At 45.7% G+C, this 72089-nt stretch overlaps 3 protein-coding genes across 3 annotated transcripts; 2 read left to right on the plus strand and 1 right to left on the minus strand.

Annotated features, from left to right (window-relative positions):
* Positions 1-5640: 5640 nt before the first annotated feature.
* On the plus strand, positions 5641-7397 carry LOC133926913 (pathogen-associated molecular patterns-induced protein A70-like). Its single transcript, XM_062373085.1, has one exon. It carries the CDS (start codon positions 5743-5745, stop codon positions 6538-6540), a length of 798 nt encoding a protein of 265 aa, XP_062229069.1. The 5' UTR covers positions 5641-5742; the 3' UTR covers positions 6541-7397.
* A 24627-nt stretch (positions 7398-32024) lies between these two features.
* On the plus strand, positions 32025-42392 carry LOC133926914 (uncharacterized). Its single transcript, XM_062373086.1, has 4 exons — positions 32025-32159; positions 32288-32388; positions 42030-42108; positions 42184-42392. Exons 1-4 carry the CDS (start codon positions 32157-32159, stop codon positions 42229-42231), a joined length of 231 nt encoding a protein of 76 aa, XP_062229070.1. The 5' UTR covers positions 32025-32156; the 3' UTR covers positions 42232-42392.
* A 13258-nt stretch (positions 42393-55650) lies between these two features.
* On the minus strand, positions 55651-58475 carry LOC133926916 (L-ascorbate oxidase-like). The gene is made up of 5 exons (XM_062373087.1): positions 58127-58475; positions 57672-57764; positions 57341-57565; positions 56964-57233; positions 55651-56877 (listed from the first exon to the last, which is right to left on the minus strand). The coding sequence occupies exons 1-5, from the start codon at positions 58430-58432 to the stop codon at positions 55870-55872; spliced, it is 1902 nt and encodes a 633-aa protein (XP_062229071.1). The 5' UTR covers positions 58433-58475; the 3' UTR covers positions 55651-55869.
* Positions 58476-72089: the final 13614 nt, after the last annotated feature.

The following is a 72089-nucleotide window of genomic DNA, read 5'->3' on the forward strand; positions in this document are numbered from 1 at the left end:
GTAAATATCCGAGATGCACTAAGTAGAGATCATCTTTTGTAACCCGACCTATTTTAATTCCCTAAAGCATGTTAGGTTTAGCATCAGCACACTATTAAATTAGTCGTTAGGTGTCCCGTACATGCTAATATTTGTTGTCGTCGTCTCTTTATGGTTACTGTCCATTCACGCACCGACGAAAAATCTCATATCAAATGTAAGGTTTATCAGTGTATGTAATCTCTATGCCGGTTTATATGGTAATTGTTCTTCATAACTATTAATGTTTGATAATTTAGAATTTGTATCCTCCTAACGTTAATTCACTACCTTATAGAATTCTTTCCAACAAGGTTTAATATTAATATAAAATGATAAAAAATACATATAAATGGAGCATTACAAATGCTTAATATTAATATGACAACCAAGGATTTGTGCATGTTAAATTATTTTTATTCACATTGAATTAAGAAGAGAATATCACATGAAATGATAAAAATACATATAAATGAAGCATTACAAAGGAATTCATTTTTTCATCAAATAATATAGGGTTGAAAACATTTTAATAAATTAGTACATCACATGAGAAGAATATTAGTGTATTTTTCTACTTTTTTGAGAATTTATTTGAGGCAATAAATATTCCTAGATTTTATAAAGTTGGTTTATTTGGAGAATTTTAATTAAATATTGGCTCATGCTTTTGGATCAAAACAATTGAAATGGGTTACAATTGGTGGACTTTTTTTTACAGAAACAAATCATAATTTTTGAGAATTTATAATTGCTAGCACAATTGGTGCGTCTTTTTTCAGTTTTTTAATTCTGAAATCGGATTTTCGGTATTTGAGCCGTCAAATATACGTACTTAGATTTGCAAATACGTCGGTCTATTGTCTATTTAGCAAATACGTGAGTATATTGTCTATTTTTGTATTTTTACCGAAGCACACGAGAAATAATACACCGTACGTCTTATTTTGGATACATAAAACAGAGATGGAATGGAGCAAAGTTGACAGGCAAAGTTGAGTCGCAGTTTAGGGAGTTGACCTAAGCTCTGTCGTCTACGCGTGCACCAAACGATGTGAAGTGTGAACTCTTCCTTCCTAGCCCAGAAAGGAACAGACAAACCGTGCGGACACAAAAGATCTGACACGCCAAATCCACTCGCTAAACAAAAGCTGTTCAATTCACTAATTAAGCCGTTGCATTGGCCAAGGTCTTGTGTTCAGATTCAGTGCTGGACCTGGACCGAAAAACTGTAGCTTGTCTCCTAGAACTCCACGATATCAAATTTGATCCTAAGGAAGCTGTAAATCCCCCGGTTTACCGCCCAATCAGAATCTGAGTATTCACTCATACTCACCAGTGTAGATGTCGAGCGCCCAATCTTCAGGCCACCATTCCGAGTGAAGTTCAGATATCGCAGTACACGTTTCACATCACTCCGGCCAGTGATAAGATCTTCAGTTGGAGATTGCGTGAACTGACACACCTTGTTTAAGTCAAAAGAAATGTCTAGACGCGAAGATGGCTGAGGACGCGTCAAGTTGACGCGGTGCATTGCGACTCGTGAGGCGCATCTCAAAACGCAGGAGGACCCGAGCTGGTACTAACCGAGGAAAACAAGAAAGCTAAGCTGGAAGCAGAGGCAGAGCTTGACTTCACCGATCCCAGCGAGTCAAGCACGCGGCAATGGTGTTACATCGCGCTGGTTGGGAGCTTAGATCTGACGGCCTTTAATTGATTGATTGATGACGAAATGAAAGATTGTTTGCAAACAGCCAAAGACTGATGCATGCCAATGGTCAAGCGGTTTTACACTGTCCTTGCAGCTGAAACTTCCATCACCACAAACGATAGATCAGCCACTGTTTCGTCATCGTTGCGTGGACAGATTAGCTCAGCGTGTGACGGGAAACCGTGGCGAAGCGAAGGCCAGGCAATGCTATTGCTTCGACTAATCGACACCCTGCTCGACAAGAACCGGTGACAAGTAACAAGAGCTGGACAGCCCGAGGTTGTTAGCCTCAGACGATGAGACGACGACACAGGTCCCGATCTCTAGGCGGCTCTCTTCAATTTCTCACTCATCTGACTCGCAGCATGTGTACTAACTCGTACTAGTAACTGGTAGGTAAGTCACCTGTGGTGCTGCTGAGATGGTGTACAGCAGCCAGGGTTGTGCCACTCACCGACAACTTCTATGATGATTCATACAGTATATAGGTGTCTCTGTGGCGTGCATTTGCTCATCAGGGTACATCGAGCTTCATCCTTCAAGTATAACGTTCATCGTGGAGATCTTTTGCGTGTTCTGAAAAATAAAAAAAAAAGCATGGAGCGCGAGGGAAACATATTGTGCTCAAGTGCGGTGAAGTACTAGGAATTATTTGATCCTAATTAATGAGACTGAGAAAACGTAGTGCCTAAAGAGTGATGAAGCATTTATTGTCCGCATTTTCGTGCGCAAAAAAAAACGTGTGATCGTGCAAGTACTCAATGTTTGGCTTCTAAATGGCACTTACATAAACCAATTATTGGAAATCGTCTCGAACCTTTTTTTTGGGTTAAAAGGGTCACTCTATTTTAGATTAATGTTTAACATATCGCTACTATATAAAAAAGAGTTAATTCGTGCATCATCCCCTCCCACCTCTCTTCTCCACTCTATCTAATAAAAAATCGGATAAAAATGATACCACCTAATAAAAAACCATAAAACCTCTCCCCTCACGTATGGGGAAAAAAACAGCCTCTTATCGGCTCAACTTGATCCACTTGCGTCGCTCATATCTGCCCTCTCACTGAGCCCTACGGCATCTGCCACATTGTCCCACTGCTATGATGGTCACACTCCCTTGACTTCTCCTAGCTTTCTTTCCCCACCAAGAGGTAGCCCATCCGGTGCCTCCTCGCCCGCCTTGCCCCTGCTGACTCTGACATATTCCTCCTTAACTATTGCCGCTTCCTCGAGGCTTCCTCCGAACATCAGCGAGGCCGCAAGAAGGGTCTTCCAAAATCGCCAACTCCTTCGGATGGTCTCCTGCTGGACCTCTACCGTCTATTCCATGCTGCGAAGCGGTTTGGCGAGTATGACGGTGCCTGCGAGGGGATGAGGCAACATGGTCTGCCTTGTTGACGACAAGGCACCAATGCATGTATCGGAGTGTGCCCAAGCATGTGCTTGCACAACTTTATTATGAGCATCTGTATGAGTACGAGAAATTCACAATCAGATTGGTGTCACAACAAGGGAAGATGAGGGAAGCAACCAAAGGTTGAATTTGATGACCAACTGTTAGTTTTTGGTTCACAAGATGAAGAGAGGAACAAGTCTGATAATGGAGAGATGGATGGGGAGGTTTCATGTGTTAGGAGTTGAAAAAAAGGAGAAATGGCATCTGTAAGAAAGCAGCCAGAGGACTTCTCATGGTCGTCACGGAAATGATGGTGATGTCACTATAAATAATACTTTAAATCCGTTGCAACGTACGAGCATTTGACTAGTAACCAAATAAGTTGAAGTCCATCGCTGCACTATGTCAACGACAACAAAAAAGTTGCGTGCATAGGCCTATTTTGAGACAGCTTCTCAATCTCTTCTAATAGAAACAAAAATGAATCTAGCTACCATACAGGTACACTTCTCGTCTGCTTCTCCTAGACTCACTTCTGGAACAAGCCCCTCGTTACACATATAAGCAAAAACGAGTGAAAGGGTGATTCTCTGAGATGCAGTTGCTTTTGCAGGACAAAAATAGTATTTTGGTACTAAAGGTCACATTTATTCACCAGCAATTGCCATCAATATACCCCTTGGAGCCCTCCTCTCCTTCCTTGTCCATGAGGCGAGAGTGACACGCAACCTCCACCTAGGAGGTTGGCGACAAGCGCTACCACGACAGGGGAAGAAAGAGATTATCGTTGTCTCATCCTCCTTGTAGCTGAGGGAGTCACTGCCTCCGCTCCGTCTCTAGGATCTGAAGGACAGTGCAGCTGCCTGCACGTCCTCGCCGTTACCCCGTCCATCATGACCTGACAATTGACAATGCACTACAAAAGCCTAAAAATAATAATGTATAATGCTTTGCGCCTTCCTCCCTCCTCCACCAAAATAAATATGCCCCTCGTACCAATTGAGGCACTTCCTTTCACTTCTACACCCATCAACAGAACTCGCTTGTTAACCTAAATGATTGCACATAAAATTGACCTAAATCCATTGTATTCTTTTTGAAAACTATCATTGATCCCTAAGAATCGGAGCTAGAAATGGGTTGCGCCCTTGGTTGGCCAAATGTGTTCTTGGTTGGACCCTTTGTGCCAAAAAAAATCCAAAGTTTTTGTCACAGGCTTTCAGTACTAAACCCGGGTTTTAACCCTAACAACCTTTAGACCTAGCTTGACCTCTACCGGTTCCCATCTTCAAACTGTCTAGACGAGTCAAGTCACTCCAACAATTAGTTATGCATATGTCCTCATATGATGATAGGCTTTACATAGCTACAATTGTACTATATCGCACGACGATAATCTGTATGTAGCTTTTTCTTTATATTTTTATTCAGAAACATAGGAAATTTTTTTCTTAACAAGGAATCCTCACATAAGTGTCAGTAGAAATTGAAATTCACTGTTGAAATCCTCCAACTAGTTCAACATACATGTGATCTGCCTGCCTATAGTTGCCTTTTCATTTGAGAATTTTTGTCCCCCCTTCCGAAAGAATAATAACATTTGAACCGTTGCATTTCTGCAATTTGTACAAGGGATCACAAGAAACATTTTTTCTCTTTCGCGAAACCCTCACAAAAGGATTGCTAAAACAATAAAAATCAAGTCTCCGTCTCATGTAGCTACCCACAGTGGAAAACTCATTTGTTAGTTCACTATTTATGTGTATTGGCACTCAGTGTCACAGAGATTAGCATGCCTCTAACAACTCACCATCAACAACAATAAGAATTCACATGTATTGGCACTCCATGTCATGTGGATTGGCTTGTCTCTAACAACTCACCATGCAGACAACAATAGTAAGAACTCACGTGTATCAGCCACAGAGATTGGCATATCTATGAGAACTCACCATGCAAAACACAACAACAATAAAAACTCACGTGTATCGGCATGCCTCTGACAACTCACCATGTAGAATCAACAACATTAAGAACTCGCATGTATCGACACTCGACATCACAGAGGTTGCCATGCCTCTGACAACTCACCACGCAGATAACAACGATAAAAACTCAAGTGTATCGACACTCGACGTCGTAGAGATTGGCATATCTCTAACAACTCACCATGTAGAAACAACATCAATAAAAAATCACGTGTATCGACACTCGACAACACGACGTTAGCATATGTCTAAGAACTCGTCATGCAGAAACAACAACTATCAACTCATATTTATCAGCACTCCTTAGCAGGATATTAGCATACATATAGAAACAACAATAGTAGGGACGGGTGGAAGCAGCACCACCAACTCTTATGGCATCATAAACCCTTCAGAAAAATTCCAAAAAAAAAACCTTTAGAAAAAAAAATTGAAAAGAGAGCAATCCCTCCACCTCTTCAGTCTTCCCTCCCCATGTGCGTGAAACAGCACCACCTCACACTCCCTCTTTAAATATCCCACCACTTCCCTCTTCCCCACCACCACCAGTCCACCGCCTCCGACTCCTCACTCTGCTTCACCAAAACCCCAACCGGATCAACAAGCGGAAGCGCAGCGGCGGCGCGATGCTGGAGGCGGCGATCCCCGCGCTGTGGACCTCCGTCCACGGGTTTTTCACGCCGGCGGTGCTCTTCATCGTCCTCAACATCGTCATCGGCACCATCGCCGTCACCTCCAAGGTTGGCGCGCCGGCGAGCGCCGTCTCCGAGGGAGAAGGCGCTGCTGCGGCTGCGGGTGGAGCTCGCGCAGGAGGGGAGCAGCTACGGAGGTTGTCCCGCGTGCCTTCGATGGCGTTCGAACGGCTCCGGTCGTTCAACCTGTCCCGCTTCGCCGCCCCCGCGCCCGAGCCCGCGGTGGCTGGGGTGATGGATCTGGGGTACGAGCAGCCCGCGCTGCCGGTGGAGAAGCAGGACAAGGAGGTCGAGGTCGAGCGGGAGCACGAGCACACGCACATGGAGAGGAGCAGATCGGAGACGGCGGCGGAGGCGGAGCTGCCGCGGCTGCCAGCGAGGCTGCACAAGTCGGCCAGCGAGAAGTCGGCGTTCGCGCACTTCGAGGCCGAGGAGGTGGAGGAGGCCGTCCAGGCGGTGGAGGCGAGGCGGCCCGCGACGACCAGGGAGGGGGCGGCGCGCCGCGGCCGGCGGCTCCCCGACCCCGTGGCGGACACATCGGAGTCGGAGTCGGAGCCGGAGGAGGAGGCCGCCGCTGCCGGTGGCGGCGAGGTGGACGCGCGCGCGGACGACTTCATCAACAGGTTCCATCACCAGCTGAAGCTGCAGCGCATGGCCTCCATCCTGCGCTACAGGGAGACGATCCGTCGCGGCCATGCGGCGGCGGCGGCGGCGGCGGCGGGGGGCGTGTAGGTGCCAATCCGAGCAGACCGAGGGAGCTAGATGCAAGACGGCAAGAGCGAACCGAGGGTGGGTAAAAGTACAAGAAGAATAGAAGAGAAGAGAAGAGAAGAGATTGGGGGATTAGGAGGAGGTGATGGTAATTCCGTTCCCCCTTTCGTTCTCGTTTTCCGTTGATGCTAGTATATCGTAGCTTCATGCGACATCGCATCATGTGAATTATCGCAGTTTGATAAAAGGGATCCGTAGCTAAGTTGCTGTACATTTGCTGCTCTGTTTTCACCAACCCTTTGCAAATGTTTGCCAGTATCGCATCATCTAAAGTGAGCACACTCTGATTGTATGTTCTCGCTTTTGCTAATGGTGATCGCAAGGCTTAGCAAAACTAATCAGGTTCAAGGGTGTGATGCCTGTTTCTGTTTGGGGCAGAGGAATTCTGGAGCAATGCCTCTTTTCATTAATCGCGACACATCCATCCGGTGCTGTCCCCGTCGTGTTTGGTCGCTTTCCCCCTCTTCTTTAATCGGCCTCGCCTCGGCGCTTTCCTCGTCGTCGTCTTCGCATGGCCGCATTGGCGGCACGGCACCTGCTCACTTAATCGGCCGACAACAGGGCTGAGCGGCGCTTGGCACGGGCATATATAAAAGGAACAATTGCAAAGAAACCGCTATATAAAAACTTGTGATTCTGGCAGCAGCTCGTTTCATGCTGGTTGCGCTATTGTATTGTATTTCCATCAGCTGGTGGCGTGGCAGTTGCAAAGGGTTTGTTTGGTTCCTCGACGGCGAGTTTTCGTAGAGCCGTAAGCAGAGTTATTTTTGTTGCTTATATTTATCTGTATAAGCCGATATGAGTTTTTATTTGACTCATTGAATCTGTGACCTGTATCTGTCGGGTTATGTCACGGAGTGAGGCTTGAAAGGTTGAGATGCATATTTATATCTGTCCAATTAGGCCATATAATGAGGCTTGAAAAGATTAGATTGTATATGTCGAATCAGATTGTAACAATAGATATAGACAACTAAATGAGTTTTTCTATTCTACGGATCTACTGGATTAGGATAGGAGAGATCCGGAGAACAAGAAAAATAATTCTCAAATAAGGTCTGTAATTTGGCAACATAGCTCTGTAATTTGGCAATATTTAAAAAACTAGGTAAATTGGCGCGTCTACGTCACGCTTGTTTTTTTTTCACAAAGTATAACAAAAAAGACTAAAAAATTAGCTCACCAATTTTGGGGATCTCAATATTTATTTATAAATTTATTAATATTTAACACATTCATTTAATTATAGAGAAAATAGTGGTATTTTCATGTATGCACATAATTTTAACATGTAGACGACAGTAATACAAACCTAATTAAATTTGTTTAATTTTTTTTGAATTTTAGATATTTTCCTATATATTTTAGATTATTTTAACCGATTTATCAATATAACTATTATTACTTTCGCTAATTTTCTGGAATTTTGCAAAAGAACATTATATGTACATACACATATGTATGTGTATATATATGTATACATGCACGTACGTGCATGTACATATATGCATGCACATACTTATCTATATATATGTACCTACATATGTGTAGGGTCCACATAAACAGTAGCTACAGTATTTATCCTGGAATTGCTCCGAATCTTGGTCCTTTAATATATGTAATAGATAACTAAATAACAATGAATTTCGCATATAATTCCGGCCTGATCCGTACTAACGTGTGTTCGAAACAGGACATGCAAAATAGTTTTGCAGCAAACTTGAGGCTGATCCATCCATACCACAAGGTGGTTCTTCTGTCGCTGTGCTTGCGTGTGAATGTGATAGATAGACGCGCTTGTCTCTGCTCGGCCCCCAATGTGCGGTGCACATGCGATGCGAGCTCTGGATAGCATCGGATTCTCTGGGCGGAGCAAAACTAAATGGGATGATGACGAAACCTTTTTTTTTTCTTTCTTTCTTTCTTTTGACTAAAGTGGCGCCTTTTGATGATATGATTGGTTGGATCTTCGTAGGCGCATGGTGATGGGAAATTTGGAATGGAAAGGTTGAATGAACATCAAGGGAGGATAACCACAAGACTTGCACAAGATCTTTGTATCAAGCATGAAATTCCTGCCGGCATGCTCTTCACTTGTTTCTGGGACCAGTAACTACATACGTATTTCACTCACATAAAATTAATCTAAAATATAGTAATTAAAATAAGTAAAAAAATAATAATATAATAAAAGAGAGATTTGTATACACAAAATTCATAATATAATCATGTATTTTAAGAGGGAGTAGAATGACGAGTATCTGAACAGGAGGGTGGAAGGAATAATATCGTTGAAAGTTGACTGTTGTAGCAATGCTGTGAGGATTAAGATAGTGACCGATTTGTAAGAGGATTAAAATAATACTCGTATAGTATCTTGATGTAAAGACAAAGTGACGGAGGTTACCTCTATAATAAACGGCGGTGGAGGCGATACGCGGATGGTGACACACTCTCTCTAGAAAGTTAGTGCTTTAAGTGAAGTACGAGAGGCGGCGTACCTTCTGGAGAAATTCGACAATAAATGTATAGAAGGAAAACATTTGACATCTAGTTATTAAAGGCAAATAATAAGAGATTGAATGTATTTTTAAAATGTATCAAAGATAAATATTGAACATCTAGGTATAGAAGGTAAATAGTAAAAAATTAAATGTATTTTTAGAAGGAGAAACAAAATTCAACTTTGCATGTTGACCATTTGATAACTCAGATGGACGGTGCAGATCCATCAAATGTGTCACACCTCATGTATTTTATATGGATATAGATATTGATATTGATAAATTCTTAGACCACCTCCAACCGATTCTTGTCAGGGTCCAGAATCCTTTTCCCTTCAGCGTTCCAACGATTTCCCTTTACGGTTTTCGTTATGAAGAGATTCCCAAGGTTATTTCCTTTAGGACGGGTGTCGGAGAGTGAACTCCTGTCGCAGGGATCCCGAGAGACCCCTTTTTAGAGATTCGGCCGGGGGGATGATCCTAGAAAAGCTTGCACGGGAAATGAGCGGAAAAGGAAATAAAATGCGATGGCTTGCGGGGACACCGGGTTTTTGGACAGGTTCGGGCCGCGCGGAGGCGTAACACCCTACTCCTGTATGAGTGTTATATCTATCCTTGAAGGAGATCCTTCAAGGGTATATCTGGTTCTCGAGGGAGAGCTGTTTACAAAGAGCAGGAGGCTCTTATGTTCTAGCTAGCTGGTTTCTTGATTGTCTTGTGATCGGGGGTGGTGATTTCTTGTTCTTCGACTGACCTCTTGTTTTTCTCTTGTCCTCCTCTTTTCGTTGTTCGTCTCTCTCTCTTGTCTAGCGTCCTCCTTCCTTTCCTTTTATAGATGCGCCGACCTCGACATATCCTGAATGGGAAAGAGGGGATGCCAATGCCCAGGTGCCACGGAGAAAGGCCTAATCATCTCATTTTGGTGAAGTGACAGGGGCGGTGGAGGAAGGCGGCGCGCATTCGACCACTAGCCGCTGCGGAAGCTTCGGGGTGCCACAAAAAAAAGGCCCACCGGACAGCCTCAGAGGTGCCCGGTGCGCCCACTCTGTCTTGTTCTCCTGCCAGGGCAGGGTGGCAGGCCGAGTGCTTCGATTCTGGTAACGTTATCCCGAGGTGCGCAAGTGGAAACGGGACGGGACCCGTGCATTTAATGAACCCACGCCCCCCAGCCAGGGCATGGCCGGGTCTGACACTGGGGCGTGGGCAGCCGAGAATGTCAGGATGTCAGAATGCCAGGCCACGCGCGCCTATTAAATGCGGCATCGGGCCCTTGACTGGATGACACTCTGGCGACGGGGCCCTTTGAGTCTTCGAACGATCTTGCGCGAACCTTCTGGGGACCGAGTCCCCGCGGGCTGCCACGTGCAGCCCCGAGCACCCTCTCCCGAGCACTTTAGAGGGACCTTCGGGGCACCGAGTCCTCGGGGGCTGCCACGCGCAGCCCCGAGCACCCTCTCCCGAGTACTTCAGTGAGACCTTCGGGGCACCGAGTCCTCGCGGGTTGCCACGTGCAGCCCCGAGCACCCTCTCCCGAGTACTTGAGTGAGACCTTCGGGGCACCGAGTCCTCGCGGGCTGCCACGTGCAGCCCCGAGCACCCTCTCCCGAGCACTTTAGAGGGACCTTCGGGGCACCGAGTCCTCGGGGGCTGCCACGCGCAGCCCCGAGCACCCTCTCCCGAGTACTTGAGTGAGACCTTCGGGGCACCGAGTCCTCGCGGGCTGCCACGTGCAGCCCCGAGCACCCTCTCCCGAGTACTTGAGTGAGACCTTCGGGGCACCGAGTCCTCGCGGGCTGCCACGTGCAGCCCCGAGCACCCTCTCCCGAGCACTTTAGAGGGACCTTCGGGGCACCGAGTCCTCGGGGGCTGCCACGCGCAGCCCCGAGCTCCCTCTCCCGAGTCTCTGCTTTTACCTTGCAGGGTGGTGATATGTGGTGGGCGGCCGGTTTGGCCTCGGGACTTAGGGACCCCTGGTTCTAAATACACCGACAGTAGCCCCCGGGCCCGTTTGGCAGCCGATGGGACAGAGACTGCGAATGGGCCCTTCGTCGCGACCGAGGTCAAGGCGGGCCGAATGCCACGCGGCAAGCTTTCCGGAGGTGGCCCCTGCGGTTTCTAGACATCAAGCAGACCCCAACGGGCAAATGAGTGGACGCGTGTCCATACAACTTCCGAGGGGTGTGATAATCATACGGGCGGCCCGTGCGGTTGCCGCGCAGATCGAGGAAAATACGCCTGGCAAAATGCTGACATCGCGCGATCGGCGGGAGATTCGCCTGTCAGTTGCGTCGATCGAGGCGACACTTCGCCGAGCGAACCGTCGGGGCGGCAGTTTTTGAATTTTGAGATATAAAAGGGGGGAAGGATCGGTCCGTTCCCTTTTTTCACGCTCCCTCGCACTCGCGCTTCTGCTTCTTTCGTGCTTCTACTTTTCTCTCTCCTTCCACCGAAAACCACCCTCTTCTCCGACGAGATGTCGAAGGTTGGAGGGGGACGCCGGGATCGGGCTCCGATCAGCGTTTTGCCGGAGTCTCGCCTGAGGAATGAGGAGGCGGCGGACAAAATTAGGAAGCTGCTGGTGCCGGAGGGTCAGGAAGGCGCTGTGGCGGTGAAGCCGGCAACTCTGACGCCGGCGACGACCGTTCCCGGACGAACGGTCCTCTTCACCTCCTTCGTGGCGGCGGGGCTGGTGCCGCCGTTCTCCGCATTCTTCATGCAAGTGCTGGAGACTTACGGCATCCAGATGGCGCACCTGAGCCCCAACTCCGTCGTGGCGCTGGCGGTCTTCGCCCATCTCTGCGAAATGTTCGTGGGGGTGGTGCCGTCGGCGACGCTGCTTCGCCATTTCTTCGTCCTTCGACCGGTGGGGAAGAAGAGGGGGCACTCCACGGCGGATGTTGCGGGGTGCTGCAACCTTCGGCTTCGGGAAGGCCTGGGGGACCAATATATCCCCCAGGTGGTGCGCAGCAAGTGGGAGGAGTGGCGACGGGACTGGTTCTTCGTCGACACCGACCCCCACGAGCGGCTCGAACTGCCAGAGAAGGCGGCGGAACCTCGGCGATCGACGTGGGAGGCGCCGCCGCCAGAAGATGCGAGGCTAAAGCCGGTGCTGGAGCGCATCCTGGAGCTGCGCGAGTCCGGGCTAACCTCCGTTATGGTGGTCGCGGACTTCCTGCGACGTCGACTGGCGCCCTTGCGGGAGCGGGCCCGGCCAAGCTGGTTCTACACCGGGCCGGAAGACATCACCAGGACCCAGATCGGCGCGAGCTGGGATCTGGGGCAGGCGGAGCTGCGAGGGATGATCCGAGTGATCACCGGGTCGGAGGACATGAGCCGGGCGGAGCTTCCGTGGCCGGAGATGGCGCTCTGCGCCAATCCCGACCGGGTGGCTATCCTGAAGCGGCTGCCGGAGTTCGACGCCCAAGGGCCCGTGGACCGGCCAAGAAGCCGGAGTCCCGAGGCCTCCGAACTCCCCGGGCTGGAAGATCTCCTGGGCGAGGAGGGCGTTGGCAGCGCGGCGCAGGCCGGCGACGGGGCTGCCGCAACCAGCGGCCGCCGCGCCGGAGAAGAGGCTGCCCCCGAAGCTGCCGCGGAGTCGACGCCGGGAGACCGGGGAAAAAGACCCCGGAATTTGATCCTGCCGCCGGAGTCTCCGTCGTCGCCGACGGCAGCGGCGGCGTTCCCGGTGCTGGAGCCGCGCCTGGTGCGGATGGGGCCCGCGCCGACGCCTGCGACCACGCCGGCGACCTGCACGGCGGAGTCCGAGACTCGGGCGGCGGCACCCGAGGCCCGTGCTGTGGCCCAGCCGAGCCCCCAGCGGAAGAGGCGGCGGGAGGGGTCCGGACCGACGTCACCGGACCCGGACGTCCGGCTCCCAGCGGCCAAGTGGCGATATCGGTGAGTTATTTCTCTTGCTTTCCCATGGGTATTTTCGGCCCGAACTAAGTTTTGACTCTTTTACTTGTCTCCCGTAGGCCGGCCGCAGCCGTTGCGGCGTCGGAGAAGGAGCAGGCGCCAAGGGCGGAGCCGAACCTGCCCGCTGCGCCAGCGCAGGCAAGTGTAGGAACGGCGGAGGCGCCGATTGACGTGGAGGCGTCAATCGACGGGGCGGCTGTGGGGAGAGAGGTAGTGGCGGCGACTACGGAAACGGCGCCGGCGGAGCCTACCCCGGGCGCGGAGAGCCCGGGGCGGAGAACAGTGGAGGCGGATGCCTCGTCGGGACCGGTGGCCAAGGCGGCTGATGCAGGAGCGCAGCCGCCGTCCGAGGCCTTGGTTCCGGAGGAGCCTACCCCGGTCAGTCAGAGCCCGGGGCGGATGGCGGCGCAGGGCCCGGCGGAGAGCTTGGCCCCCCTGGAGGGATCCGGCGGAGAAGCCCGGGAGCCCTCGGCGCTCGCGGTGCCCGGCCGGCCTACCGATCCCTTCTCGGCCGCCATTGAAGGCGTCCGAGCTGCCGTCGAGCAGTTGGGCGCGGCGGTGGATGCCAAGGAGGGGGAGCTCGAAGCCGAGCGCGCCCGCCTGGCACTGGAGAGGGCGCAGCTGGCCGGCGCCCGAGAGGAGGCCCGTGCGGCAACCGTGCGGGAGCAAAAACTCCTTGATGACATCCGCGCGGGAGCCGCGCGGGAACTTGAAGACGCCGCCCGCCTGGCCGAGGCGTCGAGGCGGCAGGCTGCCGATGCCCTTGCCAGGATGGGGCAGGCGCAGGTGAGGGAGGCGGCGGTCACGTCCCGGGAGCGGCTTGCAGAGGAGCGGCAGGCCGAGCTGGCCCGCCGAGAGGGCGCGGTCGAGAAGACGCGCGCCGACCTCCAGCGCTGGGAAGACGACCTCCAGAGGATCAGAGGAGAAATCAAGCGCTGGGAAGAAGACGTCTCCATCCGGGAAGTGGACAACGCGCTGTCTGCGTCTGACCTCGGAGCCCGGGAGGACTCGGTGGTCCAGCAGGAGGAGGTGCTGGCCCGGCGGGAGAGTGAGCTGAGTCGCCGGGAAGGCGAGCTGAGTCGCCGGGAAGGCGAGGCAGCTGCCGCGGCGGCCGCCGCGGCTACCAGGGCGGAAGAGAACGCGAAACACGAGGCGGAACTGACCGCCCGTGAACAGGCCCTGTCCGAGGTGGTGGCCAAGGCGAAGCAGGATGCTGCCCCTGCCGCAGCCGGCGGTTCTTCTGGTCCGGCCGGGGACCAGGGACTTGAGGCACAGCTGCGGGTCGCCAAGGAGAAGCTCGAGGCGGCCTTCGTCTCGCGGGTTAACCTGGTGCAGATGCTGGAGGATATACTCCGGCGGATGCGACGGGCCATGGAGAAAGGCGGCCTTGGGCGGCTTGTCGGCGACACGAAGGGCGACGGCCCCGCACGGCAAGTGCTGGAGCTGCAGCAAGTCTGCGAGCGCCTCGAGACCCTGCCCTGGGCAGTCCAGGAGCTCGCTGCCCGGGAGGGACGTGGCCTGGCTCATGCCGTGGCTGAGCATGTCCTGGCCTGCTACCGAAGCAGGGACCCGAACTTCCCGCTGGAGCCGGCGCGGGAGGGAGTGGTCGAGGCTGAGGAGGAGGCCGCCCGGGCAGCGGTTAGTAGTACCGCCTCTGTGGTGGCGGCTGGCTTCAGGCGGGAGGTGCCGCCACCGCCAGCCCCCGGGGACGACTCAGAAGACTCAGCCGACGCCTCTGCCGCAGACTAGGCCGTCGGCGCCCTTATCTTTTTTGTTGCAGATGTAGGAGTGAACCTTTAGAAAAAGCTTTGTCCAGGTCTTGTGAATATAATGGCAGCTTTTCCTTGGGCTCGAAACTCCAATTTCTTTTGTATGCTTGAGGTTTCTTTCCGGCGCTCTGTCTGGAAGTCCCGAGGAGTACTCAGTCGGGCCGCTCCCGACCTTTCCATCCCCGAAAAACGAAGTAGTTGTGGTCGCCGGTGTTGGCGCAGCCAGCCTTCGAGCTCTCGCGAGTCCGTACTGCCTAGCTTAAGAAACAAAGACACAGACTCCCTGCCCGGGAGATAGAACGGCCCTGCCCGGAACACGCCGTGCCCAGTGAACACCTTTTCACTTTGCGACCACTCAGCCGGTAGAAGGGAGACGCGTGCGAGCGAGAATGTGACCAAGAGTCCTCGCGGTTCGGTGGTGCCCGGGCTCAAAAAAGGGCCGGACCGAGTACTGACAGCCTGCCCCCAAGGCCTGAGCTCCGGACTACTCGAGCAGCTCGAGTGATAGGACTACCCAGGGCACCTGAGGACTCGGTAGTGCTCGGGGTCCTTAAGAGCGGACCGACCACCACGACCACCACGAAGGGCTTCGGTCGAACGTTATCGCACGCACGGTACTTCTTTCTACGAACCGCTCTGTCGTTCTAGAAAAAGGCCGACACGCGGCAGGGTTTGTTCACGGGCCAGGAGACCACCTCACCGAGCAGATTAAAGTGCGAGAGCCCCCGAGAATGACTCGGGAACATAAAGTTACTGAAAGCAGATTTGTTTGAATATAACCACTCACCGGGCAGCCGTCGGCCTTCCGGCCAGCCGACCCAGAAGGGGTTGATTCCGAGCCCGGGGGCCCGGGAACTTGATCCTTTCAACGGAGCGCCCGACCGCCCATGGGCATACGAGGCTCCTAGGGTCGGGTGATCCCGACCACCCAAGCCTAGGCGGTAGGACCACCCGAAGAACCCTGGGGGCCGACCAGAGACCGGGGCATTGAAGCCCTCGCGGCCGAGCTGCTTGTGATTGCTGTCCTGTGACTTAAGAGAGATAATATAGGATTTCTTTGTCTGGTGCGCTCTGTTAGTGCGGTACTTGCCATAGACTGCTCTCGTTTTTTCGACCTGAGACCTCTCGAATACCCGAACCGGCAGACAAAGGCGGATAGAGGCATAACCTAGAGGTCCTATGGTTCGGTGGCGCCCGGGTATGACAGGCCAGACCGAGCACCGACAGCCCGCTCCGAGGGCTTGAGCTCCGGCCTACTCGAGCAGCTCGAGTGATGGGATTACTCAGAGCGCCCCGAAACTCGGTTAGTGCCCGGGAGCCCGTCACGACACCGAACACCACAGCCTACCACGTCGGACGTAAGTCAGCGGCGACTGCTCGCATGTATACCGATTGGGATTCTTTTGTCAATGGGAAAAAACGAGAGAGCGAACTTTTTCTCGCACAACCGAGCACCTCACCAGACAGGTTAAACATAGGGAATCCAGAGAAATAATTTGCCATAGTGATTGCTTTATTAAAATACTGAATGTACGATATTTACAAGGTTGGGCGACAGCGATTTACCATACGGGGCGAAGCCTCCAGATTGCTCGGGCGAGGAGAAGCCCCCGGCCTTATCAACCTGAACCGCGAGCTTGACCATCTACGGGTAGAAGCGTCGGAGATGCTCGATGTTCCACGGATTCGGGAGTGGCAGCCCCCGAGGACTCTCGACCCGTACCTGGCGGCGAGCGGTGCCGACCAAAGCGGCGATGTCTTGCATCCACCGGCCTTCCGGAGTGTTTGGCGTGGCCTGAATGGGAGGGTGCCTGAGGAGGGCTTGCGCTGCAAGCAAGGCGCTCCCTGGGCTGGCCTCACTAAAAGCGAGCCTGCGCCGGGGCGGCGCCCGACGTGATCCAGAGGCGGGCCTAGCGGCCGGGGCCCTGACCATCTGCTGGGGGTCAGAGAGCACGCCGGCAGCGGCGGCGCTGATGGGCCCAGCGCCCTGATCCCCTTGGGCGGGAAAAACCTCTTGGCCGTGGGGCGGCGTTCCGTTACTGGAAGTGGAGCCGGAACACTGGAGACGATGCCCACCGGCCATCTTTTCCTGTGGAGAAAAAAGGGAAACAAACAATCTAGGGATATTCCCCCCTACCTGGCGCGCCAGCTGTCGGAGAGTGAACTCCTGTCGCAGGGATCCCGAGAGACCCCTTTTTAGAGATTCGGCCGGGGGGATGATCCTAGAAAAGCTTGCACGGGAAATGAGCGGAAAAGGAAATAAAATGCGATGGCTTGCGGGGACACCGGGTTTTTGGACAGGTTCGGGCCGCGCGGAGGCGTAACACCCTACTCCTGTATGAGTGTTATATCTATCCTTGAAGGAGATCCTTCAAGGGTATATCTGGTTCTCGAGGGAGAGCTGTTTACAAAGAGCAGGAGGCTCTTATGTTCTAGCTAGCTGGTTTCTTGATTGTCTTGTGATCGGGGGTGGTGATTTCTTGTTCTTCGACTGACCTCTTGTTTTTCTCTTGTCCTCCTCTTTTCGTTGTTCGTCTCTCTCTCTTGTCTAGCGTCCTCCTTCCTTTCCTTTTATAGATGCGCCGACCTCGACATATCCTGAATGGGAAAGAGGGGATGCCAATGCCCAGGTGCCACGGAGAAAGGCCTAATCATCTCATTTTGGTGAAGTGACAGGGGCGGTGGAGGAAGGCGGCGCGCATTCGACCACTAGCCGCTGCGGAAGCTTCGGGGTGCCACAAAAAAAAGGCCCACCGGACAGCCTCAGAGGTGCCCGGTGCGCCCACTCTGTCTTGTTCTCCTGCCAGGGCAGGGTGGCAGGCCGAGTGCTTCGATTCTGGTAACGTTATCCCGAGGTGCGCAAGTGGAAACGGGACGGGACCCGTGCATTTAATGAACCCACGCCCCCCAGCCAGGGCATGGCCGGGTCTGACACTGGGGCGTGGGCAGCCGAGAATGTCAGGATGTCAGAATGCCAGGCCACGCGCGCCTATTAAATGCGGCATCGGGCCCTTGACTGGATGACACTCTGGCGACGGGGCCCTTTGAGTCTTCGAACGATCTTGCGCGAACCTTCTGGGGACCGAGTCCCCGCGGGCTGCCACGTGCAGCCCCGAGCACCCTCTCCCGAGCACTTTAGAGGGACCTTCGGGGCACCGAGTCCTCGGGGGCTGCCACGCGCAGCCCCGAGCACCCTCTCCCGAGTACTTCAGTGAGACCTTCGGGGCACCGAGTCCTCGCGGGTTGCCACGTGCAGCCCCGAGCACCCTCTCCCGAGTACTTGAGTGAGACCTTCGGGGCACCGAGTCCTCGCGGGCTGCCACGTGCAGCCCCGAGCACCCTCTCCCGAGCACTTTAGAGGGACCTTCGGGGCACCGAGTCCTCGGGGGCTGCCACGCGCAGCCCCGAGCACCCTCTCCCGAGTACTTGAGTGAGACCTTCGGGGCACCGAGTCCTCGCGGGCTGCCACGTGCAGCCCCGAGCACCCTCTCCCGAGTACTTGAGTGAGACCTTCGGGGCACCGAGTCCTCGCGGGCTGCCACGTGCAGCCCCGAGCACCCTCTCCCGAGCACTTTAGAGGGACCTTCGGGGCACCGAGTCCTCGGGGGCTGCCACGCGCAGCCCCGAGCTCCCTCTCCCGAGTCTCTGCTTTTACCTTGCAGGGTGGTGATATGTGGTGGGCGGCCGGTTTGGCCTCGGGACTTAGGGACCCCTGGTTCTAAATACACCGACAACGGGATTCTCTCTTTTTCCCTCACAAATCCCTTCAAAGAAAAGCTATTGAAGATAAAAGAAAATAAAGAGAATAAAAATGATAAGGAAAACTAGGATGGAAAAAAAATGAAAAAAATATGATCCAGGATAGTCTTATCTATGCTCTTACCGCCGGCTTCAGAAATTGGAGCAGCGCATCTGCACTTGTTGCTTGAAACTTTAAAAACAAAGCAAAAAAATACCCCATGGACACATGAACGTTGCCTGATACTTTCAAAATAAATAAAAATCTCAAATCGAACCTGTACCCACAAAGCGATGTACAGTGGCATCTGACACTAGTTAGAAGAGGCGGCAGGCAGATGGAGTAGTATTTTTTTTAAAAAAATGGAGTAGTAAGATCCTCCAAGTACAATCTGTCTTTTGAAAAAGGTACATTACAAGTGAATTAATAAAGCTCTGAATTATATGTACTAGTATCTTTTATTCTATTCATAATGCGCACTCAGCCTTCTCATGTAAACTTTTCAGTAAAGGCCAGACATGCCTTTTTAGCTTGCAAACGCTGATGCATGTGGTCGTTCTGATCTCACTTTCAGGTTTCGACTTCACACAGATTTCCAGAATACATAAACTAAGATGATTCATCCGTTTTAAGGTGCTAATGCTTTCTCACGTTATCCAACAATACCTGCAAAATGCTCGACGGCTTTGCCGCTGACATTCTTCTTGTCAGAAACAAGGAAACGGAGCATAGATTTAAAGTTTGGCTTGCAAAAATTCTGACACCTGTAGTCGCAAAACAAGAATAGGCATACAACTATGACTAAACTTAGGCACTGCTTGGCTCAACAGAATTTTGGTGATGCTCCGTCTTTTTGACTCAAATTCACTGAAAAGCCAAAAATAGCCAACAATTGAGCACCCAATGTCGCTGCCTCGACTTTGGCAACACCGAAAGTTAGCTTGGTTTTCATGTGGCCCCCACCCCATGCTATCAAAGCATTTGTGCTGTTTTTCTTCTTTTGAGAGGAGCATTTGTGATGCCAAAAAACTTTAGAGCTGAACTTCCTTCTTTCCTTTTTTTTTTATGTGAAACCAGCATGGTTCACAGAATCACAGTTCGGCCAACAGTTGCGGCTGTACTCTGCCCGTGTTTGGATAGAACTCATGTGCGCCACGTGCGAGCTGGCCTACGGCTATGAGTAGTTGTAGTGCAGGGCTATGTGCTCCGAGCCTCTCCCTGCCTGCCGCTGCCGGTGTCTGAAAAGCAGACCACTGTTCTTGCTGCTGCACAACCAGCTAGCTTCTCGAAGTGATGGAATGGATGGATGGCCGACCAATGCACACAAACAAAACTTTTCGTATCAGGTAGAAATGTACATAAGAAGCGTCATCATATTTTTTAGTAATCCCAGAACGTTGCCATTTTAGAATCACCACCGGGTACGGTGGTGTGACAGTCCGACTTCCACCATATATTATTTGTAGCGTCTACAATTTATATACATATATAAAAGTGTTTTTATATTATTTGTAGGTATACAATAAGGGCGTACTCACGTGTGAGTGTAAATGTGCGTGCGTACTGATGTATGGGGAGTGTCTTACCTTGTAATCCAAAAAAATATTACATTTTTATCAATTTTTTGCTAAAGGTAGCTGTAGTAAATAATCATGTTTTTTTCCTTTGAAACCATTAAGAATGGCCGACTAATGCACATAAACAAAAATTTCGTATCAGATAGAAATGTACATAAGAAGCGTCATCATATTTTTTATGATGTACACAACCAACTGTTCCTGGTATTTTTTCCCGTTTTGACTTTTTTTTAAACTATTTTGGAAAATAGATTGACGGCAAAACTATTTTCAGTTTTGATCCTCGGCTCCAGGCCAGAGGCTCTGGCGCGGATGTTAGCCGCGCCAGTAGTAATGGCGCTGATATTGGTGCTAGCGTGGTTAGCGCAAATAGCACTATTAGACTATGATTGTGATTTTGATGATTAATGATAATATAGTCATTGGAACTAATATGTTTATCAAGTATATGTTTTAGTAGGTCTCATATATGCAATAAAAGAGAAGTCGTCGACGCCGTAACAAAGAGATGAATGAATTAGATTTGTTCCATTAATTTTGATGTGATTAAATGGAATGAATTTCTATATAATCTTGTAAAGTTCTTCACAAGTTTTTTATATAGTCAAAGATCATCAAAATCGAAGTTTGGAGAAAAAGTTATGCCCAAAATATATAACGTTGTTCTGCTGAAATTTGCCTGACCGGATAGTCCGGTGCTCACATAAAAATTAGTCCGATGCTACATAGGATAATTCAGTGAGTATAATGAAAAATAGTCCGGTGTTCACAGAAAATTTGAAGCGAAATCTTTTGCCTCACCGGATGATCCGGTGTTCACAAAATGAACACACCGGACTATTATTTCCAGAGAGCTCCAAAATGAAGATATGCACATAGGGTAGTCCAGTGCATTTGTCCGATGTTCAATAAGTTATCATAGGATAATACGGTGTTCACAGATGAGTCTGAGTGGGTTTCAACGGCTAGTTTCTTCTGCTATACTCACCGGATGATCCGGTGTTCACAAAATGAACACACCAGACTATTATTTTCAGAGAGTATCAAAATGAACATATACACATAGGATAATCCGGTGCACTTGTCCGGTGTTTAGTGAGTCATCACATGACAATCCGGTGTTCACAGAAGCTCAAGTGGGGTTCCAACGGCTAGTTTGTGAGAGTGTACTCACCAGATGATCCGGTGTTAGTACCACTATTCTCACCGGATCATCCGTTGTTAACAGCTTTTTAGAGCCGTTGGGTTAACGGCTAGTGCACGAGTTTGAAGCTATAAATACCCCTCCACTAAGTCATTTGAGCGTGCCGAAGTTCAGAAAAGTTCATATACACCTGAGAAGGCATACAAGCCACCAAATTGCTTAAAGTGATCATCTAAGGCGATTAAGCACAAGATTAGTGAGTGATTAGTGCTTATAGGCCTAGAGCGTGAGTTGCTAGGTGATTGTTGTATAGAGAGTGAATCAAGGAGTGATCCAACAGTGTACCTCTTGGTACACCGGCACCTTGGAGTCTTGGTGACTCGCCGACAAGCTTGTTGACCCTCCGACTTTGTGTGAAGTAGCGGCAAGCTGATTGTGTAGGGACGTGAAGACCCTTGCGTTTGTGTCTCAAGCTTCAACGTGATCACGACGCAAGGAACCGGAAGAGAGACTAGTGGTGATACCTTGTCTTGGTGGCTCATCCGGGTGGAGGCCTTATCTTTGTGACTTGATGGCTCAAAGGTGGTCCGAGGCAAGCTGCCAGGAACTTCCGCCTCCTTAGCCAATCCACCTTATTCCGAGTGCCAACCGGGAGCATATCCTTTGTGGAGCTCCAACGTGGACTAAGGGTAGTATTCATGCCATCGATACCATGAGAAAAAATCATTGTGCCGAGTTTACTCTCTCTACCTTATTTACGTTTCCGTATTTACTTACTTGCAATATACCTTCTTAGATAGGTTGCAAGCGCTTTGATCGGTAGAGTAGACATACTAGATAAATCTAGAGCACATTAGGTAGAAATTGATATAGGTTTATCTTATATTATTTTTTGAGCTGAAATAGTTTTAAGTGTCCTAATTTACCTCCCTCTTAAGACGTCACCGATCCCTACAGCGTGGCACGCTGCGAGGAGCGATGCTGACGGTGATCCAACGTGGCCCATGCTCCATGCCAAGAACTCTGGCCCGGTCCTTTTATATCCCGCGCCACGAGCTCTGGCACGGACCCCTTACACATAAAGCCCCATGCGGGCCCGTCCTCCTTTTATTCTCCACGGTCTTCTCCTTCGAACTGCACACAGGCGACGCCCGAGTCGTAAACCCTTCTCCACCCCCTCCTAAAATTCAAGATTTTTGGGCGATTTGACCGTGGATTTGCTTAAAGATTAGGTCTTCAAGGTAATCTCATATGTTCCTTCTGTTGTTTGTCTCGATTTGTGGTGATTTAGGGTGATTTTGGTGTGAACCCTAGAGGTTGGAATCCATGAAAAAACGTTTGTTTTAAGCTTCATTTGTAGTTTGGATTCATGTGTGGGGCAATGTAGGTAGCATATGGGCTGTATATGTAATTTGGCTTAATTTCGTTTAATTTTTTTTTGGTTTTTGGTAATTTAGGGTTGTATATCATTGCAATTTTATTCAATTTGGGATGAAATTTATATGTATGTGCATGGTAAATGTAGATTTGTTTTGTGATTGTGTTAGTTCATTTGAAAAGTGAGGGTTTATTGTTATGCATCAATAATTTGTGATATTATGTCTTCATATGATCCTATGTAGTGTGTAGATGTTGTTCGACACATCATAAATGTTGTGTTTCATTTTTGCCAAACAACTTATATGTTGCGTTTCAATGTCCTGCTATAGATGGAAAGAATAGTCCGTATGCATTATGATGGTGAAATTTTGCAAAATGATGATGGAAGTGCTAAGTTTAGGAGTAATATGAGATTGAATGTTGTAGTTTTCAAGAATCGTCCCAAGTTTGTTGAGTTGGTAGAATGAGTGAAGGAGGTGGTGGGGTGGAATGAACCGGATATAGTTATTGAATTGCAAGGAATGTATGACGTGGGTCATGGCCATAGTCACAAATTAATGTTTGAGTTGGAGGATGACATAGAGTGGGAAGCATATGTGGACCGGTGAAGGAATATCAGTGGAAATCTCTTGAGGTGGTTGCGGCAAGGAAGGTGGTTCAGACGCATGCTGAGGTTGGACTAGATTTAAACCGGTCTCCATGTCTCGAAGCCATCTATGCAAAGTGTTGGGCTGATGAGTGATTAGATTCGAGGTTGAAGTAGGTGCAAGCTAACCTTTGCCCTGGAATGGTGGTTCCCAACTTGCAATTGAAGATGCTTGTGAAGAGGAGGTATTGAAGAGTAATTTAGTGTGTTTGGCATAAGAGGTTGGTACGATCAACACATCAACAGTTGGTGGTAGGGAACAGGCTGATTTAGAGGAAGTAAGTCGTGCAGCCAAGAGGGAGTTGGTATGGCATGACTCTGATCTAGCAAGGGCATCTGATGAATTGGACCCTCGTGTATTTGGAGACATGACAGCGAATGATGTCCCTTATGAGGCTGAATACAAGGAGGACTCCGATGATGATGGTCCTGTTGGTGACATGAGGGAGGAGGATTGCCGTGCTTTCGAGTTTGTGATTGGCTGTCATCCTCATGTCTCTGGATTTAAGAACCTTAGTGGGATCGAAGGTGTTGTAGTAGATGGAGGTCATACTATGGCCTTGGTACCTGACTTTTCTCGAAGACCAGTTGTGCATAAAGGTAATGAATTTCCCACAATGCTATCCTTGAAGATGTGGCTCCAAGAGTATTCAGTGAAGCACAACCGGCCATATAAAGTAGCTCACTCTGATTGTAATGTGTGATACACTATGCAATATGAGAGAATTGGATGTGCATGGATGGTCCGGGCCCGCAAGACAAACCGCGTCACATGGAGAGTCACTAGTGTTGTGGAGCCCCACACATGTGCTGATGACGAATGTTCGGACAAGCATTTGCAGTTGAATGCATATCGGCTATGCAGCACTGTGAAAGCGGAGCCTAACATTAATCCTAGAGCTTTGGTTAAGATCGTGGAGGAGCTATTTGACTACAAGATCAGCTATGGGAAGGCTTGGATAGAAGTCCTTTTTAAAAAAATAGAGAAAAATAAACAAAACACCTTAAAATGCAAGTGAAGCTATGTGCTCCGCCTGAGACCACTTTTTTAAACACTGGTTTGGATAGAAGTCCTTTTTGGTTACAAACACACAGACATACGCACTCCCTAACACCTAAACTCGTATGCACCGCAAATTCCCTAAAACTCATACCCAGGATAGACGGGCCCTGCCACTCATACCCCGTCAGGACTAGAACCCGGGCTCCAACGAAACCGATGGAAGCCAACTACCACCTGGCTACGAGTTCTTCGCGTTTGGATAGAGGTCTTGCGTTGCGTAGCGTGTGTGTGGCACACGAGTAGTGCTGTGCAACGCAGGCCCCTCTCCCTTCCTACCTGCCAGTGTCGGTGTCTGAACACACCAATAGGTTTTGGAAATAGAGATGGCCAAATGGGTCACTTAGACTGGCCCGGCATGGCTACGACACCACACGAACGGCCCGACTACTGTAACGGGCCGCGTGCCTCCTCCTCGGTCCACAGCACGGCCCGTCAGCCATCGTGCCATGTTGGTCCGGCTCGGGCATGATTGCGGCCCGACGGCACGGCCGACCCAACGGACACGATAGACACAGCGGGCATGGCCCACGGGCAGCCCAACGGTACACGAGCGGCACGTCAGTACAGCCGGCCCAATAAAATAAAAAATAGCTATAAAATTTAAAAATATAGAAAATTTAAAAATGAGGGAAAAATATAAAAATAGATAAAAATAGCTACAAAATTAAAAAATATAAAAATAGAAAATAGCTGGACCCATACGTGCTGTGCCGAATCGTGTCTGGCCATGTCGTGCCCATGCCAGCATGAGCTAGGCCATACCCGCATCGGCCCGACTCAACCGAGCCGTATCGTGCAGACCCGATCCGTCTCAGCTTGAACCATATCTCCAGTATTATGTCTCAGACCGACCTTGGACATCTTTATTTGAAACTGATGGATGGTCACATGCAAACAAACCTCTCTTGTCTCAGGTCGGTGGGAAAGAACAATTAGCAGCTCTCCTCTACCATCATCGAATACACAATCTGGAGCGGAAGGACGGAGGAAGATCTCAATTCTGTACTGCGATATTATTCTATAGGGAGTTCTCAGCTTGTTATTTTATAGTTCAAAACTTTCTTCTTCTATGGCAAGCTGTATTTTGAGGCAAGCTGTATTTTGGTGTGTGTGTAGTTTCCGGAACGCGGTTTTCACCACAATTTCTTACTGTATTTTGATGCAAAGTGTACCGTACACACGACATTTCCGCATAAATATCCATTAGAAGCAACAACCAAACTCTGAATTCTCATTTTTTTACTCAAGACAGTAATAAATACTCGTACAATTTTTTCTTTCAAACTGCGGGAGCAAGTAGTCCCCCAGTGCCAAACTGAGCAGCAGCACTGCGTCTGAAGATGGAGCCGTAGCAGCACCAAGCAGAACGTGAAACCGTGGGCCGCACGGTGTCGGCATAGCGTAGCATGGTGGCGTGCGCTCTCTGCGCAGCGGATGGGGCTCGCAAGCGTACAAAAAGCTCGGCGCCGGCCCAGCAGGAGATGGCAGGCGAGGTGAACTGTGCACCTGCACTTCGACGCAGATGTTCAGCTTGCCTGCCTCTCATGTCTTTCTCGCGTTGTCCGTCGTGTGTCGTGGCGTGGCCGCGTGGGCACGGTTTTACGTCTACACGTTTCTGACATGACATTGTTACGGAGGATGCCGTAGTCCCATTTGAGTTATTAGGGCTGATTGTGAAAAAGATAATCTAGGTTAAAATTCATCATCTATTAGTATCATATTGTTAATAATGATAGAGAGATATTATCTTATTAGGTATCTAAATAATATAGACTACTAATTGAGAGTGAAACTAAAATTGAAACGTTATCATTACGTGAGTCTATATAAGAGTTAGGATTTTTGTTTCTTCCTCTTTCTGTTGCGCTACCGCTGTAGTCTACTACATCCCAGCATTGACGTGTGCTGGCAACCGGGAGAGTAGGTCTTCGAACTCTCGCTCTTGAGATCTTATATCGGGAGATGACGAATAAGATTTTTGAAAAACGTTCCGTACGATTACTCAAGTTCTTCACCATGGCTCGTCTTTCTAGGCACTGCCCGTTGTCATCGTCAACAAATTCAGCGCGTCATCAGCAGGATCGATCGCATCGTCAACACGCTGCAACCAGCATCTTCAGCAACCTAAACAACGCAGGACCAGTACGTAAAAATCATGGTACTCGTATTTTATTTCCTACGATTCTTAATTTTGAGTATAATAGATTTAATTATATGTAGTACTTTTATACAAATGTCTAAATTATGCTATGATAATATGAACATGTTAATTTATCTGTTTACGCTCATAAATTATTTATAGATTAAATTTAAACTCAAAAGTACCCTGTTTTCTATCAATTTATTGGGGTTTAACATCTTAGTCTTCTTGCCTCGCCATCAAGGTTCACGTTACCGACCACCGAGCTCCGGCGGTAACCGAAATCTCGCGGTAACCGCGGTTACCGGTCAAAAATTCAAAAAAAAATCAGAGAAAATTCATTCGGCAAAATTTGAATTTTTGCGAAAAAATCGTGTTTTTGCCCTCTCGGTAACCAGTCGGTTCGAACCGGTTACCGAGCGGTTTGCTCGATAAATCGAGCGGTTTGGGCGGTAACCGACAGGTCAAAAACCGACCGAATTGATGCGATAACCGATCGTTTTTTAGCGATTACCGACATGTGTGGATGCATTATCAATAATTAAGTTGAAAAATCATAATAAACAAATAATTGACCACTAAATCATGAGGAAAAATAGTATATAACCATGATATGTTTTCTAATATCATATAAAATTTTGGCATGACCTTTGCTAATTTTTTATGTTTCGAAGGCAACAAACAGATAGTAATAGCAATTCAAGCACGGATATATAATTATTGTTTCGAATATATGCGTATATTACATATGCAGCGCCTGAAATTAATAAATATATATGGAATTATCATGACCTTCGAAAGTAAATTTGCATCACCTTTAGAACCACCAGCTTGGGGGCCGATTACATTTGGCCATATTATATTCATCGGTGGACATTAGCATTAGCCGTTGTGTCGATAGCAACTCTGCTTTAAACTCAGCCCATGTTTGTCCTGTCCATACAGAAGTGGTTGACCATTGTCCTTGCAAAGTGGCATAAAACTCAGGGTCTTGCCACTCGTAGACCCACTGAATAGGAGGCTCTGAATGAGCATCAGGGGCAGGATAGTGGTACGGATACGATCCAGAACTACTCTCCATGCCATAACTGCTGGAATAGCTCGCACTATCTTATGGTCCATCGTGCCCACCATGTGTTATATGCCTTGGTGATGATGGAGCACCGTGGTCCTGATCTTACGTGGCATGCGAAAACTGACTCTCACCAGTGAATTGCACAGGAGGAACGTCAGATGTTTGGCTTGGATGAGCATCACCGCCCTGACCATCATCATCACCGCTGTCAGTCTTTGAGCTGCTGTCATTCGATTCTTTGGTAAGTTGGGCTCTTTGGGTCACTATTCGTGCTCTCATCGCTTTGCACTTGTCTTTTGCCCTTGCCCTTAGTCCTCTTGCCCTTCTTTCTTTGCGTCATTTGCCTCTTCCTCTTTCCCGTGTGTGTGTCACCAACCGTTGTAGCAGCCCATTGTTGCAAGTCAGGTGTGTTCACTGTGTCTGTCACCAAGTGAGTAGGCATGGGTACGTCGCTATCTGTGTCCTCCTCGTCAAGCTCAGGGGCTGCATTTGATCTCCCGGTCTCCATCCAGTCCCGGAGCGGATTGTTATCCTCATTCAATGTGAGCTCCATAAGCCGCTGAAATGGATCATCATCAAGAGTTGACCTGATACCTGCATCCAAGTTGTTCTGTATTCTCAGGTTGTAGTTGACATACACCAACTTATGGAGCTTCTTGTAGCTTAATCGGTTGCGAACTTTGGTGTGGATGAAAGCAAATGTACTCCAGTTCCTCTCACACCCACTAGATGATGCGCACTGTGACACTAGGTGTCTAGCAAGCATTGATAGTGTAGGTGTAGACGAACCAAACATAGACCACCATTGCGCTGCAAGTAGGTATAGTGATATGAGGCTCAGAAAAGTAGGTAAAATGACGGATCAGATAGATATGTAAAAATTTTCGTACCCGGATGAGTCCTGCCGTCACAAGCCATCTGTGCAGCTAGAGGACCTGAGAATGAGAGAGACTTTGTCCGATATGTTTCAGCCTCAATAAGTGCTTCCGCGGCAGTAGTAACATCAGTCAGCCTCTCAAATGCCTCACGGAGATGTTCGAACAAGGTTGGACCTGTGCCATACGCGTAATGCGTGCGGGGGTTCAAAGCGGCCGCTGCAAGTTGATGATCGAAACATTAGTACTAAAAGTATTAGAAACACAAGCATTTGAAAAGTGGTAGGAGTGTATTACCGGCATTCATGTATGTCCCATTGGCTAGATCATTCATTCTACGATCGACAATTGCCATGTACTTATCCAAAGAATCCCTATCATTCTGATACAACGATTCATACTCATGCTTCACAATGGTGTATCTCAGGAGCACCTCACTCAATGTTGGCACTTTGTCCTGATCCGCAAAACGGAGGAATGCATACAATGGCTGGACGGAATCGACAATCATTTTTAGATTGTCCCACCATGATAAGCTGGATAGGCAACTATGTGCATATCTCCCAATATCAGAACTAATGTATCGAGACTGCTGGAGCTCACTAGATGCCATCCATTGCATGAACTTATCCTTTCGTCGTAGAAAGCTATCAAGAAATAGGTAGTTAGTTCCAAATCTTGTGGCATTCCACCTCACCAACTCTCCACCAATTGCTGCCTTCATCATTTCATGTAGTTTCGAATGATTGTACAGCCATCGTGATATAACCCTTGCACTTTGGATGACAATGTCGTGTTCTCTAAAATTACCAACCGATTTTAACATTAAATTTATCGTGTGTGCCACACAAGGCTGTCACGCGATAGCAGGATATTTCCTTCTCAGAACCTGACATGCCTTCTTGTAGTTGGACCCGTTATTAGTCACAATCTGTACAATATTTTGTGGACCCAAATCAGTTACCACTGCTCTTATCTCCTGCATAAAAGAATGAACCAAATAAATATGCAACAATTTAAATACTATGTTAGCAACTGAGAAAAATAATATACCTTATTCAAATATTTTGCATCTTGACTGTAGCCGGTCGCATCAATAGACTTGTGAAAAAATATACGACCATTGCAATATAAGAGGAAATTAATAATACTCATGTGCGTCGGTCCCGTCCACGAATCGCATATTATAGTAACACCATATTCTGGCCATTCTAGCTTCCACTTGTCAAATATTTTCTTTAAAGCATTTTCGTTCTCGTCCAGATACTTACCATCTATATCCCGCCCTGTTGGAGATGGTACACCCTCGCCTGTTACAGAATAAATGATCAGACCTCAAAAAGAAAGAAGTATGACAATAATAAATTCATTGCAAACTAAATCACTCACCCCATTTTTGTGTTTCTTTAACTGCAGCGATAAAGAATGCATCGTCCGCCCTTCTGCCAGGAATGCCTGAAGTGTGAAAAAATTTGGACCATGCCACACCAATAGCTTCCTTCGCTTTCTTTCCCTTGGCACTCCATGACCCGGTGTCAATCCTCGGTTGCACAGGGGATTTCGCTAAAGCAACATTGTAATCTCGGACACTTGGTGGTGGCTCCCTTGTTGACGATGCTCTCCTAAGCATCATCTTTAACACAGAGCCCCCTCTGTCAGTACCACTACCACCTCCATGCTCGTAGGACTCGCCTGCCCTCCTCCCAAACTCTTTCTCATCCCTCGATTGACATATGGCACGCTGCACTTGTTCCTCTTCCGTGTCCTCATCGTCGCTTGTCAAATCTACTTGAACTCTAGCTGATTTTTGCCTCCGAACCCTCTCGTCTGCCTTTCCCCTCCTCTTATTTCTTGCCCTATTCAGCTCACGTCTGAAATAATCGCGTACATCTGGAGGCACCCTATCACAATGTACAACATTTGATCCGCGCCCTGCCAAATGTTCTTTTAACCTTGTGGCACTACCGCCTCTCTTCGCCTTATTGCAATAATTACACCTAAAACCCGGGGCCAAATTGTCCTCATACTGCCACACCACATCTTTATCTGTCATCGATTAGTTTGCAATTTCTCTGTAGGAAGAAGAAATCTCGAAGGTTAGCCTACTAATACATATGCCCACATGTGTTCAAATCGTTACCCAACTCAATTGAACAAAAATTATCAATGCTTACCCAACTAATAAACTTATTTGACCGAATATTAGCATCATATACACCTAAATAACCGATTATGTAGCACAAATATTACCATCATTCACATGTACATGGACAATTCAATGTAATAAGGTCTATAACTCAACGAATCACCCGAACTCATCACCGAACAATGCATTTTACACAAAAAAACTACCACACAGTTCACAACCGAACTAATAACGCAATGCATCGTCAAAATAACATAATACCGACCGTTAAAATGCTAAAATTGCGCTAACTGCAGCGGTTACCGACCGTTACAATGCCAAAATCGCGCAAAATGAAGCGGTTACCGAGGGGGTTGAAGCGGTTACCGAGCGTGCGCCAAAATCCGCTGACGAGCTGGGGCCGCAGGTGGGTTACCGAATAAATGCGGTCGGTAACCGAGCATAAGACGTCGATAACCGCTGCTTGACCACCGGATTTGCGCCGTCCTTCGGCGGATTGGATCGGGAAGTCGCCGGCGCCGCTCGTGGAGCTTCTGGATTTGCGGTGGGGCAAGTGTAGCGCTGCCAGGACGCTCCAATCCGACGCCATCTTATCCATTCACCGTGGGCTGTAAATGGGCCATAGTCGACTGTTCATTCGGCCCAGAAAACAGAAACGAGCCCATTACAAATATGTCCGAAGTTTGCCCATCAATTTGGATGTCCAAACGATATTTGTTTCAAGTTTGGTTTTCACAGATGCTCTTGAAATTATCTCTAGTTTTTTATCAGATTTTTTTGGATTTTTTTTTTCAAAATCGGTTTGAATTTTTTGAATTCAAATTCGGTAACCAAACGATTTTTGAAACCGAGCCGCAGCGGGAAGGTCGGTAACCGAGATTTTTGGACGGTTAACGTCACATTTTTGAACCCTGCTCGCCATAGCGATGAGCGAAAGCTCGAAATCCTAGAAAAGCCCAAACCCAAAGACACCTTGCTACGGTCTTCGGTGCCAATTTCTTGCTTAGCTAAGCGAGACGAGCCTAAGGGGCGTGATATCTAATCACACCCCTAGGGGAGACTAGTGTCTTGTCATCGTGTCGGTGAAGCGATCCGATGCTAGGCATTGGCACCTCATCTGTTCTATGTGACATAACCAAAGAGTAGGCATATATCTGTAACACCCTTTTCTTAGCTCCTTATAATTGGATTGAATTATTTCATCCATTCAAATGGCTTCCAATTCTTGAGGCAAATGCAAATTACTTTTCCCCGTTTGAGCACAAATGCCACGTCAGCTTCCGTCATGCGATAGCGGTCGTAGCCTCGTGGGCCCTGTCGCGCAACTCGTATGTCTCGTTGTGCTGGGCCATGAAAAGAGCAACTGTTTCTTGCCCAAACTCATGGGCCGGTCCAGTCAATCTCGAACAGGAGGGCCGTCGGATTCGAAACTGACGGCCCATGAAAACCCTTGCGACCGCCGGTGAGGACGGGACCCCGATCCATCTGGCCCTCTCTCTGCTCACCACAAGTCAAGTCAGTTCGTCGCGGCGGAGACGACTACGAGACGACGAGGCGAGCAGGCGGTGGCGGCGACGACGAGCAGCGCCAGCAGATCCGAAGGAATGGTAATCCCGCGAGCGCCCCGACTCTGGCGTGGATCTAGGGGTTTTTGTTTTGAGGTAGCGTGGATCTAGGGTTTTGCGAACCCTCTGTGCTGACGCCGCTTCTGGGGATGGTGTGATTGGTGTTGCAGGCGGCGAAGGCGATCTCGAGCCCCGTGCCTGTGGAGTGGTACCCGACTCTTGCTGTCCTCATGGTCTCCGTCGGACTCATGCTCACCGCCTCCTTCTTCATGTGAGTCGCCTTCTCCGCATCTACTCCTCCCCGTCTTGCGATTTATGCCAATCAGTGGTCTGTTGCGATCTGATCTGATCTGATCTTTGTGGACACCTACTTGTTTGGTAAAATGTTAAATTGAGCCATCTGTGCTTTGAATTGGAGACCTCGTGTTGCTACGTGGTGTTCGCTGGCTTGATCCTTTGGAAGGTTTTTGCCCTATACGCCGTGGGATAAACCCAGTGTCGATGGGTTTAGGTGGTAGCAGACCCCACTAGTGTTTGATGTTGGATGACATTATCACAGGGATTTGTCACGTACCTCGATCGATCGGTCACTCAATGACGCACCCAAGCACACCAATCAACCAAATCAGGAGTTCACAATCACCAAATGACAATACACGGTTTGGTACAACTGAGAGAGAAGAAGTGTAGACTGGGATGAGCAGCTAGACTGGGAAGGGAAGAGCCGGAGACTGGGAAAAAGAAGTAGAACAGCAGGAGGTTGGGATCAGAGAGGAGTTCGGGACTGGGGAAGAAGAAGACCGAGGAGGAAGGAGTTCTATTCCGTATTTTCAACCATGAGCTGGCCACTCGGTGTCTGCTTCCTTTTTGTAGGCTTGTCCCTGAGTGCATGGCCCCACTTGACAGCCGGATGCCTTGTACGTGACTCGGCTTACCCTCAAGCCGATGCAGTGGAGAGCTTGCGACGCACCTGATCTCTGGGTTCCCAAGCTTGAGCGAAGAACTTGCGGCTCAGGATCCCAGCTGGATGCGCCATCTTCTCATCCGACGACTGAGTGACCAACACCCACCACCACGCTTCTGCTGCGGGTAGCCATGACCAGGATGCCACCCACTGCACTGTTTGCAATCCAGTTGAACGTTGCAATCCACTTCAATGTGTGATCGGGCAGGAATGGCTGGTCCTCCTCATCAAATGCTTTCCTGAGTACCTTCTGCTCAAGCCTTTCAAGATCAGGTCAGACTATCATCCACTCAGTATCAATCCCTTTGAACCGTTCCTGCCGGACTCCCATCTCCTCATGAATGTACCAGGAAGCAGCCTCAGTACAAGGGGCAACAAGATCAGCACCAATGTGGCCAGAAGCATCCTTTGCAATGTGCTCAAAAACAACATACTCAGCTCCAGCAGCCCATTCTTGCAGCATGTTCCGGTCAAGCACATATGTTACAGCAATGCTAATGATTTGCTCCCTCATTCTCGGTTCCCCAGCAAGCATATAAGTTGCATTTCCACCAGCAGCAGTTTCAGCTGCTGTCCATGGCCGCATGGCAAATTCAGCATTCTCCCAGAACAGCGGTACTTCCTCCTTCATGTACTTCGCAACTGAGAGCTTGCCACCACAGCTCACATAAGCCACCTCCACAAGCATGTAAAACTGGAGCTCCTACTTGCTGCATATGCAAAACAGGAACTGAATTGCATCACCATTGTGACAGCACTCTCCAAGGATATAGCTGCCATCAATTGTGTGGAAATCATGAACCAAAAGAGCAGCAGCAGAAATTTCTTTCTTACTCTCCTCTTTGGCTTCTAGCAGAAATGTCTAGTAATTTCTTTGCTTTTCAAGCTGAGATGTGAGGAGATCATTGTACTCTTCAACAATGGCTTCAACCTTACGGTTCAGTAGAGCTTACTTATCCAAGTGGGCTTCTGTTTGTTGAGCAAGGAACACACATGAGAAACTTCCTTGGTGTTCTTCTTCTTTTCCTTCTCGGCTTCTGTTTGTTGAGCAAGGAACACACATGAGAAACTTCCTTGATGTTCTTCTTCTTTTCCTTCTCCTCATCTACATCCTCAACCTTGCTAACAATGTCGCTCGACAGCCAGTCCAGGCTCTCGTACAGACCCTCCCCAGTTGTGGCGCAAGTGCTCCAGATTGGAAAGATCTTGCTTGTTGGTAAAAACAAGCAGCACATCACGTAGCTCATCCTCGGTCAGCATCCTGTGGAGCTCATCTCTGGCTTCATCAACACGATCACGGTCATTGTTGTCCACCACAAAGATAAGTCCATGTGCGTTTGGGAAGTAATGCCTCCAGAGAGGTTTGATCTTGTCCTGACCTCCCACATCCCAGACAGTGAAGCTAATGTTCTTGTACTGAACAGTTTCAACATTGAAGTCGATGGTTGGGAAGGTGGTCACGATCACGCCGAGCTTGAGTTTGTAGAGGATGGTCGTTTTACCTGCGGCGTCGAGGCTGACCCATGCTGGACAGCGGCAGCCCTCATCCGCGAGCCCAGAAACCACGCGCGTGACTTAGCTGGTTCAAGGATCGAAGGGGGCGAAGCGATCGTTGGCGAAGACGAGCAGTCCCAGGTGATCATCGTTGAGACATTCCATCGAACACCTTGTGGGCGAAGTTGGCCGACGCATAGGGAGGTCCATGCGGATGTTGACGGGGTCATGGTGCGACGCATCCCACTCGGTGATGAACTCCTTGCCTACGAAGAGCAACACGATGCCGCTGAAGTCATGGTCAGGGTTGCTGTCGAAGTCCACGGCTTCCACCGGGTGTAACGCCGACACGCTTAGCCTGGGGGTAGCTCCCGTCGGCGCAGGCGTGTGGCGTGGCGGTTGCTCCATGGCTCCGATGGCCGCCTTGTTGGTCGGGTGGTGAAGCCGAGGCCGTTTCGTCGACTGGTGAAGCCGCGGTCTCGTGTTCCTCCAATTCAGGGAGTGCCTCAGGTTGGAGCGTGGAGGGGGCGACGTGAGAGCGGGTGCTAGTGATGGACGCCGGCTTGAGGGCGGTGGGTGTTGGCTTCGAGATAATTGTTGATGCTGGGGTGGTTGCCAACGCCAGTGTGGAAGCAGATTTGGAAGTTAATGCCAGGGTCGCTGATGATGTAAGAGCGGTGGTGGTGGTGGTGGCAGATGTTGGTGCGATGGTGGAGGTAGGTGCGGCTACTGACGTCGGCGTGACTATGGTGGATGCTGACGCTGAGGGGAACGTCGCAGTGGACGCCAGGGTGTTTGTCGACGCAGAGGTGGACTCCGATGCCAGTGATGCGGAAGAAGATGCCGACGCAGACACTAGTGCTAGGGTAGGAGACCGCACGTGCTCGATACTCAACTGACATCATCCGTCCCATATGTTGCAGCCATGTAATGCTTCGCGAGCGCGCACGGCATCGCAGCACCACCGGAACTCGATGAAGGCTTTGACCTCGCTTCCGCTGCACCCCGTCGTCACCCGGATGCTCTCCACGCTGTACGGGCCAAAAACTTGCCAGAGCACCTCCATGGTCACAGGGTAGAGCACCATGCTCACCATGACACGAAGGACGGACCCGCGGACGCTCGGAGTGGATACAGACGTGATGCCCAAAGCCGGCGCCGAGGTTGCCGTGGTTGAAGCCGGTGTCGATGTTGCTCTTGTCGCATGGTCACCGATGTCGGGAAGGGGAGGAACACCGCGGACGTTCAATAGGCAGCATCCATCATAGACGTTGTGCCTGTGCTTTCCAGCTCATCCGGAACCACACGAACGTTTCGACGCACTCCGTGGTCGTCGATGCGAGTACCTGCACCGCCGTCGATCTGTAGACGTCGGAGACTTCGTGCAACACCCCTTCGGTCACTAGGTACCGCACGAAGTTCACGGTGACGCGAAGAAGATAGCTCGAGGTTGTGTCTAGCCGGTTCGGCATTTCATTGAACAGGTTGTGGGCACCACCACCACGAACACCTCTAACAAAATTCATGGCCATCGATCCACAGCTCCGAGGATTGACGACTCTGATACCAATTGTCACGTACCTCGATCGATCGGTCACTCAATCATGCACCCAAGCACCAATCAACCAAATCAGGAGCTCACAATCACCAAATGACAATAGACGGTTTGGTACAACTGAGAGAGAAGAAGCGTAGACTGGGATGAGCAGCTAGACTGGGAAGGGAAGAGCTGGAGACTGGGAAGAAGTAGAATAGCAGGAGGTTGGGATCAAAGAAGAGTTTGGGACTGGGGAAGAAGACGACCGAGGAGGAAGGAGTTCTATTTCGTATTTTCATCCATGAGTTGGCCACTCGGTGTCTACTTTTTTGTAGGCTTGTCCTTGAGTGCATGGCCCCACTTGACAGCCGGATGCCTTGTACGTGACATGTTTGGTGTTTTCCTTGATGTCGTGAATTGGGACAGTTGGTTTAGGATTCATCGAGAATTAGCATTTGCTGCAGGGAAATTATCTCATACATATTACTTTCAACCTCATAATTTAAAATTTAATATGAGCCCTGATCAATGAAACTAATGTCTTGGTTTTGTTAAATATAGTACTCATACCATGGTTCTGAACTTCTGGTTAACAAATGTGTTGTGCCCATTGAATTTCTGTTCCTCAACAAAAGCGGAAGGCAAAGCTTGCAGCCTTCCGCAACAAAGCACATGGTAGAGCTCATGACTGCCTGTAGTTAATAGGTTGATCGACTCCTCTGGTAGTCCATTGTATTAGAAGTCACTTGACTTTCATAGTCTTTGGGAGTCAGGTAGATATTTTTGATTGGAGAAAAGCTTAGTGGTGTGAGGAGGTGAGTTCAGTTCTAGTGGGGAGATGGAGAAAAAGATATTTGTGTGGGTTACCAGGGACAAGAAAAGCCACTTTTTCTTTGACCAAATGGTACACATACCATTGTTCTAGAGTTATTTAGATTTATCCAGATATTTTTCTAATGGATAACATGTACCATCAGATGGAAATCTGACTGTTCACATGTTTCTGAGTGACGTGGCACTATATGCTTGCTCATTTTGGGGTCAGAATTAGTAAGAAGTATAAGATTGGGGATATCTTTTTTATTTGGGAATTCATTGTGTCAATATCGAGTGGAATTTGATGGATTTGAGTCCTTGCTAGTTGTGAAGTTCACTTTTTAGTTTATAAACTCTTTGCTGAATGTAGACAAAGGATTTCCTTTTGTCATGATGAATTTGGATTCCTGGGAATAGGGTCTGAATATGTGAAATTAGAGTTTGGTTTCTAGAATAGAACAAGCACCATGTAGTTGTGTAACTTGACATGATTTACTCCAGAAAAGTGCCCATACCTTGGCTGGTAAATGAGGAATTGATTTTCCCAAGTTGGTGGCGCCTGGCCTAGTAGATTTTATCAAGGTGATGGATGACTGTAATTGGCCTAGTTATGTTTAGTCTCATTAACCTTGATTATTGTCACCGGTCCTAACCCTGACCGACTAGTGCAACTCACTTATTGTGAGTGCAATTCAATACCGGGTTATTTTAACATCTACTCCGGGTTGCAATAATGGTTTTGATGATGTGGTAGCGGTTTCGATGACGATGAATTCAACATAGCCATGTGGGCTGCAATGTCACCCTCCATCCCCGCCCCTGGGAACTCTAAAACCAAAAATCATACACTCGTTTTTCGACACCATTCAAATTATCGTCTTGTCCTTGGTTTTGCGCCATGTCACTAGGTTTTGCTCCAAATCATCCAGATTGGGACCACCCGTCAGCCTCATCTTCTTCCTCTCATTTCTTTCTCCCCTCCTATTTCCGTGGCACAACGTCAGCACCCTCCCTCTGGTTCTTGATCAGGTGTCCTTGCCGAGCACCCCACCTCCCGCTGTGGCGGTGGCCGTCTTATCAACCTCTGTTGCGTATGCAAGTGGACTGGCTTCTCATCTTCTTGTCTCGCCTCCCTCAATCCCACCCCACTGCTCAACCGGATCTAGCAAGCCATGGAGGTATTCCTCTCTCCTCCCTCTGGTCCATCTTCCACCTCTCAACATCTCTTCAATTTCTCTATCATTTCACTATACCTGCTTGCCAAGTTCACAGCGAGGCCACAAGCTTCATTTCTACTTTTTGCTTCGAGCACTGTACAATTAGCCTAAAGTCATTGATTTGGGCTACCTCATTCTAGTTGGTCTCAAAATTGCATCTTGATATGTTTGTTTGCTTCAATAAGTGGGTTTATGTTGCAAATCCGCTTTGATTTTTTTCTGGATTTGTTTTGGTCTGCAAATTGGCAGGGGCTGAGGCATGCGCTGGTTGAGGAGAGCCCCACCACAATGGGCTGAGCTCCTCGTGCTTCTGGCGACGACAAGCTCGGATTCGATCCCATGACGCCCTCTAAATCTCCCGCTCGCCTTGCTCCCTATTTGGTGGGAACATGGGGAAATATTGATAGAGAGTACAAAGAAGGAAGAAGAGAGGCATTAGAGGTTGCCTTGCGGTCTATTTTTTTTTCTGGAAAATTATTTCCTACTTTGATTGTGCACCATGCCATTCCATGTGTCAAAATCGCTTCCACGTGAGCGCCATGTCAGAGGAAAACCGCCTTGGAATGTTCTAGGAGGGCAATTTGGTCTGTTTTAAAAGATGAGTGTAAGATTTACGGTATTTGAGTTTAGGGGGGGGGGGTAATTTAGACTCCATGACAAGTTGAGGGGGGGGGGGGGAGGGGGAGGCGAATTGGACTTGTTCCAAAAAAAAAAAAAAGGTCCCCCACACCGGTGAGAGTAAAAAGCCTTCCCAATCCCTTCCACCTTTTTCGTTCCCCTTCTCTCATCTCCATCGTCGGCGTGCTAACCTTGGTCGTCTAAGATGTGGTCCCGCGGAGGTCTTTCCGGTCACGATGGTGGAGCATCCCTTAGAGGAGATCGCAGCCCTGGTGGTGTTCATCTCGCATACGAAAGTGCAACCCAAACTGCTCGCTAGCCCAAATGCTTCCTTGCTGTACTCCATTGTTGCTTCCTTAATGTGCGCCACTGCCTTGTCCGATTGACCTGGAGCTTAGTCTTGGCACTATCCTCGACCTTGATCGCTAGATCCGTCTCGCCTGACCCTCTGCTTCCCTCCACTTTGGATGGAGAGATAAAGCTTGGGATGGATCCACTTCATGATGTATATCCATGCAGTTTAGAGTCTTTCCATCAAAAAGAAGAAATCAATCCACTCTGGGATATAGACCGAGCAACGGAAGGGAGGACCACTAGTGTTGCGTATGGCTGTGTTGTAGTTGACGCGATGGAGCTTGCATTCCGGGGTAATCAGAGCTCCAGATCTGCTACAGCACCAAACAAGTTCGTCATCAAGGTCGGCTGCAGTGACTCTGTCGACTAGTTGTGCTAGCACTACGTTTAGTGAAGTCGGCTCCTCATCCGCGCAAGCATTGCGAGCTCATGCACTCGTGCTTGCTTGACCATGTGGCTGTCTTTGAGGTAGATCGCGATATCATGGAATTATAGCCGAGGGTTTTCTAGGTGACGGTTGCTCGCAAGAAGACTTTCTTCATGTTATTGTACTTGTACCAAATTACAAGTCAAATCTTATGGTTGGTTTCTTTCTTCCTGAACCTATATTTATTCAAACTTATTTGGAGGGAGGTCAAACGATGCATGCTAGCATGCACAACCTGTGTATGTAAGCTTCCGCATTGATTTCGAATTTTACCATAATCCCAATTAGCAAATGTGCATGTCTTGTGCTGAATACTTGAATTTAGTTGGCTTGTGTTGAATACCATAATCCCAACAGACTATTTGTACGAAGGATTCATGAAGCTGAGGTCAAAGAAGCTTTAAAAAGAGTAAGGAGGCAAGGCGATAGGTCCTGATAGTATTCCCATCGAGGTGTGGAGATGCCTTGGAGATATAGCGATAGTATGGCTAACTAAGCTCTTCAACCTAATTTTTGGGTTAAACCAGATGCCTAAAGCATGGAGAAGTATTTTAGTACCAATCTCAAGGGAGATATTCAAAGCTGTACTAATTACCGTGGAATTAAGTTCATGAGCCATACAAAAGCTATGGGAGAGAGTTATTGTGCATCGCCTAAGAAGAATGACGAACATTACCAAAACCCAATTTGGTTTCATGCCTGGGAGGTCGACCATGGAAGCAATTTTCTTGATAAGGCAAATTATGGAGAGATATATAGAATAAAAGGACTTGTACATGGTATTCATTGACTTAGAGAAGGCTTACGATAAAATACCGAGAAATGTCATGTGGTGGGTCTTGGAGAAATACAAAGTCTCAACAAATACATTACTCTCATCAAGGATATATACAATAACGTTGCGACAAGTGTTCGGACAAGTGAAAGTGTCACCAGTAACTTTTCGCTTAAAATAGGACTACATCAAGGGTCGACTTTGAGCCCTTATTTATTTGCTTTGGTGATGGATCAGGTCACAAGGGACATTTAAGGAGATATTCCTTGGTGTGTACTCTTTGCTAATGATATGATGCTAGTTGATGAGAATAGGATATGGGTTAATAGGAAATTGTAGTTATGGAGATATACTTCAGAATCGAAAGGTTTTAGACTTAGTGGGACCAAAACTGAGTATATGAAGTGCGATTTTGGTCCTACTAGGTAGGAGGGAGAAGATGTTAGTCTCGGCGGAGAGGTGATTTTCAAGAAGGATACTTTTCGATATTTGGGATTAATGTTACAGAAGGATGGTGATATTGATGAAGATGGTAGTCATAGAATCAAAGCCGGATGGATGAAATGGCGCTAAGTTTCTGGCATCCTCTATGATCAGTGCCATAAAAGCTTGAAGGTAAGTTCTATAGGATGACGATTCGACCCGTGATGTTGTATGACACCGAATGTTGGCCAACTAAAAAGTGACATCTCCAACAGTTAAATGTAGTAGAGATGCGTATGTTGAGATGGATTTGTGGTCATACAAGAAAGGATCGAATCTGAAATAATGATATATGTGATAGGATAGGGGTAGCGCCAATTGAAGAAAAACTTGTCCAACATCGGTTGAGATGGATTGGACATATCCAACGGAGGCCTCTAGAGTCACCTGTGCATAGCGGGATATTGAGACGCGTGATAATGTAAAAAGAGACGAGGGTTGACTAAACCTAACATGTGTGGAGTCTGTAAAGAGAGATTTGAAGGAATAGAAAATTCCTAAAGAACTATCCACGGATAAAAGCGCATGGAAGTTAGCAATCTACGTGCTAGAACCATAATTTATGTATCAGTCTTCTTGTATAGTTATTACTTTTATTTTTTACTATTAAAAATATCTTTATTATTATTATTGTTCTCTCATCATCTTTTTAGTTTGATCTTATGGGTCTTATCTTTAGCCTACCCTAATTCGCTTGGACGAAAGGCTGTTGCTGTATATCACGTCAGTACAGTTGTTTCAGATTTCTATCTGCTCCATAACAAAGAAACATGATAGCCAGTTGATTTGTGCTCCGGTTCAATTACTATCAGTACAATCTATCTGCTCCATAACAAAGAAACATGATAGCCAGTACAGTCTTGAGTCCTGGCCTTGTGGTGTGCACAGAACCATATCACAACTTAAGATCAAACTGCAGTAGCAAACTAGCAATCATACTTGTGCTTTCTATGATCTAACCTGGAGCAGGCTATAGGAATTAACTGCTAGCACTAATCTTGGGAGTGTGTTTATGAGGAAAATGCCTGGCAAAAATAGGGTCTGGATGTTTTGGGGACATAACTAATTATTCAAAAGAAACAAGGACATGAATTGTAAATACTCTGAATTGATTGCTGAACCAAGCTGTATGCTTCAAATTTCAAGATAGATTGTAGAGTATTATAGAGCTTAAATGAGGAGAGCAAAGTATCTACAATTCTTCACTAATGCTTTGGTCTATTTTAGTTACGAAGCAACTTCATCCAGGCGGAGCCGTAGCCTGGCAAAGGAGATCGCAACAGCGGCTGTTGCTTCTGTATTTCTGGTAAGCCCTGAAAAAAGTTTTGCTTTTCCGTAGGGTGATCGACTCATGTCTAAATTAGCTTTCATTGTTCCGCAGGGCTTTGGGTCTCTTTTCGTGCTCCTTGCAAGTGGTGTTTTTGTCTGACGGCCCTCTGTACAAGCCTTTTGTCTGTGTTCTCCAGCTGCAGTAGTTGGATGTCAGGTTCTGAAATTATGTGTTATCCTAGCGAATATTCAGTCAGGTAAACATGTTTTTGACAAAAGGATGAGATCGACTGATCTAAATATGCTGTGAATTTTTCCCTAGATCTGCATTATGTTATCGCTCAACAACTTAAGTAGTGCCTCAATTGCTGGTTATCTTAGTTAAAGCCACCTCATTTTTCTGTATTGCTGTTGCTGTTTTATTCCTTTTTTTAGTGTTCTTGCGTTGTTAGGTCAAGTGCTTGCCAATGGAAGGAATAACCACACACTGAACAGACGAAGATTGGAGTGTAGGACACGATGATCTCAGCAAGATAAGAGTCCAATTAGTAGGGAATGACATTACTTAAAACAAGAAGCTTAGAATAATCCCCAGCACTAAAATTATGCATGTCGGTGGAAAAAGGCTTGACCGTAGCAATATGTAGTAACCCTCCGTCGCCGGCGAGGTTCACTACGAGACCGAGAGATCAGAAGAGAAATCGGAGAAGAGAGGTAGAGAGAGAAGCACGAGAACGAGAGGTCGGAGACGGAGTTTTTCTGTTCATTTCTCGACAACTGGACACAGGTGTCATTCGGTTCTTCTACAACTTGCCGGGCAAGAAGCTCAGCCCAGCTAACACACGCACACGCAGCCCACGGCCCAGACTCACAACTCATTACAGAAGCCCAACAAACTCAGATTCAATTCTTCAATCGTTACGCGCCTCGGCTTCTCTTCTTCTTCAGCGTCGCTGTTGCTGCTGTCAGAGCACCCATGGCTGCAAGCATAGCTGCCACACAATACGGAGCCAGGGAGGGGCTAGCAGGAGCCTGGTCCCACTATGGCTGATGATTTCCTCTATATAATATAATTTTTTATATAATAATAATAAAATTCTCCTATTTGATATCTCTAATACTTAATTCATTTTAATTGGCTTTCCTTCGATTTTTTTTTAGCTCTGTCCCTGAATATCTGCACACCGAGTAGCTTTCAGCTAGCCATCCGTTCCAGGGAACGGAAGTTATACGGACATTGTGAGCTCGTTCGGGCCTGCAGCAACCTCTTCCTAGATGTACGTCCTACTATTTCGAGAATTTGTATATTTTGCGTAGATCCATAGGCAAGCCAGCCCTCCCTCCAACATTCAACCCTCCGCCCTGCTGAAGTTGGCCATGACCCAAATAGTATGTTTGGTCGGAGGTAATTGGTGGCAGGAAACCAGAGTTTAGACATAGGGGCTTAAAAATCATTGTTTGTTTAAGTAGAAGTGGAAGCTTTGGTGAGATATGGAATGAGAGCTTTGGGGGTAAATTCCCACTGGTCTCTTACCAAGGGAGGGTGGAAATTGGGTGGAAATTGCGTTTTAATGAAAGATAATACACCTCCATCATTCATCTTAATTTATGTTAACATACCCTATGAACTAGATGAATTTCCTATAATTTTCCACACCCAAACCCACTTACCAAATAGTGGGAAAAGAACCCTGTTCGAACCCCCCCTCTCAATTCCCGTTACATGCTAAACAAGAATTTGAGACTAAAAATCGACTTACTTCCACCTCTAATTCCCGTTATTGGACATAGTTTCAGGGTTGTCATCAACTGCGAGTCTGCGACGTGCATATAAATTAGTCTGCGTGCACAGGTGCAACGGTGTGAACATATGACCATCACATGCTTAACTACAGAGTGAAGAAAAAAAATATTTCCCCTCTGTGTTTCATGCTTGTTGGACCATTGAAACACGCTTCTCCCCAACAGCAAAAAGAAAAAACTCACAACTACTCTTCATACTAGACGCACAGCCACTCACTGCTCCCCTCTCCTCAGGCTTCTTCATCGCAAGGTACCGACCCCTTTCCTGAGGTGAATCTGGTGTCGGCCGATCCGCTTTACAAACGTATACTACTATAAAAATAGTTTCTAAAGACAGATAGTAACTTATTTTTATGTGTTTAGCTATTCATCTTTAGTTGAAAGTTCATAAAAATGGATGATTTTCATAGACGTAAAAAAGACCGTATGTGAAAACCTATTAACAGAGACGGTTACTTAAACGGACTTACTGGTAATCGGTCTTAGAATCGAAGTTTTTTTTTCGAAAAAACCATTTTTTAATTGACGTTTTTTGGGCCAAAAGAAGCGATATTTTTTTAATATGCGCACGTGCGGTTCGTGGCACTCTAACCTGAGACCTCTCAGCTCGCGCAATACATACTTACCATCTCATCACAGAAGTACTAGTGATACTAATAGCATATGCAATCCCTTTTTGATCACTTCTTTTTGAAACTTCAAATAATTATTTGGACATCTAAATGACCTTAAATGAAAAGGTTTTCAACTACAAAATTGTATATTTCGTCAAAAGCTACAATTTTTATATAAAATTTGTCCTCATCCTACTTTGTATGAAAAATTTATGAATTTTTTATGATAGCCTATCATCCATTATCATAGACGGTTCACATAAAGAACTGTCTGTGGAAATTATCTCATTTTTAGAGCTGGTTCACATAAGTAACCATATCTAAAAATAACATTTTACATAAGCAATTCACATAAGAAACCGTTTGCGGTAATTATCTAATTTTCAGAGACGGTCCACATAAGGGACCGCCTCTGTTAATCTTCCCATTTTCAGATGTGGTTGTTGTAAGAAGCCGCCTGTAAAAATTTATTTCAACAGGCGGCCTAAAACCGCAGGGAGTTGCTCAGACAGTTTGTCATATGAGCCACTCATGGAAAGACATACTAGGTGTCCCGAAAATTAATTTTTTTAAGTAGTGGTAGTATCACTTGAAACGTGTAGGTCTTCTCCAGGTTGGTTGTAATCTTCTCCCTCGGGATGCTTTCCTAGTGTCAGCAAGATTATGGACCTTGAAGCTATATGTAACATCCTGAGATCACCACAGCCTGAAGCGCTACTAACAACCTACAAGCTTACAAAATAATAAAATTTCGACAAAACCTCCTTTGTATTTTAAGGTTTATCTAACAACACCACAAAGATAGATATATAATAGTATCACATTGATAAAATAAAACATCTTAGCAAAATAGGAACATGACTCAAACATACACAAATACCATGACGGGTCAATTATACAACAAAACGACAGAGGTCGTCAAACTGATATTACAACAAAATACACAAAAGATGGAGGTGATCATGCAAATGTCGCGCTGTTACCTATCCTGTATGCTCGCAATGACCTCAAGGCGCACATGAAAAGAAAGCAAGGGTGAGATTAAAAAATCTTAGCAAGCGAATTGTTTAAACAAGCTATTCAGCTATAGTTGATTAGATAACCATATTTGACAAAGATTAAAAAAATAAACAAATTAACAACATCTGAAAACATAACCAAGCACGACAATACAACATTAACCACATGCTATCATCCACTAGCTATGATCTATCATAGCAATATCATCTAAAATAATATTAAAGACTTCCTTGCGATATGAAGTGACAACATCGATGTAATTAAAGTAAAGATATACATATAAATACATATGTATGAACATGCCATGCTCTTCCTCACCGTTACCGCTCCATGGGCGACATACGATATTGTACTAGTATGGTCACATACGCTGCACGACATAACTTCCAATACATAAGATGCATATGCATGACATGCTAATTGGAAATATAACATCCATGATATGCATATACTTCAAAAATTGTATACGATGATACTGAACATCCGCAAAGAGATATAACCCGCTTCCTGCATCTAATAAGTCAAGAATCACGTAAACTTCAGAAATAGTAAACAATAAGGCAACATGCTCATTTTATTAGAATAATTGTATGTGTTGTAGTTAAAAGAGTGGAGGTAACCAAATAACAAGTTAAAGCGTAGCATATCCGCTACATCCACTTGCTTTCACTGGCGACAAATGCAGGCACTAGCTGCGTCACGAAGTGGCACTACTTGAATAATGGAATAATTATCACCAGAACACCGCAATAACACACAAAACAAATACATGCTTCCTACGTCCGATAACCCTCACACAAATAACACCCGAAATCTACAGGAAAGAATCTACCACTTTACTTGCATGACACTGAGCATTAACCTCCTCTAGCTAGGTCGAAGATTGGAGAACATAAAGAAAAACCCATACTAAAGAACATCGGTCAACAACCTTTTATCAATTACTCATAATCCGCTTATCCAACACGAACAAGACCAGCATCATTGGAATGATATCGATGAGACCTACGACTTTCATTTTAACCTTATAGTCAAAATTGACACCAATTACATCTCGATTTCAATTTACGCTGCTACACGCCAACAGATCGACCAAAGACCACTCCGATGACGAAATCGTTCATCCCCCACTCATCTACATGCATCTAAGGAATAAATAGAGGTCACCTTTGTGGCGAGGGAGTTGAATCAACGTCAGATTCGGTGATTCCCCATGAAATCCCCTCCTCTTTCCTTCTTCTTCTCTTCATCCCCCTTCCTTCCTTCCTTCCTTTCTTTCTTTCTTTCTTCCTTCTTCTTCTTCTTCTTCTTCTTCTTCTTCTTCTTCCTTCTTCTTCTTCTTCTTCTTCTTCTTCTTTCTCTTTCTTTCTCTTCCCCATCGGCGGTGGCAGCCGGGCGGTGACTAGGGTTGAGAGAGAGCGGTGGAGTCGGGCGTGAATGGGTGGGATCGGGGTGGTGACCGATCCCCATCTGCCTTATCCTTTCTTTTTTATTTAATTCAGTATTGCATTATCTCCTCCTTAAAAGGATTCATCTTTGAATCTATCCACTCTAAACCTACGAAAACTAAGGACGACAAAACATAGATTCAATGATAAACCAGCTTTGAAGATCTTGAGGTACTCCTTTCGCATATGATCCTCAAGTTCCCACGTTGCATCACATAAGACTGATTCAAACAAAGGACTTTCACATACTTGATGGTCATCCTCCTCATGAATCGCTCAAATGAGTCCAAGATGCGCACCGAACGGTACTCCACGGTTAGATCCCACTCCACAGTGATGGACTCTAGGTCGATTATATGATCAGGGTCATGGAGATACTTTCGTAGCATAGAGACATGAAAAATATTATGCACCCCTCTCATCGAGTCTGGTAACTCCAGATGATAAGCCAAACTATCAACACGGGCCACCTCAAGAAACGGGCTAATGTGCCACGGGCGGAGCTTCCCGGTGGTACTAAAACGAACGATGCCCCTAGTCAGCGATACCCTCAGAAACACATGATCCCCAATAGCAAACTCCAAGTCACGATGCCTAACATCAACATAGCTCTTTTGTCAGCTCTGAGCGACCAACATATTCTGATGAATCTCCTGTACCTTCTCTGTAGTCTACTGAACAAAGTCTAGGCCAAGCAAAGATCTCTTACCCATAACATCCCAACAAAGAGGAGAGACACACTTTCGGCCATACAAAGCTTCAAAAGGAGACATCTTGAAACTCGCGTGAAAAATATTGTTATAGGCAAACTCAGCCAAAACTAGATGGCCCTCCCAGGTACCCCTCCAAGACAGAACACAAGCACACAACATATCATCTAGAGTATGAGTGGTCTAGTCTAACTAACCGTTTGTCTGAGGATGAAAAGTTGCACTAAGAGTAAGTGTCATGCCCAACACACTCTATAAGCTCTGCCAAATCTTGGACACAAACTTGGTGTCCCAATTAGACACAACGACTTGGGCATACCATGCAATCTCACCATTTCCCTAATTATAAGGGAGCCAAATCCTGAGCAGCGTTAGTCATCTTCATAGGAATAAAATGAATGGACTTGGTAAACCTGTTCATGACAACCCATATAGTGTCCCGACCATGAGGAGAGTGAGGCAACCCAACCACAAAGTCCATCGACATGCTCCCATTTCCACTTAGAAACTGCTAAAGGCTTGTGCTTGGCCTTCACCTGCTGACACCACAAGAGGTGACGTACTTAGCTATATCAACCTTCATACTCTTCCACTAGAATATTTGCTTTAGATCACGATACATCTTAGTCTCATCCAGATGCGCAAAATGTGGCATCCAGTGAGCCTCATGAAGGATATTGTCCTTCACCTCTGACTTCTGTGGCATTCATTGAGGGCCTCTACCACTTGACCACAGTAGCAACATTCCTCGAGTCAATTGTGATACCACTCTAGTTGATAACATGCCCAAGAAAACTAACATTAAATAGCCAGAAGACACACTTCTTGAGTTTAACATAAAACTTGTACTTCCGAAGTGTATCCAATACCAAGCCATGATGCACGGCATGCTCCTCTTTAGTCTTCGAATAGACAAGGGTGACGTCGATGAAAACCACGATGAATACATCAAGATACTCCTAAAACATCGTGTTCATGGCCTCCATAAAAAAAATAGGGGTATTAATTAGTCCAAAGGACATAACTACATTTCAAAATGTCGATACCTCATGCTCGAGGCAATGGCCAAGGTGGTTATGCCGGAACAAATGACAAGGCGGCTCGAGGGATCGGGAGCGAAAGATACTTGTCGGTGCTTAAGATCGCAAGACGGAGGATACGCGTCAATATCGGAAGACTTGCTTGAGGTCAAAGCAAGCAGTTGTGAGTCACGCTTTGAGAAGCGTGCGAGTTGGTTTTCCTGTTTGGCCACAAAATCGTGGGCGGATAGAGTGCATGTGGCATCATCGCGAAGCTTGCGTCAAGGTGAAGTTAAGTCGTGAAGGCGCCACGGTCATCCAATAGATGGAGGAGAAAATGGACTAAAATGCCTCCGATGGTAGGTAGAAATGTACTACAAGAGAGGGATATTTTGGAAATAGCCAAGAAAACTTAGGGGTCAAGTTTTCTATGCTATAAATAGAGGGGTTTGACTGGTTGAAAAGCCACCCCTTTGAGTCATCCATATGAGAGCTTTGTTAGGGTTTTAGATGAGAGGAAGACGAGTGCTTAGCCTATGTAATAGGTGAGAGTTTTGAGTGATAAATTTTTGTAATTTATCTAAAATAGAGCTGATCTCTTTGAGTAATGAAGTTTAAGTTTTTGCATATGCTTGAATTCCCCTCATTCTAGTTTGCTTTTATTGGTTCCCTTGCAAGTTTGTATGTTCTTGAGGTTTTGTTGTTGATTTTTATTTTTCTTTTTAGCTGTAATTTCAACACCTTGTAAAGTTAATTTTCTTGATGTTAGAGGCATATAATTCACATACACATATTTGTGTGATGGGGTCTTGAATTTCCTTGCCTCTAGATCATTATCTTAGAGAGTTTACTTGCCCGATGTACTTGTCTCTGTTTCATTCATCTTCAATGTTGCAAGTTTTTGAGCACAAAGATATATAGAATTGTGTTGAATAGAACCTATAGTTCATATTCTATCTGTAGAGTCATATTGCCTTGAAATTTTCTATCTCGCTTTGTCTTTCTGAGTATTTTGCTTCTATTTAAACTTTGAGATACGTTGAGTGATTAAAAATAAGAGAATATCATCTCTTTCACAAAAAATTATTGAGACATATATTTACCTATTTTAGTAGTCCTTTAGATCCTACACATTTAGATGCTAACCTTAGAAGAACGGCATTTCGTTGTACAAAAGGTTTTCCTTTCCGCTTTTTGTGTGGCCAAGGAGTCCTGTAGGCATGTGGCCTACAGCCCTAGCCTATACCAGGCGTCCAAATTCTGAAGAATCAGAACAATCTGTATCCTGCCGCAATTCATTGATCTTTGTTAACTTGCGAGAAGTTATATAAAAATACAATATAATATGCACTTTAATTAGATTTCCTTAGTGTCTTGTGCAAATCGAAGTTGCCTTTGTGGAGTTTATACGTGCGCTAACAATGCCATCTACATGTTGGCAACATAGATATATTACAGCCCCGCGCCATGGCACGTGGGTCACCTTCTAGCGAATACAAATCTAGAACAGCGAATTCATTATACGGATTGCTGGAAAAAATTGAAAGAAAATCCGAACGAAAGCAAACTGGAACTGTACCAAAGAAAAAAGAAAAAAAAAGAATGAAAGCAACTTTGGGTCATTTGCAATTTAGTTAATTAGTTTTTTACCCGTGCTTTGCACGCGGAGATGGACAGATATCTATGCATTATCGTTCAGTTACATATGTGAATTCTTTTTAATCACTTAATCAATTTAAGTTTGATTTCATATGTGAGCATTTGCAAAGCCCTATGTCTTAAACACTTGTTTGCCTAGTTTGAGATTGAAATGGGCTAGTTCTTAATGCTTGTATTGCCTTGGCATGAGTGGATGCTTACATGGTGGTCACTTTGAGTGTGATTCGGCTATGTGAACTTCAATACGCCAACTAATTCTTCGGATTTAGCTTGTAAAGCTTTATGTCTTTGTGTCACTATCCCTTTTTGAGCCTCTATGCAATTGTGAGCTATATTTTCTACTTTTCGTAGCCCTTTGATATTTCTAGTTCTTGCAAAAGCTTTGTAGTATACTTGTGAAAGCTCATTAGGATTGTATATTCATATATTATATAATGTTTTATCCTTGATATTTGCATTACCAAAGTTCAAGAAATCATAAAAGCAAGTCTCAAAGGGGGAGAAAATGTAACATGTGCGTTCATCAAGGGGGAGCACGCATAGGGAGAGCATCTTTTGCATTTTTGTATTTTTATTTGCTTTTTAGCTAGTCTCTTCTTCTCTTCGAGTTTTTGGCAATCTTCTTATGCCAAGTGATATGTTCTTGCTCTCTCTCTCGAGTTTTTTGTCACTTGGATGAGCTTCTTGTGCGTTCTTCAAACCTTCCTTTGTTCTTTGTGATGTTGTCAATGCACTTATTAAGGAGGAGATTGAGAAACCAAGTTGAGATGTGCCTTGGTTTATCCGGTGTGATGAGTGATTGACTCATGTGTTGATTTGGTTTGTTTTTTTGCTTGGGTTTATGTTTATGCCCAACCAAAATTGGAGTGGAGTTCTGTCACAGCCCAAAATCCTTAATTAGATAATTAAGCATCGTGAGTACCATTAACATCATGTTTAATGGTTTTGAGCAATTTTAGGCATGCAATTTTCAATTTAGCAAATTGTAAAAATCAATATTAGTTGATGCGTTGTTAAGCAACTCACCATATTACTATACAACATAGGGTTGGAAACAATTTTAGAAATTAGTACATGATATGCGGAGAATATAGATGAATTTTCCCAAATTTTTGGGAAATGTTTAGAAGGCATAAAAATTATCACAAGTTGAAAAAGATAGCATCTTTGAACAATTTTTATTCAAAATTGGCTCAAGCATTCTGGGTCAAATAAGTTAAAATGGGTTGCACATGAATTATAGAATCCAGCAAAGTTGATCCTTGAATTTTGTGATGACTTTTCAACCACTAGAGAAATTGGAGAAAACAAATGAGAGAATGAAGACACTAGTACAAACTAACACCAAAATTTATCTAGCTTCTTCACTGTTGCTGTTCTTCTCTCTCTCTCTCTCATATTTCCTTCACAGCAGAGCAGGTCGGCGCAGCCATTCTTGGCCTTGAGCAAAGCTGCCACCTCAAGCTCTCCCGATCCTTCCTCACAGGAGTAGCAGAGAAATGCAGCACGCCATCTCTCTCTTCCCTTCTCCACTGAGTCCAGCAGAGGAGCAACCGAGCAGGCAAAAGCCATTTGCTCTCCTCCTCCCTTTCCTTCTACTGCAAGCCATCACCCATGCCACACACACGCCGGCATACTCAGCAGCATATACATGCACACAGCACACACTCGAGCAGGCAGCCATAGCAGCCACCCTCTCACTCCTTGCTCTCTCTCTCCACTGCTTGTTCTTCACTGAGCGCAAGCAACAGCAGCAGCAGCCCGTCTCTTCTGCTGTCTCGGCCACGCGCAAGCAGCTCAGCAGCAACAGCCATAGCTCTCTCGTGCTCTCTCTCTCAGCAAAACGACGAGCAGCTCCTCCCTCCTGCTCTCGCGGCCGCGCAGAGCTAAAGCTAGCACCTTCTTCCCCGAGCCGGTGCTGCAGCAAGGCTCCACCGCCGCCGAGCGAAGTCCGTCGTTGCCCAACCACTCCGGACCTGCAGGAGCTTGGAGCAGCCTCACCGGACCGAGCCACTTCAAGCTCACCTGCCACGGCGCCGACCGTCGGTTCTCCAACCTCATCGTCGATCTTGCTGCTGCGAGCCCTCCCTGACCCGTCCAATCCCGCGGGAACTTCGACCCGGCGAACGAGGCGAACGAGGCTGTCCCCGAAGGTTCCCGCAGTGGTGATCGTGACTCGGGTAGCTGTGAGCGGCAGCTAGGGCAGCAAGGCAAGCATCTATCATACTGCACCGTATCTACTTGAAAATTTAATATGTTATCTACGCTTAAGTATGCATTGCATGTGTCGGGTTCCGAGTTGGGTAGAACCTATGCCTATGCATTCTTCCATTTCGGTCACGTGTCATGTGTTATTCCATTGGAGCCTAGTGGTGTCATCGCGGTCTAATTTTAGTTCGCTATGCTTAGTGGTACTTAGGCTTTCCGGTAGAAGTCGACGACGGCGTCCACCGTTGTCGCGAGCCTAGGGCTTTTTACCTGTGCACATTTGTGGTTATGTTGATGATGTGTCGGTTGTTGAGTGGTGAGTTGAGACGAGGTGTGGGCGGTGTTAGGGGTGTCATCTGCTCACGAGGAGTCCTCAGGCAGTTCGGGGAGGGAACCCGGACACCGTAGACCGCTTGTACCGGTTAAGCACCGATCATCGGTGTAGTCGGCTTTAGCACTTATCTTACTCACCGCATGCTGATATAATGGTAGGCGAGCCGATTACCTTCGCAGACGTGGTCATGTGGGCCTCGTCATAGACGGTGTGAGTCCGGTTTGAGTCCGGGCTTTTAGCGGTATTAGTTTGCTCGAGGAGTAGTTCTAATACCGCCTCGCCGAGCTATGGTTGATCCACATGGTTGGGCCTGGTTGGGAAAGGTTGTCACGGGTACCCCCTTGTGTGCATCTTAGCGGGTGGCACAAGCCGTATGGTCCCTGTGTCGTGTGGGTCCAGGAGTATCCCCCTGCAGGGTGTATAATCAGTTCGAACTGCCGCGCTCTCGGTCATGAGCATCGCTATCGCTTATCTCCACCGAGCGACCATATTTTGGTCGTAGAGTTTCGATATGGGTTGTGGCATGGTTGGATTGGGGTGGTTTGGTCGGTATGTGGTCGGTGGTTTGGGGGTAATGGTTTACTTTTATACACTTGTTGTTTACACATCTGTTGTGGTCAGTTGGTTGGCAGAGTTTGAGTCGGTGGTTGGTTAAGTCAGTTGCTTACACCTAGAGTCTAGGTTGCTTACCGCTTAATGAACTTAAACATGTCTTAATCCTTGCTACAGCTTTAAATGCATGATCCTTGGAGTCGAGAATATATATACTCATACTGTGTAAGACTTGCTAGTACCTTCGTACTAAGGGGTGCTGCCCTTAAGTTGTTTTCAGGTTCTCAGGTTGGCGAGGAAGAGGCGGTGTTCGGCTACTTTGTGCCTGCCGATCAGGGTGGCGGGCAGGAGTAGCACCTTCTACTCCGAACTCCAGCGCTTTTGGTATGGAGCCTAAGGGCATGCGGCTCCATACTCTTTTGTTGTATAGGTTTTTCTTCCGCTGCATAGTTGTTGTTGTTCCTCTTTTGTTGTAAATTGTGGAAGCAGTTGCATGTTTAATAATTGTAATCCAGTTTAATTACTTGCTCTCTATTAAACTGTGTTGTGATATTTGAGTTGGAAGGCATGTGTTCCGATCCTGGGCACAAAACACGTGCCGGGACTACCGAAATGGTATTCTGGTTAATCGTCGAGGTTGTGATCATGAATAATGATCCTCCTGATGATTAGTTAGAATACTATTTGGACGGTTCCTCACAAGTTCTTGTCTCGGGTGCAGGCAATTTTCACTAATCGGATAGTCCTGTGTGAGGGTCTTTTGACTTCACCGGATAGTCCGGTGTTTAGTAGATATGAGCGCCTTAACATTTTTAGTTCCGAGGCAAAAATTAAGTTGAGCACCAGATGATCCAGTCGCCCTTTAATCCTACACATTTAGATGCTAACCTTAGTAGAACGACATTTCATTGTATAAGACTAAGCCCAAGGAAATCCCTTCACAGCCCAGATTCCTATCGTGAAAGGATTTTCGTTCCTTTCAGCGCTCCAACAGTTTCCCTTTACGGTTCCCGTCACGAAGGGATTCCTAAGGTCATTCCCTTCATGACGGGATTCTCTCTCCTTTTCCTTCGCGATTTCTTTCGAATGGAAGCTGTTAGAGATGAGAGAAAATAAATGGAATAGGAACAGGGAAGAGAATCGAAAAGAGAATAAAATGAAGAGAATATAGTTAGAGATAGTCTAAAAGATTTTCCTGTTCGCTTTTTGTGTGGCCAAGGAGTCCTCTAGGCATGTGGCCTACAGCCCAGCCTACACCAGGCGTCCAAATTCTGAAGAATCAGAACAATCTGTATCCTGCCGCATTTCATTGATCTTTGTTAACTTGCTAGAAGTTATATAAAAATACAATATAATCTGCACTTTAATTAGATTTCCTTTAGTGTCTTATGCAAATCGAAGTTGCCTTTTGTGGAGTTTATACGTGCGCTAACAATACCATCTACATGTTGGCAACATAGACATATTACAGCCCCGCGCCATGGCACGTGGGTCACCTTCTAGCGAATACAAATCTAGAACAGCGAATTCATTATACGGATTGCCGGAAAAAATTGAAAGAAAATCCGAACGAAAGCAAACTGGAACTGTACCAAAGAAAAAAGAAAAAAAAAGAATGAAAGCAACTTTGGGTCATTTGCAATTTCCCCTAAAACTAAGAGCAGAAAGATGGACAGATATCTATGCATTATCGTTCAGTTACATCAGTCGTCACAAATGGACATTTAGTTAACTAGTTTTTTACCCGTGCTTTGCACGCGGCGGGAAACGTTGCAGAGCGCGCGCAGCGCGTGGGACGCGGGGCGCGGGAGGGCACGCGTGGAGGTACAGGATGTGGGCCCACACGAGAGACATGAGCGTCTAGAACGAACGGACGGCAGACCACACATGACGATAAAAAATTAGCAAAAGTTTTAAAGTAGTAGAGATTAAGCCCGGTGGTGTCGTCTGCTGCCTGCCTGCTTTCTGGAGTTGCCCCCAGCGAAAGCGAACCGAGCGCTCAGAATCTCACGCCGCAGGCCGAAACAATGAACACGACGCGCACGCCCGGCCGGCTGGCGCTACCGACCAAAACCGTCCACCTCGGCTAGTCGTATTCAGGAAATCAGGCAGTGTGACATCTCGAGTATTTTGTGTTCACGCCACTCACGGTCGATGTCCATTTGGCACCTACCAATGAAATGCTGCGATAGGGCTCCTGCTCTCAGCTTGTTATCTTATCACATACAGTAGCAAATTTATTTAATCTTAACCACATTGTTACATCTCATATTGTAATCACATCTCTAATGGCTTTACTTTGCACTCCACAAGCACAGCTCCTAGCTTACCAATATGACAGTCGTATATACGTGCACAATAATATTTGTTCACTGCATATACTAGTGTGTACTGGAACGGGCATGCGAGGAAACCATCCAACGTTTCCATATCACGGGGACGGCGGCGACGGCGCCATGGCCGGAGCAAGCGGGACCACCGCCTTCGTGGCCTGCCCGCACATCATGGCTTCCCTCGGCACGTTGAGCTCGCGCAGCTTCTCCATCCCTTCGGCGAAGATGACGCCCATGCCCATGTGGAGGTGCGGCTCGATGTGGCAGTGGAACGCCCACACGCCTGGGTTGTCCGCCACGAAGCGGAGCACCGTCCACCCGTGCGGGAACAGCACCACCGTGTTCCGCAGCGGCGGGCTCTCCGTGTCGAGCGCCTTCGAGTCCCTGTCGTGGTTGTAGAGGCCGTCGCCATAGCCCAGCACCCAGAAGTCGTGCCCGTGCAGGTGCCACGGGTGCGACTCGCTCACGCCTTTCTCGAGCGCGTTGGCGTTCTGGAGGACCACGTCGACGACGGTGCCGTGCGTGATCCTGTACACCCGGTCGCTGACCGCCGTCGGACTCTGAGCCTCAGGGGCCTGTGCATCCGGCGGCTTCTCGATGTCGTAGCTCTGGTCGTAGGTGTCCGGCGACTCAGCGGTGGCGTCGAACGCGATGGCCTCGATGCCGTAGTAGTAGGCGCCGAGGTACGGGGTGGCCGGGAGCGAAAGGGTGACGTGGTTGATGGCCCACTTGATGTGGCCCTTGACCCAGTTCTGCGTGTTGAGCATGACGATCCGCCGGTCCACGGCCTCAGGCGGCCGGACAGTGCCCGCCCGTGCTTTGATCTTGTAGGTGAACTCTTTGCTGCGTGTCACGTTGTCCCAGGCTGGGGTCGCCGGAGGCACGCCCGCCGGCCAGCCGGACTTGCTGTTGGTGTAGTTTAGGATGGCCAGGGCATTCAACGTCTTGGGCTTTCGCCCTCTGACGCCGACGGAGATCCAGTAGGGCAACTGTCTCTGGTCCGTCTTGAGGAGGACGGAGTAGCTCTCGCCGGAGTAGATGTCGATGTCGTCGACGTCGAACGGCGCGACAAAGTTCCCGTCGGCCTCCACCACCGTCAGTTTGTGCTGCAAAAACACACCGTACGTCTTTCTAATCTCCTAGCTACAGTAGTAGGCAAGTAGCAATAGTTCTTCTCAATTTTTTCACTCACCCCTTGAACCTGCACGTTGAGAGCCGAGAGTGAGGTGGTGCTGGCAATCCTGACCCTGTACGTCTTCCCCGGCTGCACGTCGAAGACCACAGGAGCGCACTGGCTCGCCTCGCAGAAGGGCCCGCACTCGCTTCTCCTGATCAGCTCGCACCTCTCGCTCTTGTCCTCTTCCTTGCAGAACGCGTCCGTCTTCCTCCTGTCGCAGGCTCTGCGGTCACGGTTTATTCCCAGAGAGCAATCGAACTGCCCCCTCCCGTTAATCAGCAATGTCTGCAATGTAGCCATGAATGTATATGCATATCATCCAATGATCGAGAAGGCAGACACAGATTCAACAGACAGCAGGCAAATAGCAAAATCATCGTAGTTGGTCTTACCTGAGGCTCACCGACCCACTGCCAGTGCTTGTCCTTGCCGTCGAGCCCTGCCGCCTGCGCGTAGACGTTCTCGTGGTACCAGTCACTGAGCAGCATGTTGAGCTCGCCGTCGTACTCGTCCGCGAAGGGCTCCTTCTGCTCATCCGTGCCGTTTACGATGAGCGACCCGTACAGCCCCGCCGCCCTCTGCATCCCGAAGTGGCCGTGGTAGAAGAACGTTCCCGGCTGCGACGACGAGCATTTTGCAATTGGTTCATCACACCACCAGTCAGGTGCGTCTGGAGTCAAATTTCTCACAAATAAATTTGGTAGATTTTGGTCGATCGATTACCTTGTCAGCCACGAACTCGTAGGTGAACGTCTCCCCCGGGTTGATAGGGCACTGGGATATCGATGCGGTTCCATCAGCCCATGGCGTCCCAATCTGCACCACGGGATGTTAGCAGCATGTTATCCTTCGACAAACATTTGCCCTTTTCTAGATTGTTCAACCCGAGCACGCCCAATTGTCGTCCTATAAAATGCTCAGGTCTATCATATTTACATAATATTTTTGGCTTCCTTTTGGTTGCTCTATTATGACACTACTTTTTCGCATAATAATCGACATGGTTAACTTCACTATGCAAGTTTTAACTGACAGTACTTTAGAAATATCCAGTTAGGTAAAATAAAAATAGTACTGTTGGCCAGAGTTTGAAGTTTGAACTATGAAGTCGACATTATCAGTTATTCAAAAACAGAGCTTGTATGCTCGTGACAAGGTACATGTTATAGACGGGTCACCTGTTTAATTCCATGCCAGTGGATGACGAGCCCCTCGGTGTGCAAGCTGTTGGTCACCTCCACACTGATCCTGTCCCCGGCGTTGGCAGTGATCGTCGGCCCGGGGAACTTGCCGTTGATCCCGATCATCACACTCTGTTGGCAGTCCGGCGCCCACATAATGTACTCGACGTCCCACCTGAAGCTTCGAGTCGTCGGAGCTGGAGCAGGAGCAGGGGCTGGAGCAACAGGGTCGGCAAAGACCAGCATCAAGGTGCAACATATGAGCAGTTGCACTGCTAGGGAGCCACAAGGCTTGGCAATCATTGCTTGGAGAGGGTTTGAGAGCAGAGGAGCTGTGCGTCGGTTCGTATGTGCGTCGGTCTTTTATAGGCAAGAGAAAGGAGTGACGAGGACGATTAGGCTTAGGTCCCTTTCGTAACAGATGATTTTTATCCGAATCATGTCGGAATGCCGGAATCAATATCTCAAAATAGGTTATTGAAGATGAATTTTAAATCTATCATAGATAGGTATGCGTTCTGTTTTTACAGAAGTGCCTGTGATATCGAGCTCGTTACAGATAGTTACAATTCCGTCCGTAATAGAGTTTCATACAGATAAGTCTAAATAAGATTTGCATTTATAATATAGCTATACATATGTAAGTTTCGCAATACACATATGGATATTTCATAAAAAAACATTTGTGTGTATTTTAAGGAAACTCGTCTGTACTAAGTGTCACAGACAAATTTTTCTGAAAAATCATCTGTGTGGCTCTTTCTTCGTGAGAAACTATTTTGCTTCTTGACTGATCTCATGATGTATCATACATCATAGGCATCACATGTAAATTCATATAAGAACATCACATGTATATATATTACACATGCATATACATCACAGAACATAACATTTAATATAAAACACATTGTTCAGAACATAGTTTACAACCTAATTAAATATAGAAATAACATCAGAAGAAAATTATTGAGAACATACACCTATACACAACATTAATCCCTAATATATCTTTGAGGATTGAGCTTCACCAATACATCTGAGTTTCAGCACAATCTTAGCAAAAATATTATCTTCATACATCTTCTCGCTGTCATCAGGATCAGGTACCATCCTAACTAACTCAGTCATATACTAGAACCAAACAACATTACTTCTAAAGCTCTTGTCATTGTTAAGTAAGAGATAATGGTTCAAATCGGTCATGTAGTTCATAAAAATATCTATATTGTGACGAACACCAATAGAGAAATTTTCATCAGGAATAAAAGACAACAGAATACGATTCATAGTATAAATTGGGTCCACAGTAGTACCCTTCACAACAGCGAAGAACATATGTTTCATAAGACTGAAATTGACATAAAGCATCCGGGCCGTGGAAGTTGGTATAGGAACAACTTCATCCTCCCAGCACTTAATAGCAGTGAATAAAGACATATTTTATGCAAATATGGAGCACACAATAAAAATACTCAGTACACATAATCAAACCCTACTAAAACTGTGATGCAATTTGAACTCACCTCAGTGTAGATCAAAACCTTGATTCGTCGCTTAGATCTTGAATCTCCCTCGCAAAAATCAAATCATAACAAACCTTGAGCCATAGAAGGAGATCGGATAGATGGCAACGAGGAGAGCGAGATATGAACTTCGTTATTTTAGTGAGGGAGACAAGCGGTTTGTAAAAAAAGGTAGTGGGAAGTGGAGAATGAGGTGTTAAATTTAAAACAATACTCAGGTCTTTAACTACAGACGAGTGATTTGTCTATATCTGTATGATAGAAACAGACGGATTTATAAAAACAGCATATGAGTTCTGATACTCTCTGACGACTGATCATGTTATATAACATCTGTTTAGTAACCATCTTTAAGTATTTTGTCAATAATAAGTATTACACAATCGTTTGTGTCACTCCATTTATTTTTAATGTTTCTATTGTAGTGAATAAGCTATTGTTTGTACGTATGGAATAGAGGAAGGGCTAAAGTTTCACAGGACAAGAACTGCGCGTAGAACACAGTTGGCAGAGCGCTAGCGAGCGCCGATGCACGGCCGCGTTCGAGCCTAGCTCGGCGTAGTCACCCAGTTCGAGACAAGCTTGGTGGCAGTGCTCCTGCCTATGGCTTCCTTGCCATCCACATAGTCGTTGGCTTCCTTTCCGTATAGAGTTCTTTTAAAAAAAAAAGTTTTACAGGACATGATTCCTCTCCCTTTAATTATTTCAAAATCCACAGGTATCTAAAAATACACTCTAACCCCATTTTTTCTCTCTCTCTCTTCTTGATAGGATTTTGGCAACATTTCCTGCAACACATCCAAAAATTCACCCCTCAGCTTTTCTGTGTTTTTCAATCGTCCTACCGTTTCACCAAAATCCCTATTATATCCTTATGTTTTTTTTTTCTATTCATATGTTTTTTTATCCTTGTATTTCAAACAAGGCCTTCTTTCCCGAATAGGATAAGCCGCTAAACAGGAGGGTTACCCCTAATGATATATATTATAACTACAGTAAAAAGAGTTCTGTACATAATAAACAAAAAATATAAATATAACTAAGGATTGTGTCTAACCAGGAACCGATTTCAGGGAAGCTTGCTTTTGTTCTATTTATAACCATGGCGATCTCTTGTTTAAACTTGGTTTTGCAAGCAACTCAACATTGTGTTTGATTGAAGATCTAGTAAATGCGAGTTGTCCAAATCCTCCAGCCGAGAAGAATGATAACCTCTATGTAAAATGGAACTAACTTGTGGAATATTTGTACAAGAAAAGGTTACATATAGAACTTTGATTTGTGGTAGCTGTATAGGATGGAGTTATAGACAGATTTCTGTAACGCGGCTTCCTCATAAATATAAGATGACCGGTGTTGTAACTGATCAATACAACATAGTGACATGTTTGCAAGAGGTTGTTAGCGGTTCTGCCGGGACCCCGGATGGCTGGTGTTGCATTTGTGGGGAGGAGCGTCCGTAGTTATATCCTGGGGATGCAGGCTTCGACTGAACCTCATCAACAAACATTGTGTCTCTGGTGTCAACTGTGATTTAGGATGTTCATATTGGTGGATCCATGTCATTGCGCGGGCTATAATTCTCAAACAAGTGGTATCAAGAGCCAAAGTTGGATTAGATTTAAAGGCGCTGCATAAGATCACGATAGAGGCATGAGGATCATGCTTTATGGGTGTCAAGGAATGCCTGATACATCGCAAGGTGGAGCATAGTGATGATTGGCGATGCGATCATTGGTGTTGGTCATTCCGAGCAAGCGGCTTGGACCATTCGATGGGCTGTTATCGCTAAGGATCAAACAGACATGGTGATTGGACCATCATAGTGGTAATTGAAGATAACGTGATTAGGGTGGCTGCTTCGGCTCATGACCAGACGTGGCGGGTGGCCAGATGAAGGTGGTGTGATCGGTGTTGCACATACTACTGCAGAACCCCTTATCATTGTCGACTCCAAAACCCTCTTTACTGTTGATTTTGGAGCCGACAGTGGGTAATGGGTAGTGATTGTCGGGGACTATCACCATCGACGCGGAGGATCAGCTGTGAAAGATGTTTTCACTGCCGACTGAAGGCTCTAGTCGACAGTGATGTCTTGAGAATCACTGCCAGCTGAAACCACCAGCCGACAGTGATTCCCAAGCATCACTGCCGGCTGAAGCCTTCAGCCAGCAGTGTTTTGCCTCTCCAGGATCCCTCCCCTCTCCTCCCTGCCCTCCCTCTCTCTGTGCTCTCTATCCTCCCTCTCCTCAATCTCTCCGTCTCTCTCCCTCTCAATACAAGCGTACAATGAGATATATATTTAATGTGAATCAATAATAAAGGCATATTCATTAATACATAGTAATTCATGTCATACAGTGAAGGTGCTGGGCATCGACAAATACACATATATACATAATAGTTCTTACAGGTCACCCCCGAAAAGTCGGTCAAGTTGAGCTAGTCTAGTATCCCTCTACCTCTCCTGCGATGAGGACCGCATCTCCGCACGGATGGCTGATGTTGTGTGTACGTTCGAGGACGCTGGGGACAGATGTTGGTGGAGCGGAGGACCTAGCCATGTCTGATTGACTACAGCTTCGCCTATGCACTAGGCTCGCCGGCGTGTCAAAGACATCAAAGTCGGACGCCTGAACACCACTACGGTTTGAGCCTTCGACCTCCTCCGTAGTGCACTAACGGGCCACCCTCTCGTGCTCATCCACAGCACACTGATGGGCCAGCCTCTCCTCCTCCTCCTCCTAGGCACACTTACGGGACGCTGATTCTTGCTCCTTCGCAGCGCACAACTGATGGGCCAGCCTCTCAACCTCCTCCTCTTAGGCACGCTTATGGGCCATTGCTTCATGCTCCTCCTTCGCATCATTGTTGGAAGGCCATTCTATCGAAGAGTCGTCCGATGTACCAACACTGAAAGCTGGTCGAAGGCCATAATAGGATCCTCCGAACCAGGTGCGCTGACAGGGTGCACTTCTACAATGGCTTCTTCGAGGCGATGGCTGGGGAGGTGAACTTTTTCTAGGAGATGACTGAGGAGAGGGAGATCTTCGAGGCGACGGTGGCCTGAGGTGTCGTGGAGAGTAAAGGTTCGTGGTATATGTCCCTAGTGAAAAATACTATGTAGGCCTTCTCCCATGCGATGAATGTATGATTGTTCACTCCTATAGTGTTCAACCCCTCCTCTACGGGATAGTCCACCTCAACATAACGGTACTAGTCAACTACCTCATCTACTTTGACCACGGTGTAGCCCTCCTTTTTGTTTTGTCATTACTAATAGCATAACAAGTAATGACATAACAAAAAGGATGAATCAACTTCATTGTCCAGAATTCGATATGCTAATCAATCTCTGAACTTACAGCAGCACATCATCCAGGGATCAAATTATAATAGGTAGCCCACTGTAGAGACAACACAAGAAATATGTCTCGGTATACAAGTACAGACCAGCAAGAACCATCAACAAGTCTCACTAGGGCTATAATAAATATCATACAACTAGAGAATCACATGTCTAAACTATTGTACTCAGTAAATTGCCCAGTCTCAGTGTATCAATTCATCATCAAGCAAAGGGAATATGTACCAGTACTGTCCAGAACAAAAAAGGGAAAATACTCACAAGAATCATTTGAACATACAAAAGGACCGAGACAACATTTGTTCTTATCATTTGAACACAGAAAATGATCGAGACATCATATCTGTTCTTATCATTTGAACACACAAAAGGACCATAAGCAACATTTGTTCTTATCATTTGAACACAAAAAAGGACCACAAGTAACATCTTTTCTTATCATTTGAACACATAAAAGGACTCAGACAACATATCTATTCTTATCATTTGAACACACAGAAGGGCAACAAGCAACATCTATTCTTATCATCTTAACACGCAAAAGGACCAGTACACAAGCATCTATTCTTATCATTTTAACACACAAAAGGACCAACACACAAGCATCTATTCTTATCATTTGAACATACAAGCAGTCGGCCATGAATTAGTACGAACTTACACTAAAACCCTAGGAATCGGAAAGGAGAAGGCGACGGAGGGCGAGCCAGGAGACCTACCTCGACATTGGGGTGGTTTTCCACGGCAACAGCGGTGGTGGACGAGGGCGCAGGGCACGGCAGTGCAGGCTCATTGGCATCAGCGTGCTCGTCGGGGTGGAGGCGTCGGGGTTATGGTCCTTGGTGATGGCGACGGTGGACGAGGGCACAGTGCACGACAACACGGGCTCCTCGGTGTCGGGAGGAGGCAGTGAGCTCCTTGGCATCAGGATGATGGTCCTCGGTGATGGTTGCGGTGGAAGACAGTGCATGGCACGGCAACGCGGGCTCCTCGACGTCAGGAGGCGATTCAGCAAAGGGCACATACTAGAAAGGGGAAAAAATTTCTAAGTGTCAGAGGGCACATGCGTCGAGCAATTTTATAGGGGAGGACTTTCAATACCGGCTCAAGATGAAGACCGACAGTGAAAGGGGATCTTCACTGCCGGCTCAATAGGACAACCGACAGTGAAACATATTTCATTGCCGGCCTAAGAAGTCCATCGGCAGTGAAACAACTTTCGTTATCAGTCGAATATATTCACTGGCAGTGAAACCACTTTCAATGCAGGTCCGGGGTGAAAAAATTGGTTTTAGTTGTGCACACGCCTGCCGAGACTTGAACCCACAACCTTCCCCAAGTAAGATCAAACAATTAAGCCATTGCGCTACTCAAGTGTTTTCGAATTAGTTTGTACTATCTACGTTTATTAACATTCGGTTGTCCTAAAATCCTAATAAAATAATTATTCAATTTTCTAATTTAAAAATAAAATAAAATAAATATGTTCATACCTAAGTTTCTATATTGGGGCTTGCTATATATCTTAGTTTCATCAATAAATATTTTAAATCATTAAAAATTAAAAATAAATACTCTCATAACTATAGCTAATGTAAATCATGTAATATGCAAATAGCAATATTCTAGTGCTATTGCTAATTCATTAAAAACCAAAAATAGTAATACATAGCTATAGTGCTTATGCTATTACTAATTCATTAAAAATAAAAAATTAATATGCTGAATTATAAAGACATCTTCCACCATAAACTATAAATTGAAGCTTCCATAACATAAGTGAGGTATAATTGCATCTAAAACAAATTCATACATAGTAATTGATACAATTTAGCTACTTTGTCTTAACGATTCGCCCTTCATTATGATCACGACGTACATATGAAAGTTTGTTTATGTCTTCCATGGGACCTAAGTCGACGTCCTCTCCAAAAGAAAGTAGCGCGTCGAATTGATTGTAGTCTTTCTCATCAACAACATTCTCCACTCCGATAATCCTTCGTTTTCTTTGAAGAACCATGTGGCGCTTCTCCTTATTAACCGGGTCCGATGAGTTTTTGGTGGTGTCATCCCTAGAAAATTTCTTTATTATGCAACCTTTACATGCATGATATACATATAGCGATAACTTATTAAAATTAAACAGCACATTCACCCTCAGGATCAACCTCATGACACTCCACGACATCATTCTCTAAAGAGCGATAAAGTGCATCGAAATGAGAATGAATGAAATGTCATGAGATGTGATCCAAACGATATGAAATATGGTAGAGATACAGTGCATGAGGTTATGAATGCAGTAGAGGAAGAATGACTGAATTGAAGTTCATTTGCCCACTTAATTAACTAAATTACATGCTTGCTATTTTTAAATCCAAAATTATATGAGGTAGTTCAAACAAACTCACATGAGGGAAGTACTCAACATGGGAAAAAGTATTTTTACTGTGTAAGGTATATATAGAGAATACCTAAGAAATTAGTTTCACATTTTATGATTTTTATTAATTTTTATAGAAATTAATCAAGTTTAAAAGGCTTAATAAAGATTAACAAAGAATTCATGCTAAACAAGTATTTCATGCTTGAAATATATTTTTCCTATACATAGCATGATAAAATAAGATTAATTAAGTTGGATTGACCAATTTTAGATATTTTAAGATTTAATGATGGATTAACAAGTTACAACATATTTAATAAAATAGAGGTATTTGAGTGGAAATTTCATGCATGCATGTATTTGTATCATGTAGATCATGACAAAACAAAACAAGCAAACTTAGTTTCATATTTTTCTGAGCTCTAGATATTTTTCTACAAATTATTGATTATTGCAGCTGATTTATCAATACAACTAATATTCCTTTTGGCATTTTCTGGATTTTCTGACTTTGACTGGTTGCCGGCGGCGAACGGCGGTGGACCTTGGCCGGGGAGTGTTACCAAAAAGCTCAATGCATTGTTGCGAACTCGCTTGAGGGGTCAGCGACGGCATGTACGGCGGCAAGCATGGCCAACGACGACCATGGTGGTTGGCAGAGCTAGGCCGACGGTGGTGGCGTGCTGCAGAGGGAGAGAGTGGAAGGGAAGGGAGCGGCGAGCACTACTAGAAAAATTATTTTTATAGACGGTTCAAAAACCCCGGCGAGACAGTTTTTCGAACTGTCTGTGGAAAAGAGTCTATACAAATTAGATTTTTACAGATTGTTTTGAACCATCTGTACATAACTTTTGTACAGACAACTCCAATCACTAGACGGCTGTACTATGGAAGATAAAAAAATCAAACATCACACAACAAACATCATCACTCACAAGATTACACTATTCTGGATAATTAGACGAAAGAATGGGTCAGAACAGAGCTATGGTTAACAAGTTATGATTTTCTAAATATTAAAACAGGACTAAAAAGATTGTCTACAAATGAAATTACGTTGCTAGGAATTTTCTAGCATTTATTTGAATTATAAAACTATTAAACAGAATTAGATAAAACTATTTTTAGTTGGTATGGTTATTTTGCATGACATTTTATTTTCTATAAATATGGTGAGCAAGAAGTTGCAGTTTAATATTGTGTGCATGGATGCTACTCTCAAACAAATCAAAGGAGTCATCTCATTTTTTAAGAGGTACAGAAATGAAGGCTTCACTTCTAGTATTGATATTGCAGAAGCCATTGCTTCTGAATTGAATATAGAGCTAAAATTTCCTACCAAACGTCAAGGTAAAAGAAAGAAGCATTTTGATGAAGAAAATGATCAAAATGAAGAAACACAATCAGCTATAGAATCCTTCAGAGTTAATTACTTTCTAGTCATAATTGATGTTGCAATTATTTAATTGACTATTCGATTTGAGCAGTTGAAGGCATTTGATAATATGTTTGGTTTCTTATTCAACTCTAAAAATCTGAAGTTCTTGGATGATACTGATCTATGGAAATGTTGCACTACTTTTGTAGAAGCTTTTTCTCATGATAATTCATCTGATATTGAGTTAAATGATTTTTTCTCTGAATTAAAAGTGATGCAAGTAACTTTGCCAGATGGTTTGATGTCAGCACCTGAGATTCTTCAGTTTGTTACAGCTGCAGATTGCTATCCAAATGTCTCTGTTGCCTATCGGATCCTCTTAACTGTACATGTGACTGTAGCTTCAGCTAAAAGAAGTTTCTCAAAATTAAAATTACTGAAAAACTATTTGAGGCCAACTATGTCACAGGAAAGATTGAATGGTTTGGCTATGTGCTAAATTGAGAAGAATGTCTTGGACAACATTAATCTCGATATTGTCCTTAATGATTTTGCATCAAGAAAAATGTCCGAAGGAGTTGTTTTTTATGAGAGACATTGGGTATTCGTCGTCTCCTCTTTTGTGAAACATTGTCAATGGAGTCATTTGAGTTTGGTTCTTGTTCTTATTTGAGGTAATCATACTAGTTTCATTTTGCTGTTCTTTTAGTTTTTCTATTGTAGTATCGACATTATTCATCGAGAATTAAGAACATGTTGGAAGTTAACTCTTACTTGTTACTTCTTAGTTTATCATGTTAGCAATATTCATTTATGTTACCTTAAAGAATGAATGGTTTATAAACTATACAAGTGAAAATAATATTTAGCTTTAAGGGCCTAGAGTGCCGCGTTCGCCCTAGGGCCCTCAAAACTATAGAGCTTGCCCTGGACAGAACCTGGTGCTGGAACCGCACCTCGATCAACGGATCCCGCGGTGCGTGCATGGTGCTGAGAGCATTTTTTTATGCACCGGCCGCTAGCTGAACAATCGGCCATTCGGCCGTGCCCAAGATCGATCGAGAGCTGCCACTATCAAAAAGTCATCACTATGTGAAAAATATCATAAGTGACCGGTGATAATTATTATGGATGATGCGTTTGTATCCGTCACTTCGAACGTGTCACTGATAATTAGTTATAAATGATGAGTAAGAACTCATCACCAATTAGATAATTGATGACGGGTCAAAACTTGACCTGTCACTAATGAAGCTCTTAAGTGACGAGTCGTAACTCTGATCCGTTATTTATTATAAGTCATAAGTAATGGGTCACAGTTATGATTCATCACTTACGACTTGATAAACTTTTTCACATTTTTAAAAATGAAAAAAGTCTAAAAATATATTTTTAGACCTGACCTGAGCCAACTCAAGCCCATCGCATATGCCCACAAGCCACGTCATTTTTCAAAGTATTTTCAATCTTTGCGTTCCATGGGAATCGAACCGCCACATCTCTCGTGTGCGAACCTCCTCATCAACTCAGCTATCATATTATTGTGATATGAAGTAGATATTGTATCCTTTTAAGCTTCATTGTCGAAGGTTATAGGTGACGACCCGTCACCTATGTCTATGTTACCAATTTGAATTATAGGTTACTACAGAGCTTAACCGCAAAGGGAATAAAAATACTTTTAATGGTTTGATTCAAAGTTTTGGAATTAGAGAGTTGGATTAAAGTTCAATTGAGCTATTCACTTTGACCCAAAGTAGCTGTAAAATTGAAATAAACAATATAATGAATGTTTCAAATAAGTGGCCCGGAGTACTCTCAGTAAAACGGGCATAATTTTTACATATAGATTCCGATTTTGATATTTTTTTTACTCTACAGACATCTAACAAAAAAGTTATATCTGTTTCTTATTGACTTTGTTGGATTCGGTAAATCTTTTGAAGATTGAGTTCTCACCGCCGGAAGTTTCTACACCGTTTTTAGAACACGCATTTGTGTCCATAGCCATCACCATTTACATCAAAGTTGAGTAGATATGTACAATGATTTCTATTCTAATACTGTTGAGATGAGAAAAAATTAAAGAAAAATAAAATAAAAAAATATAGCATCATGTTATGTACATATTTACTATATAAGTAAATTATTGAATGTGCATTATTTCTTTTACTACATATTTTATGGTCTACATATAAATGCAACTAGTTATTATTTTTAATTAATAACTAGTTATTATTTTTAATTAATAGTGGCTAGATTTAAAATTGATAAATTATGAAGGGTAAATTATTTTTTCTCACGACTGCATAAAAATTTGATGAGTTGATGGGCGAATATACCTAATGTTTCATCAAACTAATTGATTAATATATCTAATAATTGAGTAATTAAAATTTCTTCCTCTGCTCTGTTGCATCAAACTGGTCATTAGTGACAGGTCAAAATTTGACCCATCACTAATGACTCTCTAGGATGACCCATCATTAATGATTTAATCATTGGTGATGGGTCACAATTTGACTCGTCACTTATGATTTAGATTGATCCATCATTGATGAGGAGTCATAAATAACGGGTCGCAACTTGACCTGTCACTTTTAATATAAGTGACAGGTCATATTACGACCTGTCATTAATTTCGTATCTCCTTTGTTTATTTTTCACGTAGTCCATCCATGACTTTGTTTCACTATCAGTTCAGAAATAACCGACAGTTATAAATATCAATGACGATTCATTAAAGAAAAACCAACAGTAATAGCCCATCCATAAAAAACCAAGACTGATATTTGATTATCACTTCCGGTTAAATTAAAAAACTAGTTGTAATATTATCACTACCGGTTCTAGCCAGAAATCAGGAGTAGTAATGTCTCCATTATTACTACCGGTTTGTTACGTTAACCGACAATGATTATAAAATGTAGTCTATTTTTCAAAATTCATAGTTTTTTCATAGGAATTGGATGGAGATAAATTCTATATGAAAATTGTATCTTTCAACGAGATCTACAACTATGTAATTGATAACTTTTTTATTTGAAGCCATATAGATACCTAAATAATCATCTAAAAACTATCGAAGGAAAACCACACATTTAACCACAAAATAAATTGTTAGATCTAGTGTAACACTAGTAGTAATGATTGAAAAGGTTATATATAGGACCACAAAGTTGAAAACTACAACTTGGAAGATTTTTACCTCAAGTTTGGTACCACAGATTGATAAAATGTTTGTGCAGTACTGAATTTCAGATGTAGCCTTACGTCTTAAAAAAATTCAGAAAAATTGGAAAAGATAAAATTTTACTCAAAAACTTTACATGTCGTGTTGAAGGTCTTCCGAGTCTTTTTTAAAGATCAAGAAATGTATGTGTAAACGTAGAGGTCGAAATCGAACTTCATAGGTAAAAGTTATGATTATTTTACAAAATAGTATGTAGATTAAAGTAATTTTTTTTATACATAATCGAATGGAGATAAATTTTATGTGAAAATTATAGATCTTAATGAGATATATGATTTTGTAGTTGATAATTTTTTTTATTTTTATTTGAAGCTATCTAAATCTTTTGCATCCTGCATGGCCCATAGGTCTCTCGTGTTTCACCCCGGCGCATCATGCGCACATGCCTGCCCTACCTCTCGATCGTGTTTCACGACCGGCAACTTTGAGCTTTACGGAGTTTGCATTTTTTTTTCCCTCCGGCTCAGGCTTGACCCCGACACTTCAACAATCACCGTACCCAAACGAGGAAACGAGAGGAACGTGGGGTTTCTGCTCCTGAACTCGTGCTCGGCCGGTCAACTGCACCCACACCATATATACATAGAATTACAGTTCATAGAGAGCATGCATTGAATTCTCGTGTCGATTTGTGGTAGAAAGTTTGACATCACTACATTGACTAGGTTGCTAGTCAAGTCACCAGCCCTTGACTAGCATGTCCTGGTTCAAACAAGTCAGTTACTCAGCAGGTGCACATGTGTGCGTGACCGGTGGTGGTAGTGTGTATTACTATGAAAACAAGTTTATATCAGTCTATCGCCATCAATTTCTAATAGATTGATAGTGATGTGGAATCTCTGTCGTTTTGTAAGCCACGCAGAAAGAATCAGTTATCGTGGTTTATGAACCGACAGTGATAAGTGTCATCACTACCAGTCGATGGATTGAGTCGACAGTAATATCCTGCTCCTTCATCACTGCCGATTTAATCCACCAACTGGCAATAATAGCATAACATCATTGTTGGCTGGTTAAATAAGCCGACAGTGATGCCCCCTTTCCCCACCTTCTCCAAGCTCGAGCTAACAGACAATTCGATCAGAACTTTCTCTCCCCTCACAAACTCTCACATAGCAGTACCCACTTTATTCCTTCTTTCACTTTGATTCTCCCATCACTCAACCACATTTTTTGTTAAGAACAATGTCTAGATGAGCTCTCTCTAGCAATCCAAACAAAATCCTTTCTTTCCTCTCCATTTCCTTATTTTACTTTTCTTTATTTTTGGGCAAGTGAATCCTCGATTTTTCTTAAACAACAAGCAAGCTTCTAGGAGCCTCTTGAGCTCAAGTAGGTTGAAATCCCTAAGTTAAATCATATATTTAGCATTTTAACTCAAAATGTTACCTTAAAAACCAAAATTGATCGTATTCCTTATTTTGATTTTTAATGAATAAGAAAATTTTGTTGTGATATTTAGATATGTAGCAAGATCTAATTGTATTTTCGATATTTTATTTAATTAGCAAGATCCAATATAGAAACTTTATGTATCAGCGTATTTATTTTTCATGTTTCCTTAATGAGTCATAGATAAGGGGTTGAATAATAAAGAAAATTTGTAGGGATGACACCAACAAATACTCATCGGAAGCGGATGCGAAAGCATGCAAAAGGCGGCTCCTCCAACCTGGGACAATTGCCGGTAGGAGATGACGAGGTAATTTATTTGTTGATGATCGCAAAATCTTCTAGATGTTATGAATTTGGATTTACAATAATGATATAATTGTAGATGGACAGAAGATGGATGTACGATGTGAGCCGTGTGAGCGTAGAGTACAAGAACGGCATAGATTATTTTCTGGTACAAGCCGTGGCGTACAAGTCAAATATACAGTCTCAATACATGTGTTGTCTATGCGTCGATTGCGAGAACAAGAAATAGTTTTTCACCACCAAGCAGATACATTCCCACTTGATGCCAAGAGGCTTTATGCCTAGCTATACTCATTGAACCGAGCACGGTGAAGCTGAGATCGTACAGGAAGGGCAATACATTGGCAGA

The sequence above is a fragment of the Phragmites australis genome, chromosome 8 (genome assembly GCF_958298935.1).
Source record: "Phragmites australis chromosome 8, lpPhrAust1.1, whole genome shotgun sequence".
Lineage (NCBI taxonomy): Eukaryota > Viridiplantae > Streptophyta > Magnoliopsida > Poales > Poaceae > Phragmites > Phragmites australis.

Excerpts from the sequence above, each read along its gene's own strand:
- LOC133926913 (XM_062373085.1), top strand. The coding sequence starts at position 5,743 with ATGCTGGAGGCGGCGATCCCCGCGCTGTGGACCTCCGTCCACGGGTTT.
- LOC133926914 (XM_062373086.1), top strand. Across the intron at positions 32,389-42,029 it reads CTCACCGCCTCCTTCTTCAT|TTACGAAGCAACTTCATCCA; the intron begins GTGAGTCGCCTT and ends GGTCTATTTTAG. Across the intron at positions 42,109-42,183 it reads CTGTTGCTTCTGTATTTCTG|GGCTTTGGGTCTCTTTTCGT; the intron begins GTAAGCCCTGAA and ends ATTGTTCCGCAG.
- LOC133926916 (XM_062373087.1), bottom strand. The coding sequence starts at position 58,432 with ATGATTGCCAAGCCTTGTGGCTCCCTAGCAGTGCAACTGCTCATATGT. Across the intron at positions 57,566-57,671 it reads ACGAGTTCGTGGCTGACAAG|CCGGGAACGTTCTTCTACCA; the intron begins GTAATCGATCGA and ends TCGTCGTCGCAG. Across the intron at positions 56,878-56,963 it reads TCAACGTGCAGGTTCAAGGG|CACAAACTGACGGTGGTGGA; the intron begins GTGAGTGAAAAA and ends GTGTTTTTGCAG.